General features: G+C 37.1%; 8 protein-coding genes across 14 annotated transcripts in view; 4 read left to right on the top strand and 4 right to left on the bottom strand.

Annotated features, from left to right (window-relative positions):
• The window catches only part of LOC121255601 (WD repeat-containing protein 91 homolog), a 9,855-nt gene extending 4,096 nt beyond the window's left edge, over positions 1-5,759 (top strand). The window contains exons 6-16 of the mRNA XM_041155996.1: positions 570-628; positions 755-849; positions 1,093-1,195; positions 1,296-1,390; positions 1,462-1,524; positions 1,865-1,940; positions 2,028-2,136; positions 3,950-4,062; positions 4,172-4,230; positions 5,025-5,133; positions 5,449-5,759. Coding sequence (XP_041011930.1) covers positions 570-628; positions 755-849; positions 1,093-1,195; positions 1,296-1,390; positions 1,462-1,524; positions 1,865-1,940; positions 2,028-2,136; positions 3,950-4,062; positions 4,172-4,230; positions 5,025-5,133; positions 5,449-5,583 — 1,016 coding nt within the window. The 3' untranslated portion in view covers positions 5,584-5,759. The remainder of the gene's footprint in view (positions 1-569; positions 629-754; positions 850-1,092; positions 1,196-1,295; positions 1,391-1,461; positions 1,525-1,864; positions 1,941-2,027; positions 2,137-3,949; positions 4,063-4,171; positions 4,231-5,024; positions 5,134-5,448) is intronic.
• A 4,302-nt stretch (positions 5,760-10,061) lies between these two features.
• On the top strand, positions 10,062-10,649 carry LOC121255318. Its single transcript, XM_041155580.1, has one exon. The coding sequence runs from the start codon at positions 10,062-10,064 to the stop codon at positions 10,647-10,649; it is 588 nt and encodes a 195-aa protein (XP_041011514.1).
• A 6,118-nt stretch (positions 10,650-16,767) lies between these two features.
• LOC121255598 (protein timeless homolog) lies at positions 16,768-30,543 on the bottom strand. Of its 3 annotated transcripts, XM_041155991.1 has the most exons (19): positions 30,251-30,543; positions 29,380-29,532; positions 29,115-29,274; positions 28,273-28,591; positions 27,861-27,998; positions 27,589-27,781; positions 27,355-27,485; positions 26,338-26,550; positions 25,058-25,224; positions 24,231-24,309; positions 21,113-21,643; positions 20,556-20,926; positions 20,234-20,284; positions 20,029-20,133; positions 19,534-19,755; positions 19,281-19,349; positions 18,879-19,106; positions 18,269-18,382; positions 16,768-17,311 (listed from the first exon to the last, which is right to left on the bottom strand). In XM_041155991.1, exons 1-19 carry the CDS (start codon positions 30,351-30,353, stop codon positions 16,891-16,893), a joined length of 3,768 nt encoding a protein of 1,255 aa, XP_041011925.1. In that variant the 5' UTR covers positions 30,354-30,543; the 3' UTR covers positions 16,768-16,890. The 3 variants fall into 3 exon arrangements, with proteins under 3 accessions (XP_041011925.1, XP_041011926.1, XP_041011927.1); XM_041155992.1 differs by lacking the exon at positions 19,534-19,755; XM_041155993.1 differs by lacking the exons at positions 19,281-19,349; positions 19,534-19,755.
• Positions 30,544-31,674: 1,131 nt separating this feature from the next.
• On the top strand, positions 31,675-38,617 carry LOC121255603 (plastidial pyruvate kinase 2). The gene is made up of 12 exons (XM_041155998.1): positions 31,675-32,095; positions 32,559-32,840; positions 33,634-33,799; positions 34,710-34,844; positions 34,995-35,105; positions 35,216-35,304; positions 35,650-35,712; positions 35,870-36,045; positions 36,456-36,558; positions 36,648-36,796; positions 37,389-37,497; positions 38,112-38,617. Exons 1-12 carry the CDS (start codon positions 31,856-31,858, stop codon positions 38,217-38,219), a joined length of 1,731 nt encoding a protein of 576 aa, XP_041011932.1. The 5' UTR covers positions 31,675-31,855; the 3' UTR covers positions 38,220-38,617.
• Positions 38,618-39,020: 403 nt separating this feature from the next.
• On the bottom strand, positions 39,021-40,711 carry LOC121255604 (hevamine-A-like). The gene has a single exon (XM_041155999.1). The coding sequence runs from the start codon at positions 40,141-40,143 to the stop codon at positions 39,247-39,249; it is 897 nt and encodes a 298-aa protein (XP_041011933.1). The 5' UTR covers positions 40,144-40,711; the 3' UTR covers positions 39,021-39,246.
• A 1,359-nt stretch (positions 40,712-42,070) lies between these two features.
• Positions 42,071-47,725, bottom strand: LOC121255600 (putative pentatricopeptide repeat-containing protein At3g49142). 2 transcript variants are annotated; one of them, XM_041155995.1, is made up of 6 exons: positions 45,005-47,725; positions 44,761-44,832; positions 44,574-44,646; positions 44,367-44,484; positions 42,957-43,148; positions 42,071-42,501 (listed from the first exon to the last, which is right to left on the bottom strand). In XM_041155995.1, exon 1 carries the CDS (start codon positions 47,257-47,259, stop codon positions 45,139-45,141), a length of 2,121 nt encoding a protein of 706 aa, XP_041011929.1. In that variant the 5' UTR covers positions 47,260-47,725; the 3' UTR covers positions 42,071-42,501; positions 42,957-43,148; positions 44,367-44,484; positions 44,574-44,646; positions 44,761-44,832; positions 45,005-45,138. The 2 variants fall into 2 exon arrangements, with proteins under 2 accessions (XP_041011929.1, XP_041011928.1); XM_041155994.1 differs by lacking the exon at positions 42,957-43,148.
• A 1,815-nt stretch (positions 47,726-49,540) lies between these two features.
• Positions 49,541-53,205, top strand: LOC121255605. The gene is made up of 2 exons (XM_041156000.1): positions 49,541-50,276; positions 52,962-53,205. The coding sequence occupies exons 1-2, from the start codon at positions 49,864-49,866 to the stop codon at positions 53,065-53,067; spliced, it is 519 nt and encodes a 172-aa protein (XP_041011934.1). The 5' UTR covers positions 49,541-49,863; the 3' UTR covers positions 53,068-53,205.
• A 165-nt stretch (positions 53,206-53,370) lies between these two features.
• Positions 53,371-59,397, bottom strand: LOC121255597 (ABC transporter C family member 10-like). 4 transcript variants are annotated; one of them, XM_041155988.1, is made up of 11 exons: positions 57,936-59,397; positions 57,526-57,846; positions 57,332-57,418; positions 56,391-56,978; positions 56,139-56,303; positions 55,201-55,495; positions 54,799-55,013; positions 54,398-54,703; positions 54,156-54,219; positions 53,838-54,077; positions 53,371-53,695 (listed from the first exon to the last, which is right to left on the bottom strand). In XM_041155988.1, exons 1-11 carry the CDS (start codon positions 59,340-59,342, stop codon positions 53,583-53,585), a joined length of 3,801 nt encoding a protein of 1,266 aa, XP_041011922.1. In that variant the 5' UTR covers positions 59,343-59,397; the 3' UTR covers positions 53,371-53,582. The 4 variants fall into 4 exon arrangements, 3 of the variants coding, with proteins under 3 accessions (XP_041011922.1, XP_041011923.1, XP_041011924.1); XM_041155989.1 differs by having other exon boundaries at positions 57,365-57,418; XM_041155990.1 differs by lacking the exon at positions 57,332-57,418.
• Between the last annotated feature and the right edge of the window lie 10,664 nt (positions 59,398-70,061).

Raw genomic sequence — 70,061 nt, 5'->3', positions numbered from 1 at the left:
ATTGTGACTAGGGGTGAAAACCGACGTCGTCGGTGTAGTTTCGGTCCAAAACTGATGCCACACCGATGTGTTTTACAGTTGTTTAGAACCGGCCGATTTGGGGGGAGCAAACCGGCAGCCTCGGTGTTGGCGTGATTCTGGTTCGGTTGTTCGGTTTCCCATTGGTGACGCTATGAAGGAGGAGGGGAGCGGAGGGTTGTGGCGCTGCGGGGCTGCGTCTGAGAGAGGAGAGAAATTCAAAAGAAAGAAGAAGAGGGAAGAAGAAGAGGGAGGGGAGGGGGTGGAGTGAAATGGCGTCGTTTTCTATACATATAATATAAAATATATATATATATAATCGGCCGGTTTAGCAGTTTGAACCAGGTTCAAACTGGGACCGAACCGGCCGACATTGGTTTTCTTATTTTGCTGGTGCCAGCCGACTGGTTCACTGCCAGTTTCAGCCGGTTCCAGACTCCGGCAGCCGGTTCGCATTGGTGACGGCCGGTGTGGTCGGTTTTTGTACAGCCCTAATTGGGACCTCATTCATGAACTTAGTGTTGGTTTTGTAATTAAATTTGTTGTGGCAGAAAATGGCAAAGAAGTTCACGTAGAAGATGAATTTCCTGAAGTTAAAGTCGACTTTCAGGTAAAATGTTTTAGGAATTGATATGTAAATGTTGGAATTTTTATATTTAGATATAAATCATTTTTCACTTCGGCATGTTGTGTCTTCTTGGAGTATCTCTAATTTTCAGAAAACAATGGCTTTTAGGAGACTTTTTTGGGGCATACGAGTCCGATCAGTCGATGCCGCTTTTCTGCATCTGGGAGCAATATAGCCAGTGCTTCTGTGGATGGGACAGTAAGGTACTTTTCTTTCTTGAAGTATGTGACACAAAGTGACTAATTGTACAAGGGTTGTTGATTCCCAGGTCCTCTCAATGCATATATTCAAATGTGTGTGTGCAAGGATGGATGCAGAAGATACGTCTCCCCCACGTCCCCCCCCCCCCCCCCCCAAAAAAAAACAAAAACCAAGACTTCAAGTTCTTAATTATGTGCTCCTTTCAAAATGATTACCGAATTGCTTTTCATGTGTTTTTAACAAAGGATATGGACATACGACTCTTCAACTCCAGCATCGAGAAATGCAACCATTTATTGTGGGGCAGAGATAATGTCCCTGGACTGGGAGTGTAAATCTGACCGCTTGGTACGTAAAGCTTTCAAAGTAATTCATATATGGGAATGGCGGTAATTAAATAAGATTAGATATACATGCTTTTAAGCTTTGTGGTTCTTTTTGACAAAAGCTTCTCATAGGCACTGCTGATGGAGGTATTAAAGCATGGAATGTTGATGCAAAGAGAGTTGTCTGTGATCTCAGCACAGCCGAAGCATTTCCAAGGTTTCTCCTAAATACACTATGCCTTGGATCTTCTTCTTTGTGCTCACGCTTACATTTTTATGGTGTTGCAGTGTCTTGGACCTGAAGTGCAGCCCTGTAGAACCCCTTTTTGTGTCTGCGGCAGCATCAAGGGGGTATCTCCTCCTATTAATCTTAACAGTTCATATAGAAAGTGCTAAATACCACACCTCTGTGTTTGACCAAATATTAGTTCTTTATTTTAACACTTTATCAGATTGAAGTAGGATGCTTGCTTTGTGCTGTTCAAATGACTTTAACTTTGGCTTAAAACTATTCTTACTTTGTTGGGCTGTGAGTACATTGAGCCTTGTCATGTGTAATGCTAATGAGATCGATCTATTGTTTATTTTTATTTCACTCACATTTTTTATTTATTTATGATGTGCTTAGTTTTTGTTATTTCCTCTTTCTGTGGATACAAGAGGGATTAATAAGAATTCATTTTCTTTGTAGTCATGGCTCAAGCTTTATTGACAGTTTGGGCTGTGCTTCATTAACTGTATGGAACATGAAAACCTGGAAGGCTGTGGTATGTGATTATTCATCTTAGAACCTTATATTTGCTTATAGTTGCGAGTTTTTATTCATACTTTAATGATCTTTGCCTTTCTTGAAGACAGTCCTTCCTCTAGGTAGAGATCCACCTGCAATTACTTCCCTATGCTTCAATCACAATGGAAAGATTTTAGCCGCTTCTGCTACCGATGGAATGATTCACATGTTTGGTATCCTTTAACTATGTTAAGGCCTGTCAGCTTAGTCTGCTTTATAGTGATTGAGAATTTGCATGTGAGATTTACTATTTTCGGTTAGCATCAAGGTGCGGCATGGTAGTCTAAAGGTGACCTGTTTTCTTTAATGAATAATTTGTAAATCCATGTAACATGTTTTTGCACTCCTGCGATCTCTTGGCACAGTTGGCTGATGGGCAGGGCACTTGGGATGAATCATAAGACTTGGACATCTTGAGTTTTTTCCACACTAGGGTGATGTTTGGATGTAAGAAGGTTTCTTGAATGGTGTAAAAGTTCTTATGAATAGTTGTAATTTGACAGAGTTTCAAAAAAGTGATAGGAACTATTTAAAGTATGTTAGGCTGTAAAATTTCTTATCGGAGATTTTGGTAGGATATAAGAAATAATTTTTAAAAATTATTTAAAGAAAAAAGCGCACAGCCACCATGTGGTGGTTGCCACCATGGGGTCTCCACCCTGGCCTCCAACAGTTGCCCAAATCAGGCTGCCAAGACTCTGGTCACCACGGAGAGGCCTAGATCGAGCCTCCTGTGGTGGCTAGATCAGACTGCCTATGGTGGCTCCTCTACAGGGTGGCTGCTATATTTATTTTTTTAAAATATTATTTGGAGGTTTTTTTTTTAAGTTTTTTGTGTTTTTAAAAATCTCAAGGAGTTTTTACCCTGCAGATGTGTGTTTGGGAATGAATACATTTTTGACCGAAAAATCATCTCTGACTTTCGAGGCAGTCAACCCCGGCCACCCCATGCGGGGGTGGGGTGCAGGCTGGGCCCAGGCCTGTTGCCCTCTGCACCCAGCTTTAAGTCCAGCCCAATTATATATATATATAAAAAATTAAATTCATTACCAAAACTGCTGGTGGTGGTGGTGGTGGTGGTGGTGGTGGTGGTGTGTGTGTTGGGGGGGGGGTTAACTGGTTCCCCCTCTCTCTTTCCTCTCTCATGGTTCTTCCCTCAGCAGAGCCTCTCGTGAATTGCCACAGCGCCGTCCTCTTCTTCTATCTCTCTCTTTCTGATGGACCGATTTGTTGTTTGGTTAGGATTTTAATTTTTTTTAGTAGTTTAGGATGTTTTTGTTGTGGATTTGTTGTGTATTTTGTTGAATGTGTATTTGTATTTTGGTTTGGATTTTTTGTGGATTTTTATACTTTTTTGTGAATTTGTGATTTCTTTTTTTGTTTTTTCCCATAGCCATGGGTGGGTGGTGCCATGGTGGACGGGGGCCGACGGTCCAGTGGTCCACCCCCACCCCCCTGCACCAGGACAGGGGGCCCCAACCCTGGTTTTTGGGGGTGGATCCCGGGGGGGCAAACCTCACCCTCCACCCATGCGGGAGCTGGGTGCAGGAAGGGGGCAACTCCTAGGTGGTTTTAGCATCCAAAGAGGCCCTAAAGTTCCCTTGGATTACCTGATATGTGGTTCTGGTGAGTGGGGTTGTATATCCTGGGTGTACTCTCTATGGGTGGGCTGGATGGTCCTTACCCTGGTGATGTTCAACATCATCTCAAAAGAATTTGCATGTGAAGCAAAAACCCATGTTTTTAAAACTTTTATTTGCATGTGCTCGAGAAGTGGAAAATTCATTTTCTCCTAAAGCGACCTTCTTGATCCATGTTCTTGGAGGTCTTCTTCGGCCTCATCATTACCACCCCTGGACCCTTTTCTCTCTTTCCAGCTCATGGCCCAATCATTCAACCAAAGCGAAAGGGTACACAGTTGTCTAGAGCTGAGGATGATAGCACTGATCGTCCATTTGATATGCATATCTCCTTAACTAGTGAAAGACATGGCTGCTGGTCTGCAAATTACTGGTTGGCCTGCACATGATTCTGGTATAAGCTCTATTCTTTTTGGACCTGATGAGACAAGCATTTTTAGCTTGGGTTCAGATGGAAAGGCAAGTATATATTAATTAGCTCCTTTATTTTTTTTTTAACTTCATAAAATCTTATGTTCTGTCATCTTATGAAAACTGTAAACCTCACAGAATTAGTTTGTGGTGTTAGATTTTTGAATGGAGCTTGCAGAACCAAGGTCAAGTTCTATGGTCAAGAAACTGTAGTAGGTAATTGCATTGGTTGGAATTACATTATCAAGTCATGACTCAATTGATGAAATAATTCTGACATTCAGCTGTTATCATCTCTTGGGCTTTCACAAAAAAGTGTGATCATTAAATGCTTTCTACGTACACAATGATGTCATCACCAGTGTGTTGTGGGACTTAGGATATTACACCATGTGTCAAATTGTAGGACTGGAGTGATTCTGTCTTCCTCCATGGGGCCTCTATGTGCTTTTAGATATAGGTAGGGATGGTCTGATTTGGCCATGCCGCTATTCGAGTATCCATTAACTCTTTTTCTTTCTCCTATATTATGCTTTCTAAAAATTCTCCCTATCCCGCCCCCTCTTTCTCTCTCATTTAGCACTAAGTTGAAAAAGTTGCCAATCACTAACTTCATCAAGAATGATTTCATGCTTTTAAGTTTCTGAAATTTTGATTTTTACTGTGAAACCTTATGTATGTGCGAATCATTTAACTCAATGAATGTGAAGATTATGAAGAAAATGTTTACTAGGGACATGAGAGTTTTCAAACTTCATAATGGTTATGGTGAAGGTCAGGGAAGGCTAAAATCAGGTAAATACTAAAATGGAGAGAATTTGTTGAATTCAGCTTTAGGGCTGGATATAGGATTATGTGCTACCTTGTCACTGTCATTGCACAAGGTATTTTATGCGGTTTGCTTGGAAAACCTGTCATGTTCTGGTTGTTTATTGATAGTTGCATATCCTTTACCGTTGCATTTGAGATTTCGAAGGAATCTCAATAACATTAATTTTTTTGTTCTGTAGGTTCTGTCTCCCTGAGAGCTCAAAAATTTGTAGACATGAAATGACTTTAGATGCTAATGGGAGGAGACTGTTGGTGACATCCGGTTCTGTAAGAGCGCCCATATATCAGGTCGATCTCATCCCCACCCCACTGCCACACACATGCACACATATGCATGTGTATTTCTATACATATCACTGCATCCATCTACAACCCACACAAACATGCGGCTGATTTGGTTGGTTACTTCGGCTAGGGTAACTTGTTAACATATTGACCTTGGTTAATATATGGACAAGACCTTTTATCAAAATAATATATGGACAAGACTAAACAAAAGTAGATCAAAGCTGTATTGATCGAACATCCATTCATGCCAGTTGTTCCGGATGCTGGTGGTGCTCCTGTTCTAATCTGAGTTTTTGTTTCTATTTTTTGGCTCAGGTTCGTGGTCATAGAAATGGGTTGAGAACTCTTCCACACAGTGCTGCTATAACAACTGTTGATTGGCACCCGACTTTACCCATTTTCGTTACTGGATCAGCTGATAACTCGGTACGAGTAACGGCTACTTTGTAAATGCTTCTCACTTCTACATTGTCTTTATGCTTGGTCAGTTAAGAGCGTTCAATGTAGTTTCTTTTGTTTGACATTAATTTTACCTGGTCTGCATCCGAGAAGACTATGTTGTATGGATGTTGTACTTTATTGATTCGCATTAACCATTCGTTGATATATTAATTTGTTTGTCTCAATTACTTGTATCTGAATGCTTGTGTGTGTGTGTGTGTGTGTGTGAGAGAGAGAGAGAGAGAGAGATGTTCTTTGCCAATTTCTTGAATGTTCCGCCAATATGTGAATGTTCCTTGTGAGATTATAATCTAATCAGTTCTCATAGATGTTCTACTTTGAGAATTGGAATGATGATGGATGCTGTTATGTACGCTTGGTGGGTTAAAGAGTGAGTACTCTACTTATTCAATCGCACACTTGTCTCTATGGATTTTGAAATGTAACGCGACAAATATAACTACGTCAGTTTGTGAATTTAACTTTTGTGAACCCATCACTTCTCTTTTGAAAAATAAAAAGGATGGTGGTGATGGTTTGTGAACAACAAAATGTAATGTTATGAATTTTTGTCATACATGTATGCCACAAAAGTCGTGCGTCATTATTTTTGTCCCCACATAATGCGTTAAGATCTCTACATAAGAGGATCTGTCATCATGCTGAACTCTTTTTTATTCTTCGAACTTGGTCGTATTAGGATCTGCTAATGCTCAAGTTCCAATATTTGATAAAGCCACCGCACGTTGTGCCGGAAATCAATCAAATCAACCAGTTTAATTTCCATCCATTGTACAAGTTACTACTAGCGAAACCATTCATGCAACTAGGACTTAACTTCATAAATGATAATTGTACAGTGGAGTTCAATAGGTCTCTATGAATTTCAAGGACGAGTTTGTGAGCAAATATGCAAGTCTTCCATCTTCTTTATAAGAAGACTCGAGTCCAAAAGAAAGGGGCAGGATAGATGCTTGAGGAACGAAGTGAGAATCAACTTGGCTCTGTCCAATCAAATTTTCTGGAAGATTTCTCAAGCAAACCATGTCTAGCTAAACATGCTCTTGAGAATTTGTGGAAAAGTTGACTTCAGTGTTAGAATGCCATCGTGTTAATGACACGACCAAGCATGTAAATGCGTTGGTACACGAATTTTGCAGTGTAGCGTACTTATTGGGTCTCGAAGCTAAACCAGAATCATCAATTGAAACCTTTGAACAAGTGAAAACTGTTAGCTTAAAACATAGGCCCATGCAAGTGTTCTAGTCTAGTAGGTGGGTTGCGGACGTGACATCCTCCGGAAGGAAGAAACTTTTGTCACAAGTCACCCATTCTAGCCTTTACTCCAGTTTCCAAATGATATCAAGCAACACTTCATTAGTTTTTTTCTTTTCCCAGACTTGATTTGAATTTTATTTTCTGAATTCTTTACTCAACTATAAATTAAGACAATAAATAAAATGTAAAATTCGTGACTAAACTATATATCACATTGAATGATGACTCCCATCCTCAATCATCAACTAAATTGAAGAACCATTGGATATCGAACCTTCAGCAGAGCTGTTCTATTTGACCAATTGACAAGTAATTTTATTGCACTAAAACATTTAACATGATTAGCTAACATGAACTGCAAAGGCGTACAAATTAGAAGGCAGATCACAACGAAAGCACAGTTGATGCAGCACAGTTGTGTAGACCACACTTCAGTCTGGAGCTAACACTTCCAGCATACATTATCAGCAACACACAATCTCAGCCAAAACATCAAAAGTAAATCCTAAATATTTAAAAGATAAGAGCAATCACTGAACAAGTGCACGTCAATCTTGACAAAAGCTTAACCCTTTTGTCACTCAAGTCCTGAAGTTCCTCTGCAATTTGTTGATGCTGATTGCTGACTGCTATTGTTACATAGAGTCTGTCTCCATTGTTGTCCAGGTACTGAAAATAGTTATGTCTCCAAAAACTCCTCAACAGTAACGATCCGCATACCCCCCAAAACCCAACAATGAATCCGAGTGCTATTGTAGTCTCAAACCAGAGATTATAGTAGGAGCTTGCATGTTCTTGAATATTGCCTTCTTGTGAACCTTGAGATGCTTCATCTCCCTAACACCTTTTTGGAAGAGGCAAACCAAGATTTTTGTTGCCTGCATATGCAGAAGCATTGAAGCTCTGAAGCTGGCGTTGTGGAAATGACTGGTAGTTAGTTTATAAGCACTAAGGAACCTCACCTCTTAAGCTAGCTTTTTGAGGTTGAGAGAGGCTCAAGACCACCCAAGACTGGTATAAGAGCCCGGGTTTACTAACAGTCCGCAAGAGAAATGAGTTGTTGCTGCTCCGACCTAGGGCCCAATTGTGAGGGGGAGATTGTTGGGGTTATCCGACATCGGTTGTAGAAGGGACTGGTGGTCAGTTTATAAGTATGAGAAAAAGCCTCACTTTTGAGCCAGCTTTTGAGGTTTAGAGAGGCTTAAAACCACCCAACAGCTGGGTACCTATTGGGATACTACCTGATAGATGGATGTTTGAAAAATTCAAGTAGCTCTCAGTAAGCTCGAAGCAGCCAGACTTGGGGGAATTATGCCCGAAAGGTGATTTCTTGACAAATCCAGAAAGTCTAAGCTTTCCAAGCCATTCGTGTTTTGAGGGATGAAGCCTGTCAACAAGTTTCTAGATAGATTCAAGCCAATCAACCCTGAAAGACTTGTTATTCCTCTTGGTATCTCTCCTTTTATTCTATTACTTGAAAGATCGATGAACTTTAGTAGTCCCAGAGTTTATATACTTTTCTTTGAAAATAACCAATGTATTGTCAATGTAGAAGGAGTAAGCACTCCCATAAGTATTTACACCAAAGGCTTCAGAATAAGCCTCATATACATGAGAAATACTGACGTTGTAACTTTGTTTTTGAGCCATGGCTGTGAAGTTATCAAGGCACGGTGGTAAAGTACTTCCAAGATTGTTACAAGAGAGATCCAAGATTTGAAGAGATGTAGATGACAAAATTGCAAAGGTATTTTTCCGCTGAACAAGTTTGATGGTAGGGAAAGAACCACCAAACGTGACAGGCTTGTCCCTACCCATGTAGGTATTCTCCCAGATAATTTGTTTTCTCCTAGATCTAATACCTTGATTGAAGTACAATTCATCAATGACTTGGGCAACTCTGCAATAAAATTGTTGTTTCGTAAATGCAACTTTTGAATCTCAATGAGATTCCCGATAGAATCAAGGAGTCTCCCAAAGAGATTATTGTTTGCCAAGTTAAGCACAAGTAGGTATTTCATAGCTGCCAAGCAGCTAGGGAGTTCTCCTGATGGTAAGTTATTTGAAAGATCAAGATAGCTCATTTGCCCAAGATTACATATAGATCCATTTGTCTCAAATATGGATTTGATAGATCCTTGGAACAAATTATTAGAGAGATTCAACACCACTGCACTAGAATGAAGTAGTGGCAATATACCATTGAAGCAATTATAACTCAAATCTAATGTTAGAAAATTGATAAATATTGACGAAAACCATTGAAAAGGTATGGAACCCTTGATCTGGTTGTGAGAGATTTATGTTGGAAAAGAGATTCCAAAACCAGTTGGGAATGGTATCTGAAATTCCAGCAACATACATGACAGCAAACAAATAACCTCCAGCACATCCATGACCCACGGCTCCACCTCTGCTGCACACGATGGCCAGTCTCCACTGCAAGAACATTCCAAAAACATTACTTCATGATTTTCTGTTGTACATTTCCTTTAGAATATTCTTGTAATTCTGATTGTACAAAAGGGAATATTTTCTGTTATAGATATCTTGTACAACTAGTAATAGGAATCACGCACATCTCATGTTTGTTAAAATGCCAAACCACTCAGCATTCTCAGTTCTATAAATAGAGCACTATGTAAACCTCATAAATCTATGAAAGGATGAATATTTGAAATACAAAAGTCTTACATGGTACCAAAGCTATTCGAAGACTAGCGTCTAATATGGCTGAAGTTCCTCCTCCTCCTCCCAAATCCTCACTCTCCGACCCACCCACTTCTTCCCTTCTTCCACATCTTTCCCATCTTGTCTCTGTAAAACTTACTAACGAAAATTTTCTGCTATGGCACACTCAAACGATACCTTAACTCAAAGGACAAAGGCTCTTTCACTACGTGGATGGCTCTGTCCAGCCCCCTCCTTGTCTTCTTACCGATAACATCACCACCAACCCAGAATATCTCACCTGGCTTCAAACAGATCAGCTCATCCTAAGTGCCTTAATCTCTTCCCTCTTCGACAACCTCATCGCCCAAGTTGTTGGTCACCAAACTGCCCGAGATGCTTGGGCTGCTCTGGAAAGACTTTTCGCCTCTCACTCCCATGCCCACATCATTCAATTACGTTATCAACTAGCCACAATTTCCAAAGGTTCCTCCTCCATTTCAGATTATTTTGACAAAGTAAAACATCTCGCAGATACAATGAGTGCTGCTGGTTCCCCCCTTTCCTCTCCTGAATTCATCTCCTATCTTCTTGCTGGCTTAAACAGTGATTACGATGCTTTTGTGACCTCTGTCACAGCTCATGTTGAACCACTCTCCTCCGAAGAATTATACAGCCTCATACTCACTCATGAAAATCGTCTCTCTCACTCCAACCACCTTCCTACCCCAACAAATTTCTCGGCACATTTTGCCTCAAATTCTTCCACTCATGGTCGAGGCTTCAATCGCGGTTTCTCCTCTCGAGGTAGCTACCGTGGTCGTGGCCAAGGTCGCACACCTTCTGGTTCTCATCAATCACCTAACTCTCCACCTTCTCTACCCCACAACAAACCAACCTGCCAAATTTGTGGCAAAGTTGGCCACCGTGCCATCCATTGCTACTCCAGGTTTGATCATTCTCTTCAAAGTGATCCTCCCAAAAACTTATCCGCACACTACACTACTTCCAACTCATCTCCTGACTTGTCTTGGTATCCTGACACCGCTGCTACAAATAATCTCATTTCAAATTTATCAAATCTTAACATTCAATCCTCCCCTTATGGTGGCAATGATCAAATCTGAGTTGGTAATGGAAATGCTCTACCGATTGCACACATTGGTGACTTTGTTTTTCCTACATCCTCCACCTCTTTTTCTGAAAAATCTGTTACACGTACCACACATCACCAAGAACTTAATTTTAGTTTGACAATTTTGCATTGACAACTCTTTTTTCTTTGAGTTTCATGGTTCTCATTTTCTTGTGAAGGATTCAAAGACGGGGAACCATCTCCTTCGTGGCCCCATCCATGATGGTCTCTACTCCTTTCCAGCTCCTGTTTTCTCTCCTCAGGCCCTTGTTGGCGAGCGCACTACCACCTCTCAGTGGCACTCACGGCTGGATCATCCTTCTCTTCAGTTAGTCCACCGTATCCTCTCAACTCACTCACTGCCAGTTTCTACTCGTGATATTTCTTCAAAATGTCCAACATGTTGTCAAGCCAAAAGTTCTCAACAATCATTTCATGATTCTCATCAACATTCTACCAAACCATTGCAGCTTATCTATTCTGATGTATGGGGCCCTGCCCTCGTTATTTCTAGAGATGGTTTTCGTTATTATGTAGCCTTTCTAGATGATTTTACTCGTTATACGTGGTAGTTTCCCTTAATACAAAAATCTGATGCTATCAAAGTTTTTATTCAATTTCAAGCATATGTTAAGTTACTCTTTAATTCCAGAATCATATCCTTGCAAAGTGATTGGGGTGGGGAATATCGATCTCTTCACTCACTGCTTCAAACCAAGGGAATTTCCCATCGTTTGTCTTGTCCGCATGCACATCAACAAAATGGTGCCGTAGAGCGAAAATATCGACACATAGTCGAGACCGGATTAGCACTCATGGCTCATGCATCTCTTCCTCAAAAATTTTGGGCTGATGCCTTCCATACATCTGTCTATCTCATAAATCGACTCCCCACACCCATTCTTCATCATAAATCACCGTTTGAAAAATTATTCTCCCAGCCACCTAATTACACCTTCCTCGAAGTTTCGGCACTACCTGCTAGCCTCATCTCCGACCATATAACCAGCATAAATTGGACCTTAGGTCCACCAAATGCTTGTTTATTGGTTATAGCGATTCTCACAAAGGATATCGCTGCTTGGACCTCTCTACTGGAAGAATCTATATTTCAAGAGACGTGGTTTTTGATGAATCTCAATTTCCTCTTGCCTGCTGCCCCACGTCCATACACAATAACCTCCAGACCATCTCTACTCCACTTCCCTCAATCCTTGGCCCACCTCCCACCTCAAACCCCTCTCCTACTCAGTCGATACTCCCCTCACAAAGGCTCCCTTTAGCCCACAGCCCAACTCCCACTCAAAACACTTCAAATCCATCTCCTCAAAATCTCATTCTCTCATCTCGGCCCAATATCCACCAAAGCCTAGCCACTTCATCCTCTAATCCCACATCTTAGCACGACATCAACCTAAACCCAGACACTTCATCTTCCTCTCCCGATCTCTCCAGAACTTCTCTCATCTCTTCTGAAGTTTTCGAAAACCCCTCATCCACATCTCGTACGTTCTCACCCATCATAACCATATCTCATACAAACTCCACTCGTCCTCGCAAATTCATTGATGGCATAATTTTATTGCCACCCCTGTAGTTATCTAACCACAACCATCACTATTCCTAAATCTCCAACCTCTTACACAGAAGCCGCGAAACATCAGCCATGGAGGACAGTTATGTCTGATGAATTTCAAGCTCTTTTGCAGACTAAAACATGGACTCTAGTTCCCTCCACTGGCATCACCAATATCATCAGCTGCAAATGGGTCTTCTGAACCAAAAGGCCCTCTGATGGCTCTATTGAACGGCGCAAGGCCTGATTAGTAGCAAAGGGCTTCCACCAACAGCCAGGTATATATTTCTCTGAAACTTTCAGTCCAGTAGTTAAACCCACTACAGTCCGCACCATCTTATCTATTGTTGTTACCGAAAAATTGGTCTCTTAGGCAATTATATATTAATAATGCATTTTTCTATGGGGACCTTCAAGAACAAGTGTATATGTCTCAGCCAGTTGGGTTCATCAACCCAGACTACCCCCATCATGTGTGTCGCTTGAATAAGGCCATCTATGGTCTTAAATAAGCGTCTTGAGCCTGGTTCTCCAAATTGAGTTCCCGACTCCTTGAACTTGGCTTCATTGCGTCCATTGCCGATCTTTCATTGTTTGTTTACAACCATCACTCTGTCACTATATTTATCTTGGTTTACGTAGATGACATTATTCTCACTGGTTCATGTACAACTACTATCTCGTCTATTTTTCACTCACTCAGCATATCCTTTCCATTAAAAGATCTGGGTACACTTCAATATTTTTTGGGTCTTGAGATAAATAAATTACCCACTGGACTTCACTTATCTCAAACCAAATATATTTGTGATCTCTTGAAAAGGACCAACATGGATTTGGCCAAACCTGTGAACTCTCCAATGACTTCTTCTGCTCATCTTTCTCAAAATGACAGTCTCGAGTTTTCTGATCCCACTTTGTATAGAAGCACTGTTGGCAGTCTGCAATATCTATCTCTTACACGTCCTGATGTTGCGTTGCCTTTGCTGTGAGCAAAGTTTGTCAATTCATGCATGCTCCCAAATTACCTCACTGGCAAGCTGTGAAGAGAATACTACGGTATCTCAAACACACTGCCCACCATGGCTTACATATTCGACCCTTCAATTCTTATCATCTTCATGCATTTTCTGATGCCGATTGGGCGGGGTGTCCCGATGACCGTCGCTCAACTGGTGGCTATTGTGTATTTCTTGGATCAAATCTCATTTCTTGGAATTCCAAAAAGCAACAAACAGTAGCGCGATCAAGTACCGAAGATGAATACAAGGCGCTTGCCAATACTACTGCTGAACTGCTTTGGATACAATCACTGCTCAATGATCTCGGTGTTTTTCTTTCTCATCCCCCCACTTTATGGTGTGATAATTTGGGAACAACTTAGCTCTCAGCAAATCCAATTTTTCACTCTCGCACTAAACACATGGAAATAGATTTTTATTTTGTTAGAGATCGAGTTGCATCAAAAACACTGCATGTGTCATTCATCTCTTCTCGGGACCAGCTTGCTGATGGGCTCACAAAGCCACTACCTTCCTCTCGGTTTCTTGCCTTAAGATCGAGTCTCACCATGGTTTCCCTGCTAGACTCGCGGGAGGGTGACAACAAATAAATAACCTCTAGCGCATCCATGACCCATGGCTCCACCTCTGCTGCACACGATGACCAGCCTCCATTGCAAGAACATTCCAGAAACATTACTTCATGATTTTCTGTTGTACATTTCCTCTAGAATATTCTTGTAATTCTGATTGTACAAAAGGAAATATTTTATGTTATAGATATCTTGTACAACTAGCAATAAGAATCACATACATCTCATGTTTGTTAAAATGCCAGACTACTCGGCATTCTCAGCTCTATAAATAGAGCACTGTGTAAACCTCATAAATCTATGAAAGGATGAATATTTGAAATACAAAAGTCTTACAAGACATATCAAGCCATGAAAAATTCTTTTGGGTTTGAAGCCATGGAGGAAAAGCTGACCCCATTTTGCAAGAGCTCAATTTTATGGTATCGAGATGAAATGTTGGAATCCAGGTTGGACTAAAGCTCAATGAAAGAGAGAATTAAATGAGAAGCCCAATTGTTGTAACGGGGAAAGATTCCATAAATGTGATTCAATGATAACACCTTGTAAACAATTTGAAGACACATCTAGAACCTGGAGCTTAAACAATTTTCTTATGCTTTTGGCTAAACTCCCATTTAACCGATTGCGGTGTAGATTCAGCTCTTCCAATAGAGGGAATTTTGTCAGATCAGGTACCTCTCCACTTGTATTATTATTTGATGAGTCTAATACTTCTAAACGATGAAGATTTTCAAAAGCTTTTGGTATCATGCCTTGTAAAGAAGATTATCATTCCTTCAATATTCCCCAAGGCATTTGGAATAGGACCTTCTAACTTTCATAGAGATTAAGAACAGCAAGGGTATTGTTATATTTGAAAAGCCAAGGGAATACAGAGGAAATGAGGTGATTGCTAGGGAGATCAAGGACAGAAAGTGGTGAAGTAAGAGTAGCATTAGAAATCACCGGAAGAATAGGCATGGAGAGCTCACAACCACATAGATGCGAGTATGATAAAGAAGGGAGCATGTTAATTGTATCCAGCCAATTGACTGCCAGGCTGAGATTGACACCACCCACGTCCAAGTGTTTTAATAAAGAAAGACAAAAAAAGCCATTCAAGATTATGTGCTTCAATGAGATCATTATGGCTCAGATCAAGAGAAATCAAGCTTGAGAGATTTCCAAGCTGTCGTGGAATGGCTCCAAGGTAACCAGTTTTTGAAAGATTGAGATATTGCAATTTAGTGAGTGAGCCAATGAACTTTGGGAGGAACTGGTCGAAAAAATAGTTATAACTCAAGTCGAGATAAGATAAATGTTGCAATCTGAAGAGCTTATCTCACCTTTAAGATGTGCAGAGGATGAATATGCCTAAAGATCAAGCGTGACTACATGACCTTTGGATTTTGCTTTCGTAATGCTCTCAAAGACCGAGTTTGATAGTTAAACTCAAAAGAAATAAAAGAAAAAGGAAAGAAAAAAAAAATCCTACACCATAAGTTTCACCAAGAAACATGAAATGTTGGTATTTCAGGATCAAGTTTAGAGCACGATTGCATTGGTTTTCTTAACAAGAAAATTTTTTCTGTTTCTGTTTTTGTTTTATTAAAAACAGTGACTCGAATGGATTGTTTCTCAATTCTCTGATAACATGCAATCGATTTTTGTTTTGGTTTAATTATGTTAGTTTTAGACTACGTTCACGACAAGTCCAACAGATTGACCACATGAATCACCGTCCAAAACACGATCAGATAGATTATATTTAATTAAAATCTGAAGAACTAGTAGACCATATTTAAACACAGTAACAGATGGAAAAAAAAAAAGGGGTGGAAGTCTTGTTAATGGCTCTGAGACAGACTTCCGCATGTTATTTAAGACCATGTGTAGATGTTGAGCTGAGTTGAGATGAGTTGAGTTCTTTATGAATAGTAGTGAGTTGAAATAGTGGAATAAGTTTTGTGCTACCCACTTAAGATGAGTTTAGATGTATTTGGATGTTACAATGTTTAGATATATTTATAGGAATTTGAAAAAGGTTGTAGATCTCGCGTATAAATAGGTGTTGAGTTGAAAAAGGTTGTAGATCTCGCGTATAAATAGGTGTTGAGTTGAAAAAGGTTGTAAGTCCATATGTAAAGAGGTTTTGAATTGAGATGAGTTTAGTGATTTGAGAATTATGTGTTTGATTGTTAAACTCAGCTTAAAATTAGACTGAACTGAATTGATCTCAATGCAGTCCAACAACCAAACTGGGATCCTAAGTAATTGGTCACAAGAAGCATATTTTCCTTGTTGATTTGTTTAACTTGCTATGGAAGAATTAGCTAACCCAATACCTATTTTTCTGCAATATATATGATGGATGGTTGCTGGTGACCTACTTTCACGGTCTAACATTCAAAGATGCTCCCCAGCCAATTACGGCAGAAATATTTGTCCAACGGGGAGCACAGTTTATATTAAATCCTTTTAGGAGAAAAAAAGAAAAAGTAGGAACCCATTAGTTAAGCATTAAGAACGAAAAAACAAAATTACATAGCATTATACTGCTCAGCAGTGAAATTCTGGCAAACAACATTATAGACAGATTCTAAACCAAAATTTTCCTCGAAATTTAAGGATGCATCTTATATGGACTAACGTTGTTTAAAGGATAATTCAGTCCTCTTAACAAAACTAATGGCTCAGATACAATTATTTGGGCAGGCACATAAGACTCTTGACGCCATTCAACAAAAATAATGGTAGGCATTAGCCTATTAAAGATTATTAATTAGTGTGATGTCGGCAGTGTGTTATAATATTGAAATACTGATCTAGTTTTTATCTTAAAATTGATGTTGGAAACATAACTATGGAAAGAAATAAAAGTGACAGCATATAAAATTCACAGTCAAACAAGTTTGGAATTCCACGTATCCAAACTTTTTCTGGCTAGGATTGAGGAACTCAGAAAAGATCAATAGGTAACCGCAAATTTCAATGAATTATTTTACACAACTATGTAATATAACTGAAGTTAATTAAAATTGTAATGCATTAAAATGGAAGAAAGCTGGCCATGCTCCCATCTCAGTCATCCTCAAGATCAAGTACCACCCTCAACTTCCTTCTAGTTACAGCATTCTTTGGCGAAACACTAGGAGCCACTTCATCCCCTGAATCTGCCAACTCATCGTCCATTTGCTGATGTAACAAATGGTCTAAATTATCCGGTGCAACACCTATAGATCCATTTCTTCCAATCCTTCTCCTTAGAGACCTCTTCGGAGATGCAATAAGAGCCACATTATCCTCCAAAACTGTCAACTCATCATCTCTTTGCTGACCTGACAAATGATCCAAATTGTTCACAGCTGCAACAACCATCAAATTACCACTGCCACTGCGAGTCACTTCAGCTTCTGCACTGCCATTCAGGCTGTCTTGGCTAAAAGCAACATCTATATCAATTCCTGCAGGTTCCAACTTTCTGCCATGGTTGCTACCATCCCTGAAAAAAGATGAAGCAGGATTAGTTTGTGTTGAAGCTAATAATGGTGCAACAGAAGCTGCTCCCTTCATCGCAACCAATTATTCAAAGCAACTAACTTCCGAGTACACAGTGAGGTAATTCTTTCCTAAATTAGAATACCCTTAGACAGCTGCCAAAAAAAGAAAGAAAATCCCCAAGACAAGAAGAAGCCAGCTTAATAAATATGATCCGGCTTTATAAATATTAACAGCTTGATAAAGATGAAATGCAGTTTTAGATACTAACAGCTAAATGACGTATCTTTTATATCTCCCTTTTTCTTTCACTCTATTTCCTCCGACAAGTTAGTACGATTAAACATACAGCTTCTAAAGCTTCGAATCTGATGGTTAAAGAATGATCAAGAATCCTACTCTTTGAAGTTTGAACATTCAGTCCAATTTTTGACTTTGACTTTGATTTTAACTCGTAGCCTGCTCAATCTTGTATTTATCTGATTCTTCAACTACAATAACTTTCAGTATAAGTCAATTAAAGTTTCTTTATATCTAGGCATGCTAGAGAAGTGAGGATGACTAGATGCAGAAAACAGTTTCTAGCAAGTTTTTTTCTTGAGAAGAGGACGGTACCCCGTAGTTTTATTCAGGAACCCTCATTTACGTCGGAGGAGTTCCTAGAAAATTGATACTGATGTTATTCTTTCAACAACTTCTCAGTTCTCAGTCATCTCCTAGTATGCAAATACTCCAAACATAAAATACCCAACATCAGAACTGCATAGATACCATCTACATTCAACAGCACTAGTATCCTCATTTTCAAGGAAGTCTCATTTCCCATTGTAGATTGGAAATGTAAAAGGTGACAATAACATACCTGGTTCAGTCTGAATGATATATTCACCTTTGTAAAGTTGGTAGAACAAGTTGAATAATTCTCATTAACTAGCAATAATTATGTGGATGAGAAGCATACCATTCTATATCAACTTCTGAAGCTTTGCTTCCAGAATCACTTTGACTTGTCCTCTGAATCGAGATAGCAGTGACACTCTCAAGCTTTGATTGAGGAAGGGACCTTTTAGCTTTCCTATAACCAAAGATGAATTATTTTAAATAACGAATAAGAAAATAATACAATGAAAGAATTCCATCCCAATGTCTGATGTTTTCTACATGATGCAAAGGGTCTTTAGATCATTTCAACAAAATGTTTGCTTTCATGCGTTACCGTAAGATGCAGAGAATCACAATATTTAAGAGGCAGCTATAATAAACATTTGGTATAACAAGTTATTGCATCATTTGCCAATTCTGCATAACAGAACAGAGAGGAGAGGGAAAATGCATGTACAGAAAATATTTGGGCTAAAAACAAACTAAACACCAAATCCAATAAAATGGAAACATGAGCAGGATTCATTTTAAAAATGATTAATTTAATCAAAAGCAGAGAAAAGTACACAATGCTGTACATCAAGGAGTCCTGTATACAACCATGTACTTTTTCTGCCTTCAGTGAAGAGCACCCTATACTGCTGATCAACATGAAGAGCACTGGATGCTGCTTATGAACATGATATTACCTATTCATTAGTGACAGCAATGTTTCATCATCAGAGTCATTTGACGCATCTCTAAAGGAATCATTAAGATTCTCATCCTTCAGATGCTTGTTGGCTTCAGACATCTTACGTCGAGGAACGCATAAGCCGAGTTGCTTAAGTTTATGAGAAACTTGGACAGCCGTAAATTTACCATCTGAATCCAATGCTTTTGCAATCATGTAGCTACATCTCTTATGCTCTTTGAATCTGTGCAGATCAGACAGTCATTTTTTTAAAATTAAATAGAAAATAATAGATTCCAGCATATCTTTATTAGCTTTTGAGCATCTACTTTGTAAAAGGAGATTTAAGCTAATACTGTAAGAGCAAAAAATATTAAATCAAATCTTGTAACCATGAACCAAGCTAAGTAACACTCACTTCTCATATAAAGCCCTGATCATACCCTCCTCATCTTCACTAAAGGCCCGTATTCTCTTTCTAGAGTGCCTATCAAAATATAATAAACAAAAAAAACCAATGCACCTATTAGAGAGTTATTCCAAAATGTGAAGGAAAACAGATAAACAAGAAACTTCGAACTAAAAACAAACAAAAAAATAATACCCAGAAGCTTTTTATATGGTTCACCCTTTTTGTAATACCCAGAAAGTAAGAAATTTTTAATACTTACAGAGTCCGACTCAATGAACTTCCTTCTAAAACATCTGATTCATGAGGTCTTTCCACTACCTTTCTTTCTCCCCCATGCTCATCAACATATAACATCTTTTTCCTTGGTGCAACTTTCAATCCTAGCTTTCTAAGCTTATTAGAAACTTGTGCTGGTGAAACATTACCATCAGGATCTATAACTTTCGCAATAAGACGACTACAATGCCGGTCATCTTTGAACCTAAAATGGCCACATTCATCGGAAAAGATTTAGTGCAAAGAGTTCAGAAGGTACCGGATAGAAATAGAATGAGCCTATTCTGCTATATAACGTATATGCAAAATGCAAACTTGGGTAGAACCTAAACGTATACCTAATCAATTCACCAAAGGCCATTGTCATCACAAGAGATGTATGCTTCAGATTGCATTAGGTATAGATGTGATCAGACAAAGTTTCTTTTAAAAGAAACAGTCCAAGAAAAGAAAACAGTAAAGGTTAATACGGACTTACTTCTCATAGAGAACCTTAATTTTTCCCTCCATCTCACCACCAAGAAAAAGTCTCCTCTTTCTTCTAGGAGCACTCTCAGATTCTTGTTCCATGGACTGGCTCATACTACAAATATTAAATGCACAAAGGAGTTTCATAGTTTCATATATATGAAATTTTTTAAGCACAATATCAATTCCAATGAATAATAGGGCCAATGGCATACTTATCAGAATTTTCTTTGATGCCTCCTGCTTTGTCAGAATTTTCTTCCATACTGCACAAAAAGGGAGGGTATTTAACTAATTTTATTGAAGCACAAATATTCAATCAAAAATATTTCCTTGTTTCATTTCTATTATAAATGAGTCAGAGATGATGAACTCTTATAACTATAAGTACAAAAACAGTATATGTGAACCAGACAGCCAACAAATGGTTGGTTTGAGATACAGTGTTTTCGCTAAGAAATAGAAAAATGTAGAGGTCAAGAAAAAAAAAATGAGTGAGACTAAAACAACTACTCAAGTTTGCAGAAAACGTTTTACCTCTGATAGCCCAGCTCATGAGAGATCACAACATCAGCTTCATCTTCACCAAGTGCGTCTGCTATGCTCCTAACATTCCATCTGTTGGCCTGCGATGAACCAATTTCTCCATCCCCAGGAACATTGTCCCAGTTCTTAACTCCTTTCTTCAAAGAACCAATCTCATGCACTAAATATTCAGCATTAATAAAATGGCACTCTTTGCGGGTCTTCCAAAAGAGGGCTTCCACGAAGAGAAGGGGTTGAATTTTCATTTTCCTTAGCATCCTTCTTACCAAACTCTTCAAGAAATCAATGAGATTTTCATATTCTTTTGATGGGCATGAGTTCTGCTCAACCAAGATATTATGAAAGATTGTGAGGATTGATATCTGCAAAAGTGTACCAGAAAGTAGCAAATTAGACATGCATTCATGAAAAACCTGATACTTTTTTCTTTTGAAGAAGCACGATTATTATTTTTTGAAAGATATAACATCTCTTCCATTTTATAATTTTTCAACGGTAAACACGTTACAAGTTTTAACCTGATAAATTATAAAATAAACAAATTTAACCTGATACAGCATTGGAGAGAGCTCCAAGTCCTCAGTAATCCTTCGCAACAGGCATATTATGTAGTGATTTGTACTGGCAGAATTGCTCTTATAAAACTTCAGCAACCAACATAATCTATGTATAATGTTGTTGTTTGCAAAAGCAGAGATCAAAGTTGATAGGTTAAAATCGACTTCATCAGTTGCATCTAGTTGCTCCTCACCAGAAGAATCATCAGTGCCATGACAAAGATCATCATTAGCTTGATCGGCACCTTTGTTGCCCATCTCTGGCAAACTGCCTTTAAGTTTCCTTGTCTGTGACACAGCCATTTCAGGTTCATCAACTGGAGCAGGTATAACAAGGTTTTCTTCCTCGTTAGTATTTGTACTTGTTCGACTTCCCTGGTGGCAGATGCTCATATCTGCTGATTGCTCATTATTAGAGATTCCAAACTCATTCTGAATGGTGACACAATCTCCAAGTTGTTCATTTTCTGTTTCCTTGCTGCTCAATGACTTCTTTCTCTTTCTCCTTGATTTCCTAGCAACCTTAATAATGAAAAGATTTTAATTGATATTCTCACAACAATGGCTTTCCTAGACTAATAAACGGAAATATTGAAACTAGATAACCAGAAGTAGGCTCAGGTCGTGTCAGAATATCAACTATAAAAATTTAAATAAACACAAAAATATTGATCTAATAATGGATTCTTTTTCCTAGCAATAGCAATGGACAAAAATGGATGCATCAGAATACAAGGACAGTTTTCAAGTCAAAAGATGCATGCAGAAATTCAACAATCATTAACAGATATATGCTACAACAAAAATCAAGACTTCTTTTTAACGAAGATCAAGGTTGAAAAATTAAACAGATTAATGAAAAAAATGCTGTAACAAAAGTCAAGTCCTTTCTTTTTTATTTTTCATTTTGAAAAGTAAAAATCAAGTCTTTTCTGATGAATATCATGGGGGTAAAACCTGTATTTGTGCCAAACATTTCACTCTCTGCTGACTGATTTGTTCCCCTGTTGTATTCTCTATTGTTCGTGGCAGATGCAATTCTATTCTTAGAAGATCTCTTTGGGAATCTCTTTAACTTAGTGATTAATAATTTGCATATATTGTAATTGGAGACTTTAATATCATCTATGTCATGATGAGAAGGTAGGCGGTGTGCCAGTTTCTCTCTGCTAATTCTAAATTTTGAATTTAGTTTTGCACAATGCTTAGTATGATCTGCCTTATTATTATTATTATTATTATTATTTTTTTGGTTCGAAGTACACATGTTTCTCTTATCTCGGTTCTTAAGAAAGCAGATATGAGATTACAGAAGGCATCATTACCTCCTCCCCTCATCTTCTTAACATCAAACTAGATCGTATGAATTACCGTAGTAGAAGGGGGGTTTTATTCACTTGGGAGAGGTTGGATAGAGCCTTAGTTAATCACCATTGGGAATCTTATTTCCCTTGTCATTTCAGCTCATTTAGAGAGGAACCGCATTGATCATCCCCCTCTTCTGCTTGAAAGTAAAATTCATTCCAAGTCTGGTCCTTTCAAGTTCAAAAGAACATGGAGTTCACATACTCAGTCTTATGACTTTGTTGCTGGGAATTAGAATCAATATTGTCCTTTATCTGTTCTTCTGGAAAAATTGCCTTTTAAATCAAAGAGATTAAAATGGGCCTTAATAGATTTAAATCATTCTATGTTTGGTAATATCTTCAAAAGGTTATTGGATTTAAGCTATTTGAACTTGTTGCGAGTTTTGGAGTAAGAGTACGATTAAGTTCTTCAAGAGAAGATTTTTTTTTTATTTATTTTTAATAAACAAAGTCTATTTACAATTGGGGATTGGAATTCTAGTTTCTTTTTTCTTTTACTTTTTTTCATGCAATGATTCTCACAAAGGAAGGAAAGCCACAACTTAGCTAATAGGATGTCAACCTCAATGCCTAAGCTGATTTCTCTACACTCTACAGCAAGGTGCCTTTTTGGAAGGAAGACTCATTTCTAAAAGCATAGCACTCGCTCAAGATTTATCTCGTAGTTTGGCTAACACCGTTAGCATAGAACTCCCATATTGGTTCTAGTTTAGGTGATAGATTAGATAACTACAGAGGTGGCCAACCGGATTGAGAATTTGTTTTTTGTTTTTTTATGAAGTGGTATGAGAGAGGAAACTAAATTCCATCTTGTAAGTTGGAATAAAGTTTGTTCTCCTATTTCGGTATGGGGGTTCGTAACTTGAGGATATTTAATAAGGCTTTATTGAGGAAGTGGCTATGGAGATATCAATTCGAAGGAGAGTCACTTTGGAGGGAGGTCATTGATCGGAAGTATGGAAGAACTTGGGGGGTTGGTGTTCTAATGAAAGGGCGTGGGACTTGGGAAGTTCGTTAGAAAGGGCTGGGAGAGCTTTGTTAGTCATGTTAGTTATGCTGTTGGAGAGGGATTTGGGATCCATTTCTGGTTTGACATTTGGCGTGATGATCGGGCCCTCAATAGTGTGTTTCCAGCTATCTTTCAATTGGCTTCAAATCGGTTTGCAGCAGTTTCTGATTTGCTTTGTCGTTCTAATGGCTCAATTCAGTGGGATATTTGCTTAACTAGAGCTGTTCATGATTGGGGGATTGACAAAGTTTCAGCTTTCTTCAGCTTTTTATACTCTTTGAGGCTTGGTGGTAATGATGAGGATAGGATGTTATGGAAGTCTAAGGGGTGAAAAAAGCTCACTGTTCGTTCATACTATAAGCTGTTGACTTTTCAGAATAGTTCTCCTTTTCCTTGGAAGTGTGTGTTTGGAGGTCTCAAGTGCCTTCCAAAGCTGCTTTTTTCATTTGGGCTGCCTCTCTTGGGAAAATTTTAACGTCGGATAACTCAAGGTAGCAGGGTATTAAAGTTATGGATTGGTGTTTCATGTGTAAAAAGAATGGGGAAACCGTGGATCATCCACTCTTGCATTGTAAGGTGGCAAGGGCTTTGCAGGATGGCATTTTTAGTAGAATTGGCTTGGCTTGGGTGATGCCTTTGAGAGTGGTTGAAAACCCAACAATATGAAAGCAAAACAAACAACTTTTCCATCTATTTTTAGTCCAACAGAGGCATGAAAAAAGCATGATCATACCCTCAATGTTCCACGTGCTTGAAGGTTCTCCATGAGCCGCACAATTTTATGTATAATCTCGATCAAATCTGCAAGATCACTGCAAAGAAAAGATCATGAGCATGAAATGAATATATTCAGAAAAACCAAAACTTCAATTTTTTTTTTTCGTATACATGCAATTTGTGCATGCAAATAGAATGACATAATCACTCTAGAGAAAATTATTTTTGTCTAGGGCGGGGGAAATCAGGCATCCATACATCTTAAACAAACTAAAACCTTTCATTATGCGAATAGCTATTATATGCCTACAGAATATTATAGCTTTTCAAGAAGGATGATCATTATGCAGAGGGCTCAATAGTGGGATTGAATTAGAAGTCATACCACTAAAATATATAAATAAGAATGCAATAACAATCAAATAGAGGCGAGCCTAGTTATAGAAGAAGGTTTCCATGCAGGAAAAAGTAGTTATGTGTTTGATAAAATTCCTTTACTTTTAGTCAAAACATACCTTTGCTCACATCCAGCAAGTCCATCAATATATGATGCATTATATGAAAGTGCATGGGCCTAAAAGATGTCGCAAAATAGTGACTTACAGAGGCATCTAAATAAGGTATGAAAAGAAAAGATGGTGCCATCTGTCCAGTTCTAAAGATTATAATATTGAAGTATGATGCAATAAAGAAAGCTTCATATTGTTTCTCTGACCAAATGTTCATTTCGATTTTCTGATATTAAAATTGAACTGCCAAAAGTAAATTTCTTGCTACTGGATTGAAAGATTAAAAAAAGAAGTTTGATAAATTATTTATGAGATTAAGATGATGAAGAAAAACCTTTTTGGTTGTTTATGCGTGTCAAACATTCTGATCAAATTTAAAAGGAACTGTGTAATCCCTTGATCAGTCTGGTCATAAAATAACTTGTAAAGAAGGATGCGAGCTGTGCGAGGCTCCTTAGACTCTTCGGGCAATAACTTAAGCACCAAATCTAGCATGCAAATCTGAAAACAAGAAAAGCAGTTAGGAAGAATGTTCTCTTTATCAGTACACAAAATTTTATTGATAGTAGGGATAGTAGATAGCCCAAGTACACGGGACATATACAACAGCATTACCTATGCATGATAATCTTGTGGTATAAGAAATTCAGTTAGCAAGAATGTTACAAGGCTAGAAATCAGAAAGAGTGTTAACTGCAAGGGACAAATATGCAGATCTCTATTTTTATTTATGTAGCATGTTAAGCGGTGTCCCAGTTAACAAGTGGAACATCTGACCAAACAGCAATTTCGAATATGAACATATAAAGTATACAATTAGAAAATTGCGCGTAGCTTAGACTGTCTATTGCCGTCTAGAAATAAGACTCCAGGATAGGACAAGGGATGGACAAGATAGGGTATCCTATACACATACTTTGCAATAGAACTGATTAGACTGACACTTTTCAAATTACACCCAGATCATTTGCTGGCCCTCAGTGCCTAAACACATTTAAGGGCACCCAAGAATGCATCTTTGCTTTGCAATAATTCAATTTCATATGCTGCTTCAGTGCTATTCTATGAATCTTCAAGAAGGCAATTTCATGTATGAATTTTGGCTTCCATAGAAAATTTCATTTCTTTTGATGAAATTTCAATCTTGCAAATAAATATTTACAATAAGAGGACAGTATCCTCAAATCAGATTAATTCGCATAGATTCTGCATTCATTTACAAATCTCTCCCCACGATCATCACAAAAATCAAATTTTATCTCATGTAAAAATAAATTGAGTTACAGAAACCTTTTCTTGTCTAAATACCATCATCATTGGAAGGTCTTGCCCATACATCCAGTTGCATGATATTTTGCTCTAATCACTGTATGTGATCTTGAAGCAGGAAGGAAAGAAATGACATGCAAATAAGCATAGCTCACATAGCCTTAATCTAAATGTATTACACTAGGTGCAGGTCGAAATAAGAAGCTCAGCAAGCAGAGAGATGTTTATTGATACATCATCCACAAAATAATAAACTATTGAAGCATATATTTGTAGGGCTAGCACAGGTAGCACAGGCAGCACAGGCAGTGATACAAAACTTCAAATTAAAAAAGTAAAAATTACCATTGTTTTCATAAGAGAACCAGCTGCAGAGAGGAATTTATAGTTATTTGTTTCCTTTAGCCCCTCGAATGCACTACGCCACTTCAAAATGACAAGTTGGAACATTGGCTCATTCATTGATTGAGCGATTGGACCACATATATCACCTCTAAAAATTGTGCTATCAGCATCTTTATCAACAAAAGTTTCAAAAATGTCTGATCCCACATTTGGCTGTTAAACCAAAGAAAAATCAAGCGATAACTCAAGAATTTCCAACAATTAAAAAATAATTAAGTTACAGTAAGTATGATTGAGCACTAAGAAATATTTTAACAGGACATAAAAAACCGGAGCTTGAGAGAAATGCTACCTACCAAGGCTATAAGCCAGATTAGCCCTAGCTCAAAGACAATTTCTTTATAAGAACAAGTTGGAGGGTGAAGTCATGAGTTCACAACTCACTCAGTGCATGTGAAACCTACCAATTAATAAAGAGGCAATTTAACATCAAAAGTACGATTGCAACATTCAGGAACCTTGTCGACGGGCCAACTATAAGAAGTGAGATGAGGTTAACTACCTAGTCACTAGCAAGAGAATTCCATAATTTCTAGGGATTTGAGACCAGATCTCCTGGTGGCCTTCCTAAGGTGACGATGAGCAAGACATCTGAATTAAATATGTTCATTTTAGATTTCTAGAAAGATATTAATAGAAGAGGAATGAAAGAGTAAGTTCAGCAAATTCTCTCTCTCTCTCTCTCTCTATATATATATATATAAATATATGTATTTATGTTTATATGTATGTGTATATGTGTGTGTGTCATTTCCTTGCTTTCAATCACAAGCCTATCATATTCATTCAATCACAAGTTTTTCCAAATACTTTTATTATTATTTGGAGTCCTAATTAAAAGAAAAACACAAACTTAGGGCTTGTCTAACCTCTAGCCAGTGTATTATCAAAGAAAAAGTCAAGTTCAAACATATGAAAACAAGTAGATATAGGAATATGCTGAAGTTCATATCTCACCTTAGATTTTAAAAGCTTGTGATATTGAAAGGAAGTAACAAACTGAGCAACCTGAAAGAACACCATGACATCATTGTTCTGAACTGCATGATGCTCCTTTTCAATATCTTCACGAATCGATTGCATCAAAACTGATAAGAATTTGGATTGCATCAAGATGAGCCATAACATTACAATTAAAAGCTTGGAGAAAAAAAGATTGTTCAAACAGGCATTCGTTTCCAAAAGACTTGCCATTGTAAGCCCCCAGTAGAAACTGGCTCACAAAATCATGAAGCAACTCCAAAATTTTATCCTTTGTTGAAGTTAGTCTTCCAATGTCCCATGCAATCCTTTTTACTGGACCCCGAGGAACATTGTGGTGTTTAAGCAGGATATCTCGAGTTGCAGAAGTCGGGTTTCCCTTTAGAACTGCCTTTGAACCATCCTGTGGTAAGAGCTATTGGTGTTACCAAATCTTTAAATGAGAGCCCCTTGGTAGCAACAGCATCAGTGAAACTTCTTACCATGGTAAGCCGTGTAAATGTCCCACTAAACTGAGAATGACGAACCATATTCCGTAATCTAGAAAGCCTTCTTTTCTCTTCTTCTTCCTCCATAATGGACTTGAGGCTACCAACAGAAGATTTGGTGTCTTCATCCACCTATTGAACAAAACCAATTGTTATTGGATACGATATAGATGCCAATAAGCAACTGTAGAACAGCTGAAAGATTACATAAATTTTCAAATACTGTGCAACTCAACAACCCAGAACATAGAGAGAAGGAAAATTGTCGCCGGAAAATCATATCCGTCTTGTGGCTATGCCAGTGTAGCTTCAGTATTTCACATCACAGATAACGATTAAGAATTATTTTATTCCAGATTTTTGTTGTTACCTTAAGAGATGCTGGAAGGAGATGAAGGGAACCAACCTTAAAACCTTTCAGATGCGCTTTGGCAACTAACTCTGGCTCTTGACCCATAAATATGTAGTGGAAAATCTCCAACAAAAGGAAGTTATCATGATGGAGAAAACCACAAGAACCATCAATATGTTGACTTATAACTAAAATTAAGTCCATAAGATTCTCACGGAACAGTAGTTCCAAAAATCTATCCCTCAGCAATAAAAATTGATTAGCAGACCCCCCAGACTTCTGCTGCAATGAGATTTCTTGAATTGCTAGAACATTACGAAATAATGTAAGTACCAGTTGCACCAATTTCCAGTCATCTTCGGTGAATGTTTCACTGTTTGACATAGAATTGCACATAAAATGAATTATATATAAAGAAAAAGGCATGGTTTATGAAGCCAACAAACAAAAAGAACTAAAATAGATCATAACAAAAACAATCTTAGAGCACTAGAAACCAATGTGAAAACACGAATCTAAAAATTTGGAATCATGTTGTGGACACTTGATCATATTCAAAGAGAATATTCATAGACACAACCAATATGCATCAGGTAACAATGGTGTTTTTTGGTACTCGCTTTTAAAGGAAAAAAAAAAAAGTGTTCATAAATCATGAAAACTACTCAGTCCAAAAGGCCATCTTTTCAGACAATATTTTCAAAAGAACAATGATAGAATGATCTAATTATAAGAAAAATCAAAGAGAATCATGACCTTAATTTGTTTGCCACAAAAACTTGGGAAAAATAAATGTTTGATAACCAAATACTTGTCTTAGCTGCAGTTCAGCAAAAAATTCAATATCTGGCCTGAATGATGCAAAACATATGAATTTAATTGAATGTGCTCTTTACCATTCCAAACTTTCCAATGGGCTTTCTAGAAGTGAGACTATAACTGCCACAACATCACTACAAGTAATTGAAGACTTCAATTGCCATAGATACTCTATTTGTTGTGAAATATCATTTGATGTACGCTCAATAGGCATCGTAAGGAACACCAAAACCTTCACTGCAGAACCAAAAAGAAAAATGATGAAAACAAAATAGAACTCATCAGGCACTTCCCCCTCCCCAAAAAAAGAATAAACAAGATGGAGAAATAATCGAAACGTACCTGCATTTAAAACCAAGTTATAATCATCTTGGCAGTGTTCAATAATAGGTATCAAATCTTTTGATAAAGTGTTCCATTTACAGACTTGCTTAAACACATCACGAGTTTGTGGATCATCACGCCTCAAAAACCTCAGCAAATCCTTCAAATTATCTGCAAAAAGGTTGGCAGGCAATGAAGTATGGTAAACCAAACCACTCAAATCTCTGCACCTCAGTGGGCCAAAATAGGCTAGTGTAAAATGCAAATTCCTCTTTTATTATAGGAAGTTAAAACATTAAATTCCAACTCTTATGGTTTTCATGGGACCGTAGACAACAAACTCTTGTCAACCGATAATACATTATCCTACCATAGGCAAGCTTTTAGATTTCTGAAACCCAATGTCAATACCACATAAACCACAAACTGTAACTTAACAATTTTAGTGACGTAGTTATGATATCAGTTAATAGAGAAAAATAATAACTTTTGAGAAATTAAGGCAGTACATTACGAAGTGTTAATTGAACGAGAATGCTTAAAAAAAAAAACCTTTTAAGTGAGACTATTTTTAAAATTATGAAATTCAGCACAAATTTCACCCGAGATTACAAAAAAGGTACGATCAAATAGGGTGGTTTAATTAGTTTCAGGAAAAATTAGTATCAAACAGTCAGCTGGGAAAGTAAATTTAGAATTCAAAATTTTCCTAATAGTTCTTATTTAGGAATGAAACGGAAATTTGTGGGCAACGTAACGACGTATGTAACATCAATCAACCTTTGGGAAGCAAAACTCTAAAAAAATAACAAATCGTAAATTCCCAGCTTTCTTTCGGCACATTTTCTCGGGAACCAAAGGAATAATTGTGGGGAAAAAGAATGAATACCTAGACAGTACTCGCCCTTTGAGTAACCGACCCGATTGCCGTTCTCGTCCTCCTCGACGATTCCGAGACCGGCACAGATTATCGATAAGCCTTCCGTGTCCATTTCTTGTTACCGCTAGGACTTTGAAAATTTGGATGATTGTTTTGGGGTATTTTTTTTAGAAAGCGGGAGAGAGAGAGAGAGAGAGGGATCTGCAGTGACTGAGAAGTCTGATCGGGGAGAGAGAGAGAGAGAGAGAGAGAGAGGGGTTAATAGTTAGGGCATCAGTGGCGCCAAATGGGGTATCTGAATTTTCCCGCGGTTCTTGCCGACGTTATAAGAATATAAAGATATAATTTTTATATAATACAAATAAAAATATACATAAATGCAAACTTTTTTTTTTACTATCCTCTATTACACACCTCACATTTTATATAAAATATCTCTATATTCTATAAAAAATTCCTATATTTTATAAAAAAAACCCCACACTTTATAAAAAAAATTTATAAATATAATATGTATGATATGAATAGTTATTGATTTATAATAAAATTCTACGTAAAATATATTGATAAGGACTGTGTTACGTCCACCACTCCCTACTCCTGTTGGGAGAGTGGGAGCTACCGTTAAGTATAATTGGTCTTTTTTTATAGATTTTTTACATGCAATTTTTTATACTTTTGAATATTTAAAAATAAATAAAAAAATCACAATATTGTTAAAAAATATTTTCTTAATTACTAAGTAGAAAAATTAAAAAATAAAATAAAAAATTCTAGCGGTAATACTGAATTGTAAGAATTAGTAGTAAAAATATCATTTTCTTTAATTTTTAGGGTGGCATTACAGCCACCGCTGGTTCCGACTAATTATTCTGGTATTTTTTTTTTTATATATATTTTTTAACACTTTTAAATATTTTTAAAAAAAATTCACAATATCATTAAAAATATACTTTATTAATCTCAAAGTAAAAAATAAAATAAAATACCAGCAGTAACTGGAGCTGGAGCAGTGGGATTAATATTATCCTATTTATAAACCTGTGGAGTGTGTATGCATGCTGGCTCTTGTTCCGTATGAATAGTCAGATTTAGTTGACATGATAATTTTTTTTCCAAATTCTTAAAAATTCAAGAGAAAATTTAATAAATTCATTAAAATGAATTCTCCCTAACAAGAATAAATTTGGATCCATGAAGATGGATGGAATCATCCTACTCTAGTTATAGTATTGTCTTATCACTTTTGTGAGTGTTTACATAAACATCACTTGCAAGAGTGTTACAATTATGTGAATTCAAAAAAAGTTTAATTTCCGACATGGTTAAACGGCGTCGTATTGATCCCACCATCGAACCCCACAATCACAATGGCACTTTCCAAAGTCGCTGCCTAAACCTCAACGGCGCCTGCTTCGGCTTTTCGTTTCTTCTTCGATATAACCGAAGTTCTCTCTTATCTCTCCCCTCAATATCTCCGCCAAAGCTCTTTGTTAAATCCCTTGAAGCTCGCTGGTTTCTCTCCCCCTCCTTAGTCTCTCTTTTTACACCCCCCCCCCCCCCCACTCTCTCTCTCTCTCTCTCTCTCTCTCTCTCTCTTCCTATCTCTGTACAATGGCTCAAGTGGTGGCCATTCGATCGATTCAGAGCTCTTTGATGTGCCCCAGCACTGGATCCATTCATGACAGAGTCGAAAAGCTTTTAAAGCCTTCAACTTTTGCTTCCAAACTTCTGGTAGGCCAGGAGAAGAACAGCTCCCGAATCGTTTACTCGAGGCCTATGCGCATTGTCGCCAGGAGATCCACACGTGCTGAGCCCCAAGTCATCCCGGTCTCGCCCGAGGATGAACCCAATGTTCGTCCTGTTTACACTTCTGATTTTTCTTATTTCTTTGTTCAAATTGAAAGCGTTTTGAAGCGCTTGGTATTTGTGAAAGCATCTTCTAAATATTTTTCTTTTTATAAAGGCAGCCTTGCAGGCATGTGAAAAACGCAACTTGTTTATTTGCTAAGGAGGCGATAAGTATGCTTAATATTTATGGGGGCTACGTTTGGCTGCTGAGTTATGTGTTGAGAACGACGGAAATCATAAATTTCACTGCCGGGATTTTCATAGGTTTTAAGAAGTTTAGTTAGAGAAAATTGTTTTTTGATAAATAAGTTAGTAAGAGAAAATGTTGAAGATAGAAACAATTCAAAAATTTTCTGCGTTTCTACGAAAAAAATTTGTATGTTAGCTGAGGAAAATGATTTTGAAAAGCCAAGAAAATACATTTCTTGCGTAATCTTACTTACGACTCTTGAATACTGTTGATCAGGAGAAGTTCCAGCATTTACAAGCTCAACAGCTTCTTGATGCCACACCGGTGGGCGTGTGGTCCAAGCCGATCGTTAGGCGCAAGACAAAGATCGTATGCACGATCGGTCCTTCTACCAACACGCGGGAGATGATATGGAAGCTGGCTGAGGCGGGAATGAATGTTGCTCGAATGAATATGTCTCATGGAGACCACTCCTCACATCAGAAAGTTATAGATTTAGTCAAGGAATATAACGAACAATCCAAAGACAATGTGATTGCAATCATGCTCGACACCAAGGCAAGTTCTTGCTTCCCATTTTACTCGTCTCCTTTTTCATTAAGTTAGTGCACCGTATCGTGAAGCACATTTAGCGGTAAAAACTTCAAGACGCATGAGCCTGAGCGGCTAAATTCCATATTTCCCATCTCGATTAGTGGAGTAGCTTGATATAGTATATCTGGATCCAAACCAATTGCTTTTGGGTTGATCTAATGTCCTTGCCGCTCGGTGTATATATATCTCCGCAACAATATTGGCAATATTGGCGTATTTGTGTCGGTAGCATTTACTTCAGATGAACCGATAAAAAAGAAGCATTTACTTCAGTTGAATACTGTCATCCGATTAAGCATATACAGTAAATTTATATTCATCTGTAACATAAGAAATTTTGAACCAATATTTATCTGGTCTTTGGCTTGATTATTTCAAGAGGGCCATCCATGATTACGCCATGGCATTCTTTTTAGTACTTAACGTCATGGCACTTCGTACCGATAAAAAAAGAAGTCATGGCACTTTGTGTTCAGGAAACATGAAGGGCATATATCTTGTTCCAATTATACGGTGACTTCGGAACTTGATAGATTTTTACGTGGGAATATGTATTTTCTATACAGTGGAGATGTCAACTTGGAACTAATTTTTCTACATTAAGCTTTATAAAGAGCAAAATTGTAACCTGCTGTCTAATATAATCATTGCGTGTTCCAGTCAAGTATATCTTGACTATTATTGTTATTTGATTGGTCAACATCTTTGTATATATATTTTCTTCAGAATTGATTTTCCTGTTTTTGGTTTTTGTCAGGGTCCTGAAGTTAGGAGTGGGGACCTGCCACAACCAATCACATTATCAACTGGGCAAGAATTCACTTTTACAATTCGAAGAGGGGTTGGCTCGGCAGAGTGTGTTAGTGTGAACTATGATGATTTTGTTAATGATGTCGAAGTGGGTGACATGCTACTTGTTGATGGTATGCTATATCTTATTGATTATGTTAAGCTAGCTTTTATCACCTTTACTATGCTTATAGATAGACTAGTATCACTTGGGAGATATAATACTTTATTATATATGCTTCATCTTTTCAACTTAATTTTGGACATCATATATTTTAGTAAAGGTTGTTGGTATTGACAGTACAAAATCCCTTTCCGTATCTCTGGAGGGATTCATGACCCGTTTAGTTGTCACGATGACCTGTAACATATGCTTATATCAACTGCAGAGTAAACTATGTTGCACACATGTACACACATGAACACTTCCATATTTATGTGGGAGTTTGCGTCCTGTCACTAATTAAATATTCTCAGTTTTGAGATCAACCTAGTGCACGTATTGTGTCTGTTAGTGTCACTGTGAAATCATATGATATTCCCACATGTCCTAAGATGATATCAACATGAGTTAAAAATCTTTATTTCATAATTTTATGGAAGAAATAATCTAATCAACTCCAGATTGTACTACTTTTCAAGACAATGTGTACCGTGTCTCTCATATTATTCATAACTTGTATGCTGATATTGACTTATAAAAAAAGAAAAAAACTCGTATGCTGATATTATAATTCAGTAGGTTCTGCTGGTAAAAAATTATTATGAATTTGTGAGTGAAAACTTTTAGATAGGGTAAAAAGATGCTGATGCCATACGCCCAGATTCTACACTTCCCTTGATTTGGATTTCAGAACCTGTAAGGCCATTAAGAGAGTTACTGTACGCTAACCATAGACTCCTTTGGGAGATGGGGTACATTTGAACTGCAAGGTTAATTGAAGAAGCCAGCCCTCTGTCTTCCGGTGTTAGACAAGAATTTGGAAAAACATAACATATCATTGTTATGACATATGAATTATTGGCTCTTGATCTATGCTATAGGTGGTATGATGTCATTGACGGTGAAGTCCAAGACTGAAGATTCAGTGAAATGTGAAGTTGTTGATGGAGGAGAGCTAAAGTCTAGGCGCCACTTAAATGTTCGAGGAAAAAGTGCAACGCTGCCTTCTATCACTGGTTAGACCTGAAACCATTTTGTAGTCTATAATATCCTACTGATTTTCCATTTTTTTTTTCTCTCTCTCTCTCTCTCACTCAAAGATTAGGAGGTATTGAAGTTCCTTCTTATTGCAAATGGACACAAATTTCTATGTTGGTTTTTTGCAGAGAAGGATTGGGATGATATAAAATTTGGAGTGGACAACAAAGTTGACTTCTATGCTGTTTCCTTTGTCAAAGATGCAGAAGTAGTTCATGAATTGAAGAATTATCTGCAAAGTAAACATCCGGACACCATATCCTAAGTTTAGAAAAGAAACTGAGCAACATACTTGTTACTCTGCTCCAGAATAACCATTATAATTTAGTTTTTCCATTTGATGTGGCAGGCTGTGGTGCAGATATACACGTCATTGTTAAAATTGAAAGTGCAGATTCTATCCCAAATTTGCACTCCATTATCACCGCATCTGACGGGGTGATCTCCTTAATCATTTCATTGTATCTCAAATTCCATCTGTCTGATTACTTGTGAATATCAGTATCTTAAGTATTAATCTCGGTTTGGATTGAGAGGGGCTCTCAACCCATCTCATCTCATTATTACAACTTTCACAAATTCCCACACAAAATACAATAAACAATTCAACATTTTCAAATCCTAAAATAATAATAATATTAAACAATAATATTATAACAATATTTTATTCAGCTTAAAACTTTCATCTCAACTCACTATGCAAACCTAACCTAGTCTAAGTTTGGCTTCTTGGCTTACTAGTATATTAATTGTTGAAAGTAACACATGCCCTTCCTATTTCAGGCAATGGTTGCAAGAGGAGACCTTGGTGCTGAGCTCCCAATTGAGGAGGTTCCACTTCTCCAGGTATATTACCTTTACTAGAACAGCAATAGAAAGAGAGATTATCGTCTGGCCCTGCTATTTCACAGGGTTTTTAAGATATCAAGTTGAGTTATTTTCTCAGTTTTTTTTTTTCAAGTATATTCTCTGATATACAGAGCATTGTCAATACAAAATGCAGGAGGAGATAATCCGAATCTGCCGTAGCATGGGGAAGGCTGTTATTGTGGCAACAAATATGCTGGAAAGCATGATTGTACACCCAACACCAACCAGAGCAGAGGTGTCAGACATTGCAATTGCTGTGCGAGAGGGTGCTGACGCAGTTATGCTTTCTGGTGAAACTGCTCATGGAAAGTAAGTTACTTCTTTATGTATTCTCGTACATGGGATGTGTTTGTAGGAAATTATTTATGCGCATCATGAACATTGAGAAGTATTTGGGAGTTGGAACCCACCATACGGCAGCTCTGGGTTAGTACTTTCTGTATCTGTAAGTTTAGCAAGTTGAGGACTGCATGTACTTCTGACCACTCCTTGGTGCGTATAAAGGGATTTGATGTCCATGTAAACAATAACTATGGTTGAATGGTTTGGAATCCTTGCATATCCATAAATGTGTATGTCAGAGAGAGTTACCCAAGTTGCATCACTCAAAGTAACATCTTTTGCCTATAAGCCATATATGAGCTTTAATAATTTGGTTTATTGATGTGTAGACTTTTACAGCTTAGTGCTCTCCAATTACTTGAGTTCTATGCATGCAGGTTCCCGTTGAAAGCTGTGAAAGTCATGCACACAGTTGCATTACGAACTGAAGCTACCATATCAGGTGGTGAAACACCATCTAACCTGGGTCAAGCCTTCAAGGTTATTAACACGAGTTCATCTCTTTTCATCATTGAATCGATTTTTTTGTCAACACTGATTACTGACTGGAGTTTTTTTGTTCTATGTAGAACCATATGAGTGAAATGTTTGCATACCATGCAACCACGATGTCTAACACTCTTGGAACCTCAATAGTTGTCTTCACCAGAACTGGTTTCATGGGTATCCTACTGAGTCACTATCGACCTTCTGGCACCATATTTGCCTTTACAAATGAGTGAGTTTCTTGTTTCCTTGAGTCCCATATCACAATGCAATGAGGATGCTGTTTGCATGCTAGGTTATGATTTGTTGCATATTGGAACACATTGATTTGTGCATGTCCTGATGGTACAAGTTTGAGGGAAATCTCTCAAAACAAGGTGGCACCCACCAGGAAAACCCCCTTTCTATGAGAGGCTTGCCTTGGGTTTGCATGCCCGGGGCTAGTATTTGGCATTACTCATATTTCATATCCTCTTAGACTTCTCTGTATGCATAAATTTCCTGTTTATTCACTCCGAGCCCATAATTATTGAGTGGATAAACCGGTACAATATAGGTCTTAGTTTTCTCTGAGGTGGAGTGAGTGAGTGAGGTTCATTACTGGCTGGATTGCCAACTCATCAATGAGGTCTATGATCTATTTGGTGGGCTAACCTAGAGATTGGAACAAGGGTATTACCACCACACCCACTTATAAAAAAAAAAGTATTACCACCACACCACACCTCCCACCCCCCCCCCCCCAAAAAAAAAAAAAAAAAAAAAAAACCAATGATTGTGAATCGAGTAGTGTAGCTGACAACATGACTTTGATAACCATGCAGGAAGAGAATACAGCAGAGGTTGGCTTTGTATCAAGGAGTGTGCCCTGTATACATGCAGTTCTCTGATGATGCTGAAGAGACCTTTGTGAATGCCTTAGCTTTACTACAGGTAAAGGTTTTCACAGGAGAATTTACTTGCACCCTTTGTTGGGAAGTAATTAAGATTTAGATCTGCTCAATTTTAGCTAAACCATAATCAGGATTTATTAGTTTGTTGATGTAATAAGTTCTGACACTTCAATATTTTTTTTTTTATCTTTTCAAACCCCGAAATTTTCTGTACATTGTTTGGGTTTGTTATGCATGTGGCTGGGTGCCAATGGCCCAATGCTTTTGTCCCAAGGAAATTGTCCTTTAGCTTTTCCTGATTCCCAGTGGTATGCTTTCTGAACAACCATGCTGTCCATTTTGGCTAAGGAATTATGTCAACCATTTAAATTAAGGGCATAGCCCTTGGGAAGATAATTTAAGATTTGGGCAAATCAAAGCTCTGCTAAGTGAAGTCTTCTCGCCCTAACTTCAGAGTTTTCTTGGGAATCAGAGTTCATTGAATTGCATTAGCCAAGAACAATGAATAGATATTTTTGTTAATTCAATCATTGTTCTTGCCGTATGTAGATTTCCTTACATTGGAAATTGTGGTATTTTTCATGATAACGTGTGTTTGTTTATGTTGGCCATCTTCATAGCTTATAATGTATCTATATCGGTTTTCACATGCAGAAACAAGGGATGGTTAAGGAAGGAGAAGAGGTAGCACTTCTTCAGAGTGGACGACAACCCATCTGGCGATTCCAATCCACTCATAACATTCAGGTCCGGAAAGTGTAGATGCAGAGTAAGATCAAGGGCCCGCATAATTTTAGTTATCTGCCCATGCATTGAGTATTCCATATTGTCAGGGCGCTCAAATTTATTCTGTGGCTTCCCCACGATTAGTGAAGTAATTTTTGGTTGGTTTGTTATTTGCGTGTATTTCGAGGTTCCATCTGTTTCTTTATGTTCTATTTTTTTTTTTTTTTTTTCCCGTGGAATTCTGTGCATTTCAATTTCTTGGTATGTGTTTAAATTTCATCAGCTTGCTGGTGAATGTTGTTAACACTAAAAGCTAGTTTGTCTGAGGATTATAACACTATTATTTATGATCCAAAATATTGAATCTTCGATCTGAACAGGCTGTAATGTCGATCAGTCATGCAATAATATAACGACCACCTGCGCTTATGTAACCTTTCCGTCTCCACAATGACTATCCTAATGGAACCTGCAGAAAAATGCCCTCTAATTTTGCATGAAACATTGAAACTAGTACTGTTGTAATGAGCCATAGATATCACCTAAATGAACCTGCACATTGTGATCAGATAATGTAATTATTTTAAACTTATAATCTCTGATCTAAATTATGACCGTATCCTCAATATATTATTATGATTATTTTTGCTAATTAATGACTTTGGAAATTAAGCAGGATGGTAATATGTGTGTGGAGGTACTTATGATCTCTAAAAATAGTACATTAATTAATGCTAGGCCTATACATACATACATATATATATATATATATATATATATATATATACATGTGGACAAATAGAAGTAGTTTAAACAAAACAAGTAGCCGGCATCCTAATTCCAGCCCCACTAGCGCCATTAAACAAAGCAAACTTGTACCCCGCCAGCACAATGCACACACACATATTCCCAGTTATCCATCAATGAGAACAAAATCACGTTGGCATGCATTGGGACAGAATAACAAAACAAGAAGAAAAGTCAAACAACATAATCGTTTATTTCTCTTTGGAGGCAGGGTACTGACCCTGACCAGATATATCCAACATCTGGAATTAATAATTCATACACTCTTTAAAATAGCGGAACTATATCCAGTCTGATCATCATAATACTTTGACCAAAACATCACGCCTCCATACTTCCGTGACTTCCTAATAACAGGAAGGATCTGAGAGGTCAGCACGTCTGGTGGAATATACCCACTTCCGGCCGCTTGTGGAGCCGCCGGCAAACCCAAAAATATCCTCCCGGCCTTGATTTTATTCCATCTTTTCCATGAACTCACAAGGTTGGTGATGTTACCTGAACTGTATTGGCATGGAGCATTGTTATAGAACTGAACCCAAACGTAGTCATAAAGACCTGTGTTAAGGGCAGTGCCAAGAAATCTATCGGGAAATGGACACTGGGGAGCTGCAGTTAAGTACACCTTTCTTCGTCGCTTGCTGTGTATCTTCAGGTACTGTGCAAGGTCCTGCCAATACTGCGTAGAGCCAAGCTCTATATCGAAGTCTATGCCATCCAATACAGCATCTCCTAGTGGGCGTGATGATGATTTACCACCCAAGAAGTTCTTCCACAGAAAGCGTGCTACTTTCTTGGCATCCTTGGAAGAAGCGAGAGAATAGTTTCCGACTCCCCCTCCGATGGAAAGCATCACCTTGATTCCAAGCTTTTGGCAACTTCTAATGCCATCACTAACTATATTGCAACCATTGGATGCTGGATTGCAGTGACCTGCAAGGTTGATTTCTGGGGTTTGGCCATTGCCGAATATGTTGAGGAAGGCTATGTTCACGTATAAATATCTCCCCGTAGCGCAGGTATCAGATAGTGTTCCCTCGTTGCCGTTTTGACCCCAGTAAATGGCGATACCACCGGCGTGAGAGGTTTTGAAAAGGGTCAGGATTATTAGGAGGGGAAAGAGTAGAGGAGTAAGTCGAAGATCTCTAGCCATTTTTGCTGTCTATAGCTAGTGCCTCAACCTGAATCCTGTTGAACCCTCTTTTCTTGTGTGTTTGAGCTTTCAAAACGTCAAGAGAAGACTTCTTTTATAGGGTTCAACCGTTCAGATCCAGCGAGTTTAAAATTCTGACCAATACGCGTTCCGAATTCAATTCGGATATAGTTAATGATGAGGTATAATATATATAAACCTAGAAAAAACCTACGGCCTGCAATCTCCATTTTTTGTGCAGTACTCAACGGCCTAGTACTATTGACGTGAAGCAAGGCACATGCATAGACATGTTCTAAAGTTGTCATGGAAGACAATTAATAGATAGTTTACTTCACATTTGTTGTTATCATATGTCCAAAGCATATATATTTGTGAAAATTGTATAATAGATATGATAATCCTAACCTCCATATGTAAAGAATTGGTTGGGAATATGAGAAAGGTTAGGTTTCAGTTCTATTAGACATTGCGAGTAGTTCAACAGTCCTTATCATGCATGAACAAAAATAAAGGGAACAAGAAGAAAAGGACGCCTTATGCATGTATGTATAAGCTATATATCCATAAGTATTGTTCGTTAGCTAGCGACTTAATCAGGGCATGTTTAGATGCTTAAAGTATCTCAAAATTCTGTGATCAATAGCAGTAAAATTATTTGGGTGAAGATGCTTTATTGGGTTTTTGAAAACGAGTGAGAAAAAGTTGAAAATGAGATCAACTAACTCTTTAAAAAATGCATGTGCAGTTCCTTTCAAAGAAAGTACTCAAATGAATGCCTTATGCAATCAAATATGAAAGGAGACTAGGCGAGCCCACCTACGTAGCCACATTAAGGGAGCGCCCCAATTATGCTAATCGGGGCCCTATCCCCAAGTCTACACTTCAAGTTCTTGAGGAGTTTCAAGTTTTGTAATTAGAATATAATATATATATATATATATATATATATGGTCCTCACGAAATGAAGAAGTGGGAAAAAATTGATAAAGAGAGAGAATGAACGAAATGAAGACGTGGGAAAAAAATTGATAAAGAGAGAGAAGGAACAAAGGTAAAAAAAAATAAAAAAATTTATTCACCGGTTACGCGGAGGTTCCCTAGCTAACCGGTTGCAAATAGAGTTTTTCTTTTTTCCTACCTCTTCATTTCGTTCATTCTCTTTCTCTATCAATTTTTTCCCACTTCTTCATTTCATTTTTCCCAGTTCTGCTAGAGGGTCTAGTGCAAAGCTGAAATTCGAGGCTTCCGAAGACCACAAAGATGAGAGATCCAACAATGATCTTGAAGACACAGATGATTAAGATTTTCGCTTTGAAGACATGTCAAAATGGTTGAATTGTAAGTGTTTGAAAAGTGAAATCAATACCAAGTATTTCACTATAATTTCTTTGCTAATTTCAAAACTCCTCTAGTTTTCTTTTCCTTGGACTAAAATTGAATAGTAAAAAGAAAATTGATGACGATCTCGGGAATTTTATAGAAGATGTTAGAATGCTATAGAAGGGAAGCAAAAATATTGACCAATGTGAGAAAGCTTCTTTTTTTTTTTGCAATTAGTGTTAAGATCTAAAGAGAGCTAATATTTTGGATCAACAAAGAGTCGGCTGTTCTCTTTGGGGCCTTTCCGACGTTTCTGTGCAGTGTTGGTTTTGACCCATCATGATCCGCCCAGTATACCTTATCATCTCTGGTTGGAAAATTCTTGTTGCTTCCTTTTCTTTATACCATGTAAGTTAAAGTTGTGCTTTAATCCTGAGCTTTCTCTTGGAGGCTTAGAGTAGCCTCAGACGTCTTCTTCCCCTTTTTGTCTGTTAGTTTTTTTTTCTTAATATATCAGCTGACGTGAGCAAATTATCCGGCGATTCCCCACAGCTGGTTGTACGTGGCAGAATTGGGGAAAAAGTTAATAAAAAGAGAGAAGGAATGAAGGTAGAAAAAATAAATTTTGTATTCACCGATTACGCAAGTTATCCAGCCGGTTGCAAATAGAGTTTTTCTAGTTTTAAAGCTGTGTAGAACTGACAGATGAAGCTCCTCTTCAATCATTTTGCAGGAATCAGCATAAATGGCCAGAATTAAGCTCTAAAGGAGTTTTCATAAAGTTGGGAACCATTGATCGTAACATCATAATAAAAGCTTTGTCATGAAGTCTTATCAATTTGGGGAATTAGTGCCAAGCTAGACATTCACAACCCAATGACATCGAAATTCTTGTACAAACGTTGCGCATTCAACTCCTCCCAGCTATCAAATTCAGACAACATTTGGGTCGTCATACTGCAAGCTATGCAGACAGTTCTGTTACCGTTTTCCCCGCCTAATCCTCTTCATGTAGATCTACGCTGTCATTTTCTCCTGCATTTTTTGTAAACCATAATGATCATCATTTGCAACTTATAAACAAGTGGAATGGTAAGAAATGAAAATAACCACGCATGTAATTAATACATTAAGAATATCACAAATTGGAAAGGCAAAATGTACAACAGTTTGCGAGTATGGGTAAGAAATTCGTCATGTCCATGGTACGCCTCTTTCATATCATGTAGATTGTAAATGAAACAACTGAAGCCAAAATCTGAAATTAGATACTTTAGACAGTACTCTCGTAAAATCGATCATCTTCTCAATCTGATGCTCAGATTAGTTATATATATATATATATATATATATATATATATATATATATATTTTTCTGAATGGTGAGGCCAGTGCAGTGGTGCAGGATGGGTAAAGCGTGGCAAGTACCAGCTATATGTCTAATTAATCTATGTATACATTATATGCAACGAGACTTAATATGCAATTACCATATATATCTATCCAGCCTGGAAAGAATACACGAGCTAGGGGACTTTCCCAATAATGCACTGTACTATTTAACACTTGTTGGAATCTGCAATCTAAAGTCAAATGCACCCACCCACGTTTTGCTTTAAAGCCTCAGTGGCTTGAAGTTTCCAGAGATTGCATGCAGGTGCTTCATGTAGTACAGATAATGCCTGGAAAATTCCAGGTCAGAAGCCAAATACATTATTTAAGAAGTAATCACTAGAAAATTATATAAGATCCAGCTTTGTAATTTATATATGAAAAGTTATATTCTCAAGCCGGTGTATAGAGCACACTTTTTTTTTTTTATAAGCAGGTGTATAGAGCACACTACTTCGTAAAGTGCTTTCATGGCATAATTTGATTTCGAAGATAAATTTTAAAACTTAATATATTCTCATCCAACAAATTAACAGATTGTTAAAGATAAAGTTGGACAAAATGAAAATGGAAAGTCAAGTAAATTAAAGTCAATTTCTAGTGATTAGTCAATTCCTTAATTTAAGACTTATAATCTGTTTTATACAGCTACATAATCGTGTTTGTACAACCATACATATATTATATATAATACTAATTAAGACAGTACTATACCTACACTGCTATGTGTTCAGTAAAAAACATTTTTTCAAAACATTGTTACAGATCATCGACATGACATGAGCAACCCTAATGTTGAAGAAGAGCCACATATATAATACGTAACTAAGACCCCACATCCATCCGACCCAGCACTGCAAGAAGAATTTTCCTCAAATTTAAGGCCATTCTGGCCGGAGAAAATTTTCTAGTTGTTTGTTGGGAATCATTCACAAAACGACTTTCACGGAGACCTTCATGATCAACTCTATCCTCTATGCAAAGTCAACAGCTAGACCATCATGTTTTTAGTTCAGGAGAGATGGAAAGATACAAGAAGTACCATATATTATATCAACTTGAAGTTTTAATTCATTTGAGTATATATCCAATACTTCAGCTGTTGAATATTTGTTTGAATTCCGGCTTGGAAGTTAATTTCCCATTATTTGTTTGTTGCGTGGGATAAACTTTTGCAACATCTGGTTCAACTTCCCTTAATTAATAAATATATATAGTTCTCTTCATCCATTTTCAGCATCACCTAGCAGCTTAATTCAATATCGAATCTAATATTGTAAGCGCTCAGTTCTTTAACTGATGCGCTCAGTTCCTCCAACCAAAAGCAACCAGATAACAAAGAAGAGAAAATGGTTATTTATTACCAAACAAACATGGGACATGAGAATTTTGAGGAATTCAGCTGACATCAAGATAGAGGGAGGGACTCACTAGTTCTCACCAACTTTATGTAAAGTTAACATATAAACATATCAGATGCTAATATGAAGATAGAGGGAGAGACTCACCAAGGAAGGGAGAGGGCGTAAAGCAATTGATCTTAAGTTCTCACTAGTGCTCTCAAGATTTCTCCAGTTATGAATAAAATCCGGTATTGTTCCATTTAAGTTGTTACCGTTTACGCGGCTGCAATGAGCATTAAAACGTCACTGATCCTACAATATATTAACAAGAGTTCATATACTTGACGAAGTATATACTATAGAAAAACTTACAAATCTGTCAAGTTTTTCAGCCTGCCAAAGTTCCTTGGGTAAATTTCCAGTCGAATTATTTCAGGATAACATCCTGCAAGGACAAGTATTCAAGACAGATTGACAAATCAACATTCAGAATAAAACAACCAGTATATTCAACTAAGTAATACATAAAAATAATAATAAAATGATAACAAGGACTCACAAAGTTTCCAAATTAACTAGTTTCCCCATTTCTGAGGGGACTGTTCCAGAAAATTGATTTGCTTCAAGATTCCTGATTCAAAAAAAATTTCATTTCGTTTGCTAGCAATTTCCCACCACGCAAACTCAAACAGTGATGTGTTTCGTAAATATTGTGTTCAAAACAGATAAAAGACTCCGAAACAAATCAAGTTAGCTAGAAGTCATAAAATCAAGTAAGAACAGTTAGAATGAGAGCCACTTACAACTCTATCAACAAAATTTAACGCTTGGTCCTCATCACATTGAAGATGAAGCTGGATGATATCTGAAAAAGTATGAAAAGAATGTCCAAGGAAAGCCTAAAGCAACATTTAAGTGATAAGTACTCCAAGAAGGTTCACCAATAATCACCACAGGAGCAAATACCAGTCTTGAAATGGTGGAATCGATTATTATCCCTGATAATTATTTCACGTTCAACTATCTTGGAGATGAGCTTGGCTGCAATATGGCAATCCCCACAAACACGGAGATTCTTGGTAATTCTAATTTGCATCCCTGGCTCAGTGTTCAGAATGGCAAAGACAATAGCCAACTTCTCACTATGAACGGCCAGATGACATTCCTTATCCTCCTCCTCAACATCATGTAGGGCAGAATAAGTCTCAGGAACATAACCTAATTCTTTCATCTTTCCCACTAGCACGTCTAACTCTTCATATATTTCCTTAGATTGTGGATGTGATTGGTCGCCAGCAAGAAAGGTGTGAATCCTATCATTGAGCTCAATATTGCTGTTGCCAGGCACTTTCTTAATTCCTCTACTCTTCATAATTGTTCGGATAGTTGTTGCATCTTGCCATCTGCCAGCCTTTGCATAGATGTTGGATAACAAGACATAATAACTTGACTGCTCAGGAGCCAATTGGAAAAGTTGATCAGCAGCTAGAAGCCCAATATTCATATTCGAGTGCACCCGACAGGCACTCAGCAGAGACCCCCAAACTCTCTCATTAGGCTCCACTGGCATCTGCTTGATGAAACTATAGGCCTCATCTACTTGTCCAGAACGTCCTAACAGATCTACCATGCAAGCAAAGTGTTCAATCCTTGGAATTATCCTATACTCCTCAGCCATCAATTTAAAATAATATTGACCCTCGTCCAATAGTCCCGCATGGCTGCAAGCCGAGATAACTGAAACAAAGGCAATAGAATCTGGACTAAGACCCAAGTCCCGCATTTTGGCAAAAAGTGCCACAGCATCACGACCTTGCCCATTAAGACCATAAGCAGAGATCATTGAGGTCCATGATACAACATCCCGGAACTTCATTCTGTCAAATACTTCCCTTGCATCTCTTAAACTTCCACACTTAGCGTACATGTCAACCAATGCATTCTCCAACAGTAAATTTGGTCGAAGTTTCTTCCTCTCAACATAGTCATGCATCCGCCTCCCTAGAGATAGAGCTGAAAGATCCCCACAAGCAGGAAGAACACTAGCAATAGTGACTGCATCTGGTTCTATCCCATATGCTACCATCTGTAAATATAAATTAACTGCTTTCTCAGGCATTGAATTATTAACATACACTCCTATCATCACATTCCATGAAACCAGAGTCTTTTTTGTCAACTTCATGAACATCTCCTTAACGTATGTAACATTGTTAGAGGTTGTGTTAGTTACAGCTGGCAACAGACTAGCCATTGTTCCAGCATCTGGTTTAAGTTTTAACACCTCCATTTCTTTACAAACCTCTAATGCATCTTCAAACCGTACATTTTGTGCATAACCAGCAACCATCGAATTCCAGGAAACCAAATCTCTATTGGGCATCTCATCAAGAACTTGTCGAGCCTCCATTAAACAACCACATTTCCCATACATTGCAACTAAACCATTCCCGATATACAAGTGCGAATCAAGCCAGACTTTTATAACAGCACCATGAATTTGCGACCCAACCCTCAAATCCTCCAACCCAGAACATGCTTTCAACACACAAGGGTATGTATAATTATCAGGCTCAAATCCATGGCTAGCCATGGCTTTGTAAACAAGAAGAGCTTCACGGTATAAATGGTTATTTACGTAGCTTCTTATCATGACATTAAAGAAAACAACATTCTTCTCAGGAATGTCATCAAATATGTGGCGTGTGACACCGGGTTCCCCATGAGCTGCATAACCCCTCATGAGTTTGATGCCAAGGGAAGGGTTTGAGTTAAAATGTTGATCAACAATGATCTTGGAATGGATTTTCTTCAAGGTTTGAATATCTGGGTATTGGTCCAATACTTTAACACACAACTCTTCAGTGAGAACTACCCTTTTCTGGGTGAATTGGGGTTTTTGGGTTAGGAAGACTTGGCTTTGCGGTTGTCTAGCAATTGAAAAAAAGCGGGAAAGATAAGTGATTGGTTTCATGAATGGGTGGGATGTCTTGAAAATGAGGCTTAGAAAATGAGGTTTAGGGGGAGAGAAGTCGACCTTTTGAGATTCAGATAACATGTTTGATATTTGGTGTACCCAAGGTCCATCATCATCAATGGATGTTATCCCCTTGAACCGTCCTACTAAGCATACTTAAATGGGCCACTTTTCTCATGTACAAGAATATTTTATGGAGTCGCATATCTTGCAGTATTGAGCTATTTATCTTTACCGCATAAGGAATGGTAGGAGTTCAGTCCTCAAAAATCTTGAAGTCTTGTGATTTTCCAGGGGCTCTTATGGTTGAGGTAAGCAGGCGGGAAAAAGAGTGCTGACATGCACCGAGAGACGAGACAGCTGGGAAGGGAGACCACGACACTAACGTGTGGCGTGAGAAATGGTGACCGAGTAAAAGATGGGAGAGTAAGCAGACTTGAGAGAGAGTGTGTCACTCCCTATACTCGGGGGTGAACCCTTTTAACTTGAAATCCACAAAATATAAAACTTAGATACAATAATCATTCAAAATCAAATACCTCAAAAATATTCCTGATGTGCCATCGTTTCCAGTTGTCACAACCATCAAAGTCATCTGAAAAAAATGGTTGAGAGAAAAGAGTAAGTCCACCGACTCAATAAGCAGCTAACATATACTAGTGTGTAAACATGAGTCAGTTACATAATGCACAAACAGGCAGTTCTCAAAAACAGGCAATGGTATTTTTAGAAGCATTTCATTACAATAACAATATAGACACTATTATATCAAGTGGCAGGGCCAAAGGCTACTATCATATCCCATGGCAAGGCCAAATGCCACTATTGTATCTCATGGCAAGGTCGGAAACCACTATTATATTCCGTGGCAGGGCCGGAGGCCACTATTGTATCCTGTGACAGGGTTGGAGGCCACTATTGTATCCCTTGGCAAGGCCGGGAATCAAAGCAAAATATAATCTTATGCCTCAGGATTTTCAGATACAATGCAATAACATAAATAGTATACTAATCAGATAATATCATATGATCAGATAAAATATTTTAGAATTCATGTTCACATTTTATTCAGTAGAGAAGCAATGTACAAAAATTGCTGGTACTACAGCAGGACACAAGTGTAGTAGTGAGTGGTGAGGGCTTAGTGTGGTGAAGCCTGTTGGCTCACAGAGGCTCTAACAGAGGGCGTGTGGCGACGCGGTTTTGTGTCATGATCGGTATAGAGTTAGTGACAAAGAGATAAAACAGAGGGTTAGAAAGAGAAAGGGACAAAACGAAGTGATGGAGGGAGGGAGGGAGAGAGAGAGAGAGAGAGAGCGTTGGAACCGTATACCAGAGAGACACCGAGACAGAGAAAAGAGGATTGAGAGGCTTACCGGCGGTTTCGTGCGACGTCGTGAATGGGGGGGAGGAGCTGGGCAGCGTGGAGAGTGGCGGCCTAGGCATGGAGAGGAAGAGAGAGTGAGACCCAGTGAGAGAGAAAGATTCGGAGGGGGGGAGAGAGAGAGAGAGAGCGAGAGGCTTACTGGCTTCGACGACGGAAACCAAGGACGGAGGCGTTGGCGTGAGGCGTACAACGGGAGAAAGATCGCGGGGAAGAGAGACAGAGAGAGAGAGAGAGAGAGAGAGGCATCAGCGTCACCCCGGGGGGGAAGTAGAGGGCCCTCAAAACTAGGGCTGGGCTCCGACTCCGACGGAGTCTGAGTGCTCGTTTCCGACCTCCGACTCCGACAAGAGTCGGAACCAAATTGGAGCTTCGACTCCGATTCCGAATTGGAGTTGGAGTCCGACTCCGATCGGAGGTCGGAGCTCCGACCTCCTATCGGAGCTCTGACATAAGATCGGAGCTCGACGTGGCGCTCGAGCGGAACTCTTTCAGAGAGGTTCGCTCGACTTCCACTCGACATGTCACTCGAGCGAACCTCTCTGGAAGAGGTTCACTCGACTTCCGCTCGACATATCGATCGAGCTAATGTTCAATACAACGTGTGCTCGACTTGTACTCGACACCTCGTTCGAGCGCAAGTGTACAGTAAAAAAATTTCAGAGTCGGAATCGGAGCTTCTTGGAGCTCCGACTCCTACTCCGACTCTAAATAGATATTCAGAGCTACTCTGAATTCCGACTCTAAATTCCGCTGACTCTGACGAAGTCAGAGTCAGAGTCGGAGCGGAAGTTAGACAGAGTCGAAATTTTTAAAATTTTGCACACCCCTACTCAAAAGGTACCGCTTAGTGTTTTTCTTTTATTTTTTTCAGGCGGACTGGGCTTGGGCATTAGGAATAGATCTTGGGGCTCTTACGGGCCAGGTCATTACAAATGGTGACCGAGGGGAGAGCAAGCAGATTTGAGGGAGAAGGCTTTGGTGGGCGGCAAAACAGAAAATGGACCGACATTGAACCATTTATCTGGGTGGTCTCTTGTATTGACATCCGATTCCTCATACTCTAGTAAACATCTATTTTTCTTTTTTTTCTAAGCAGTAAAGATCTATTTGCTTACACTACAAATCTCACTCAAACTCAAACAGGAAGCAGATAAAGAAACTCAGCCCGGTTCAAAGTTCACAACTTCCCAGTTCAGATTTCCCACTCTCTCACTCTCTCTAAATAAAATTCCACGATTTCACCTCCCAAATATAGGGAAACTTCAAACAGAAATAATTAATAAATAAGAAAATTTAATATGTCTACCGTTTCTTCCTCTAAATTCTTCGGCATTCTCGCCACTGATATCTTCTCTTCTAAAACTCCTCAAAATCCACCCAAAGTTCCAAACTTTTTCCCTTCGCTTTACCCAAAATTGCCTTCATGTCTCCACCTCCTCGCCCACCACGCTTCAAGAAAGTCCCTGACCCTGGTTTCTTCAAAGTCCTCTGGTTCCTCAGAGGAACTCTCATCAGCTAGCCCAGAGGATGAGTGGCTGAAGAAGCTTCCGGACAAGAAGAAGCCCCTCTACTCTCACAGCCTACCCTGTATTGAGGCCTGGCTCAGGAACTTGGGGTTTAACCAGAGCAAAGAGGACCGAGCCGTTTGGCTTGTGGAGAAGCCCGAGTGGCACGCCCAACTCTCACTGGATGTCACTGACCTCTATATAAGGTTGGTTATGCCTTCTGGTGTATTGACATTGCGATGCTAGCCTGGATTTTGGTGCGTTTGTTGGATAGTGTTCGATTTCTAATGTGTCTCTATGCGTGTTTGTATATATTATATAACATATAAAATTAATTAGATATTTATCAAAGTTCATGAGTTTTTGGCGACATGGGTTTTATAATTTTGACGGGTTGATTGATTCGCGGTATGGTTGGGGATGTGGTGTTCAAGGTTTAAGAAAAAGCAAGTTGGGATCTATATAGGAAGGTCAACAGAGGTTGAGCTACTTGGGTTTTACTTACTCTTCTTAGTTTGCGTTATTCTAAGAAGGCATGCTTGCGTATTGGACCGGAGGAGCATATGAACACTTAATTCTGTATTGGATGATTGAGTTTGTTCTGGCTCCAATATTTCCATTCACTATTCTTAACATGGTGGGATTATCATCTGTTTTTTCTCTTTTCCAACTTTTGAGAGTGTTGTTGTTGGGGGCTATTCAGACACAGGCTTGGTCTATTGTTCGGTTTTCCTCTAGTATAATTTGATGGGAGGTACCTAGAGATTGAAGTGAATCGTTTGATATGTTGTGATTTCTTAATCAGCAGGTATAGGTAAATCTTTAATAACAATAGTCATCGAGCATTGCCCCATTGAATAATGGGATTTTGTTTTTGTTTGGTAGGGGTGTGACTGAGGGCACATAACCATAAGAACCTGAAGTTTATTAATCAGAAGAGTTTAAAATTAGCCGTGTCTTAACTTATCAAAAAAAAATTAGCCGTGTTTCAAGTTGTGTAACTCCTACTTGTAATTTAAGAATACCTATTTTGGGATGGAGAAAATCACCTTTACAGGCTGCTTTAGTTCCATCCACTTAAATGTTACATTTGCATTTATCTTGAAGACCATGATAGATTAAACTATGATAAATTGTTCTATGATGCATGAAACCCCCAATGATCGAATTACCTTTTTCCTATGGAAGAACATCTGGAGAAGTAAGGCTCCCTAAAGAACGGTTTTCTTTGTTTAGGCAGTGGCACCAGGGAAAATCTTACCTTGGGTAACTTAAGGAAAAGACATACGGAGTGATAGAATGGCTTTAGAGTACAAGAGGAACGAGGAAACCATAAATCACCTTTTGCCCCATTATGAGATAGCTAGCAGTTTTTTACAAGCTGTTTTTGGACTCTTTAAGTTAGATTGGGTCATGCCTAGATGAGTGTGAGATCTGTTAGCATGCCGGAAAGGGTCATGTGACAGTCATAACCATGGGACATCATCTTGATCTGTTTAATGTGGTACATGTTGAGAGAATGAAATGATCAGAGGTTTGAAGACAGCACAAGCAAAGTGGATGACTTCAAGGCGTTCTTCTTTAATAGACATTACAATTGGATGATTGCCAACATATGTTTCTTTAGCTTTAGCTTTTTAGGATTTTCTTAATCTTTTTTACTTTATTTAAGTGTATTAGGAGTAAACTCTCCATTTACTGGGATGGTGCCTTTTTCTTTATCAATAAAAGATAAAACAATGAACAATGTCTAGGCCATAGCTAATGAATTATAAGGCACAATGTGAGTTTGGAGAGATAATTCTCTCTCTTGCAATAAAGTTCTATGGATGGGATATCAGAGTTCTGGTGAAACCTCATGTAGAAGTGCACATAATACTAGGTTTACTTATAACTCAAAGTTCTGTGGTCTAGTGGCTTGAAAGTTTCCCCTTGATGCAAGAATTTGTGTTTTGCCCAGCTACATGGCATCATGTTGTACTCTGCCTAGTGTGGCTGGGCCCTTGCCACGTGGCTTATAGCTTATTGGAGTTAATGCATTATTACCTACTTCTGAATATTGTCGAGCTCAATATTGAGTCACATTATGATGACAAGCGTTATATGCCATTGTGGTTCAAAATAGTGTTGTGTTTGGTAATATAGCAAGTAACTTGTCAATATATATAAATATATAGCAAGTAGGGATGCCATGTTATAATTATACTTTTGCTGTATAGGATGATTAGCCCCATGCCCTATCGAAGCAAGCTTCTTGATAGTCTTCCTGTAGTCAAATCCACCTTTAATGGACCTGTTAATTAGCTGCTGAAGTTGTAGCTTCCTTTAATGAATTGTTCATATGCCCAATGGAAAAATATAGGAATTACAAATAATCGTCAAGAATTTTTAGCTTGTGTTAGGCTATCTGGGTTAGAGATGTCTACTTTTGGGATCGGTCTTGGTCACATGGATCATAATTCTTTATCTTCAGAAATAACAAGTATCAGTTTCAGTTCTCAGCTGAAGTGCCATGCCGAACATGGATGCTAAGAAAATACCTGTTGATAAAATTAGGAAGACCAAGCATATTGGTTGGTAGTATTGCCCTCTTTTGATAAATGTTCAAGGGGGGACAATTTGGAATGCAATGAGGATGAAGAGAGCAGAGATTTTGTGTTCTTGTTTTCAGAGAAGAAATTAGAAAATAGATACTTAAAAAAAAGAACATGAAATTTAAGAAGGTTTTGTTGTTTTACTTCTTTGGAGCTTCGCTAAACTATTAATATTATGTCCCAGCCTCCCTGCAGTGCCCCCCCCCCCAACCCTATATGCTTTTATCCCATTTATATTGCACTATCTTCTTTGATTATCACGTCTGTATTGAACCTTGAAAACTGCATTTGATGCAGGTACCTGAAAAGTGGACCTGGGAATCTTGAAAAGGATGTTGAGAGGCGATTTAGTTATGCACTGAGCAGGGAGGATATTGAGAATGCCGTGCTCGGAGGACCTTAGCCAAAACATTGATTAATCTTGCTGTCATATTGTTGATGGAATTAGAATCATTGATGGCTTTTGATATCTATTTCATATCATTGAATGCAAACTGCAAAATGATATCATAATGTTTCAACCCTGTTGCGTTTGTGGATCCTCCAAAGTTTCTAGACATCACTATAGTTGGAAACCCAATAAACTCCCCAAATATGCCCAAATAAAAAATGGGTGAGGATGCTTACCATGATGGTGGGGCTCTTTAGTTTCTCAGTAGAAGTGGCAAATTATTATTGGTTGCTTAATTTAAGAAGAGAAAGCATGGCATTTCAATACCACACTACATGCATTACAGTCTACAAAAGCCACTACATACATTACACAATCAACATGTTCTGTGTGGTTCTTTTTCTTTAGAATCTCAAGAGTCTTTGTATCATTACTCATCCTGCTTCCGCTATATCTGCATTCTTTCCATCCTTCCCATGCAGACTTCCCATTGCTTATATACTCTGCATGGGAAACTATTGTTCTATCTAATGGGGTTCTGTAGACTGACAACCCGACCAGTACTCTTTCACAAGCTGCCTGAACAGCGAATCTTCTCTCTTCATTAACTTCGTTGGTGCGTCATACTCCACTAGTTTTCCTGAAACAGAAATGGAAGCATTTCCTTCAAAGGGTCCTGCTAGGGACACCAAATATGGGTACCGAGTAACCGAACTTTGTATTTTTTTTAAAGCATATGCGTATGTATTTTTTTTAAAAAAAAGTTGTTAAATGTAACTCACCATCACTAATGGCAAGAATCATCGTACAATCCATCACAGTCGGTATCCTATGTGCCACTATGATCACAGTATGATCTGCAAATTCAGTCCGAATAGTTTTCTGCAGAATCATGTCAGTTGCATTGTCTATTGACGCAGTCGCTTCATCAAGCATCAATATCCGTCTTCGCCTTAGAAGTACACGTCCTAGACAGAAAAGTTGCCGCTGCCCCACGCTCCAATTCGATCCATGTTCCACAACTGCATAACGGGTTCAGAGTTTTTAAGGATGATCTAAAACTCGGGACATGCTGCGTGTTAAAAGTATTGAAAGCTTACCCAAGGACTCTAGGCCTTTCCCTTTCTCCTGAAGAGACTCTTGTAGCTGGCACTTTCCAATAACCTTCAAATGGGAATTTCTGTCACTGTTATTCATATTTACAACACAACACACGCAGAACTAAATAAGTGGAGAAAGAAAAATTCTACTTCTTTGCTGTACAATGATTGGTCACTCAAGAGGAAGATCCATTGATCAAGTGTTGAAGCAACCAGTGGCAGAAAAAGAAAACGAGTATTACCTCCCATATTTCTTGATCAGAATGTTGTGACAAGGGATCCAAATTGTATCTCACAGTCCCATTAAAAAGAGTCGGGTCTTGAGGTATGATTCCCAGACGTGACCTCAGATCATGAAGTCCAATTTTAGAGACGTCAAGGCCGTCAACTGTAATCTTCCCCGAAGCTGGCTCTACCAGACGAAAAAGAGCACCTATTAGAGTACTCTTCCCACTGCCAGTTCGGCCAACAATACCAATCTTGTGCCCTCCTTCAAATGTGCAACTTATCCCACAAAGAACAAGAGGTGCAGTGGACCTATATCTGACCTGTTTTGACCTAAACTTCATTAGTATGCAAGCTACCTCTGCCGTCCCCTCTCCCCCCTCCTCAAGTTTAACCAGTAGAAGGAAGGAATATTTACCTGCAAATCTTCAATCTCCACTTTACCCACAGCAGGCCAATCGGGTGAGGGGCGGCTCTCTTGTATTATTTTAGGGGCTTCACTAGGAATATGCATGTATTGATTTAGCCTTTCTACTGAAATGATGTTATTTGCTATGCTGCACTGCTTTTGAATTGTACGGACGAGGTTGTTGCTCAAGGAAAGACCATAAGAAAGCGCCATCCCAATAAATCCTGTGATTGTAGTGTATATATATATATATATATATATATATATTATATCATTTAGGAGGGTCAGTACTTCAATCCCATTCTACTAATTCCATCTTCCTACAAAACTAAGCACTGGCAATGAGGTTGTGTAAACTACATAATGATTGCAACAGTTGTACTTCCAGGAAAAAAATAATTGTATACCCACCAGAGCTGAAAGTCCGGGGAGGAAGCAAAACCATGCAAAGTGATGCAGAGGCAAGAACAGCAGCACTGACCATTTCTGTTCTTTGAATCAGCCACTCATCTACTGAAAAACTGTGGAAATAAGGACTAGCATTTGTGTCTATAAGGTCAAGATTCTTTGCAAGGAACCCTTCTTCCTTCTCAAAAGCCCTCACTGTCATGGCTCCTGCCATAGACTCGGCTAGATGACTTGCTATTAAGGACTTGGTTGTGCCATTTATCCGCTTCAATTGTTTTGCAGAGGCGTGGTAGTATCTCTAGAAAAAAATAAACTCCATTTTCTTTCAAATTGACATATTACGACAAAATAAAAATTAAAACATTTTACTTGAGCGAAAGCAAAAAAAAAAAAAAAAGTCCTACTAAGGTGCAAGAAGGGATAATCACTACAAAAACACAATTGAACCAAGCAAATGAAAATAACTGTCAACTTTGAGATTTAGAACCAAACATATAGGATGTGTAATACAATAACAAAGAAGACACATCTACTTTCAGATATTTAAGGATTCTGAAACTCAACCTGAAATTCCTTAAAAATTTCAAAATGTTCAAGAATAACTTACAAGTTCTACATCTTATCACTAACACATGATTCGTTACTCAAAGTAAAAATAACAAAGTAAAATTATGACTTGGTGGAACATTGAATTTTTCATATTACTTTGCTGATTTGACATAATAATTTTGGCTCACTGATGAAAAGCAAGTCAATGACCAAAATTGGCCTATCTGCATTGCTTTGAAGTTCATTCCAACTTGTGTAATTTCCTACCAAATGATCCCATACAGCGAAGGTGATGGTTACAGAGTTTCTACCATGTTGGTGACTTATATGGCATATTAAAGAGAACTGCTACCTTAGAAAATCATTCATGAGCGGGTCTCGTCTAGTGTTACCTGAAATCTTATTGTGAGATAAATCATTGGTATAGAGACAAACAAGACTTGCCAGGTTACAACGGCCAGTACTACAAGAGCAGAACAAGTGTTTATGGAAGAGGAAACAGAGAAGATGAGGCTGAAAGGCACATCAAGATCTGTATTACTCAGATCAGAAGAGACCTGCATATAATGACAGCAAGCACATAGAAACATTAGTTTTAGGCACTAGATAATAGGGACAACATGGTTAAGTTTCACATGCTTTACCCGACTAAGTATCCTTCCGAGAGGCGTGGAGTCGTAGAAAGACATGGGCGCGTGAAAAAGGGAGTCTAATAGCTGTGAATACAAGGTTTCTGAAGCTTTAAGACCCAAAGCAACTGTACAAAGACTTCTACCCAATAAAAAAAGTATTGAGGCTAATCCTATCAACATGTAAACCAAGACCAATCTCAATTGGTTAACGTGGGGATGATCAACTTTAGCAGCCATCCAAGAGTTCTGTAATATCTGACCAATCGCAAATAAAAGGTTAAAGAGAGCTGCCACGGAGAAGAGCAAGAACCCTTTATTAAGATTTAGATATTGCCTGTAAGGTTTGAAGCCGGTGTCTCCTCTTTCTCTCTCTTCTTGCTTAATCAATTGATCACAATTATCGTCTTTGGATTGCTTCTCTGCATAAGTCTTTGTAATATCTCTGGATGATATTTCACATCTATGGCTAGAACAACCTGCTGCAAGTCTCTCAGAGCCCGCCGTCTCTTTGTGTGCGTTAACAAAGTCCAGAAATTCTTTGCTTGAGGCCACTAACCGATGATAAGGACCTTCTAGTAGGATTTCGCCATCTAACAGCAACTGTCCATAAAATAAAGCTCACATCAAATCCTTGTTTGGAAGTAAAAAGATTACAACCAATGTTGTGCAGCCTAAGGTACTGCTTCAGGAAATATAGTTCATGGCACAAATAGAGAGTGGAGTTACTATCAATTTCTGATGGAGGTTGAGTAAAGAAGATAAACAATGGTAGCATAAGGACACTTTTATCAACAAACACAGACATAGACGCTTATATCCCTAAAATTGTTAGTGTAGTAGTATCATTTCGAAAGATAGATAGGTGCTCTTTATACCCTAAATAACTATCCCATGTACTCTGATCTGTCATTAAGAAATGAAAGAGTCTGCAGAAATCGCTTCCGTATACTAACCAAGACAGATTCAAAAGCATGCAGAAAATCAACTTGATGGGTCACAAGTAAGACCGTCTTCCCAGAAAGCGCTCCCAAATAATATTCCTGTCACCGTTTATGTAAGCGTACTCTCCAAATTAGTAATTGAACGACATATAAAGGTAAGGTACACAAATAAAAGGCATGGAAAGGTGTTGGGGAAACACGATTACATTAAAGACACTCATGGCAGTCTGTGCGTCCAAAGCACTGAACGGATCATCCAAGAGAAATATATCAGCATTCTGATAGAGAGCACGAGCAAGTTGGAGGCGTTGCTTCTGACCACCACTCAAGTTAACTCCTCTCTCCCCTATTTCAGTGAGATCCCCAAAAGGAAGCAACTCGAGGTCCTTAACCAACGAACACCTCTCTAGTGTTTCTCTGTATCTTTCACTATCCATTGCAGACCCAAATAAAATGTTCTCCTGTATTGTCCCCGTCTGAATCCATGCTGTTTGAGAAACATAGGAAATCTTTCCATAGACTTCAATCTGTATGTTCAACAATTAGAAACAGAGTAATCTATTTGAATACTCATCTTTTTCCAATGTAAGAAACTAACAGAAAACTAGCAACTTACAGTTCCCTGCGTCTTTGGTACTTCTCCAAGAATTGCCGCCAGTAGGGTTGATTTGCCCGAGCCAACTTCACCACATATGGCCACCTTTTCACCAGCTCTAACCTCCAGATTTATGTTTCTCAGAGTCGGCTTTGATGAATTCTCTCCCCACGAGAACTCTGCGGACTTGATAAAAATGGAGTGATTCACGCTCTCTCTGTCGCAATTTTTCCTAGTATTTGCACTCTGCAGCTCTGGTGCCTCGAGGAATCTTACAATGCGTGCAAATGAAACCTTCGCTTGAATGAACACCCCAATAGCGTCAGGAATTACTGCAATTGGATCCTGAACAAGGCGAAATGTTGCTACAAAGGTGAAAACATTATTTGCATGTAGGGGAACTCTGAGGAAATAACATGTTACAAAGGTAGCCGAAGACACCCAGACAGGGGTTGACCAAAAGAGAAGGCTATGATATCCTTTCTCCAACTGCACTGAAGTTAACCATCTACACTCCACCTTCCTTAAATTCTCTATGACATTCTTGAAATGAGTATCCCAAGCATACAGTTTTAAAACCTTCATATTCACTAGAGCCTCGGAAATAGCCTTGAGTCTCTCATCTTGGGCCACCATTAGCTTGGATTGAAACTTATGTTGTAACTTAGCAAGTGGGATATTGCAAAGTACAGTTAGAATTATCACCACCAATGCTGCAGTTGTAGCTAGCTTCACAGCACGGAAAACAATCACCAATGTAAGACATAGCTGGAGACTTGTCGTCCAAATCTGATGGAACCAAAATAGAAACTCTCCAATCCTATAAGCATCTAGAGTAACATAGTTCATTATCTCACCACTTGAGTGCACCAATCTAGCAGAGTTGGATAATCTCAGTTGCTTCTTATAAATTGCTGCTATGAGCAATGACCTCACTTTCAGCCCAGTAAGCTTGCTTCGGAAATACCATTGTCTTTGTGATATGGATTCTATGCTCTTTGACAAGAAAAATGAGATTGCCAATAAATGTCCTTCGTATTTGAATGATTTTTTTCCCTCAGCAACCAATATGAAGGCGTTCAGAAGTAGGGGACCGGCAGAAATTGCGAGAACCTTTAACAAAGCAAAGCACCCAGATAGGAAAATTTCTTTCCAGTGGCATGAAATTAATGCCTTAAGAATTGATGGTTTCGCTCTTTTCTGCTCATTCAACTGCTCCAAGAACAGCCTGTAACATTCTTCTGCTCCATCTGCCTCTCGCAGTTTGGGCATATCTTCATCCTCAAGAGTTTTCGCCCGGCCCGTTTTCATCAACGGATTTAACCACCAAAAAGACATTCTACTGAGGAATCCGGCTTTTGAAAATGGAGTGACGCGGTCAACAGACGGTGTTTCAACCTTCATGTTTCTTTTCCTTCTGCTCTCCATACTCTGTAATGCATACAAGAGCAGAATTATAGGTACAAAGAGAAAACATGATCATGTCTACCATCACTTATACCACCAATTAACGAACTGAAATGAAAAATAAATAAATAAAAACAGAAAGAAAAAAAAAAATCCAATATCTACGTACGTACCACGAAGGGATTGTAGTTCAAGAGTTGCCACAAAAGGAGACGTACGTCAGAGATGACGTACAAGATTTACTAATTGAAACAAGAATAATGTTAAAGAGAAGTAATTATAGTAATGTACATTTTGTACTCACTGCGTGGCTGCTTCTAATTAATTGTTCTTAACACTCATTTGGAGAGATATATAGTCTACATGATGTCATATCATGTATGTAAATGAATATTTCCAATAATAACTCCTATCTATATTTATTCTTGAAACAAACCCGTCAGATTCATGAGAATTTGGTATTTATATTTATAAATTATAATGGAGGTGATTAGGAGGGGCTCTCGCCTCCCGCTACCCAAAATTTGAGGAAAAACAAATTAAGGGCTTAAAGTGAATTTAAAAAAAACTAAACCTAAAATATATAATTCAATTTTAGATCATCTCATCTCATTTAATTATTATAACTTTCTCATACTATCTAATCATTATAACTTTCTCAAACTCTCACACAAAAATATAATAAACAATTCAACTTTTTTAAATCATAAAATAAGAATAATATTAAAAAATTATATTATAATAATATTTTATTTAACTTTCATCTTATCTCATGTGTAACCAAACGAGGTCTTAGAAAGAGATTTACTATTCATCATCCACACACATCACACACTATATTTTTTTATTTTTTTATTTGGTTTTATTTTTTTTAAACTAATTGAATTTTTCTACTCATTATTCATATATCACACATTTGATAAGAGAAAAATAAAATAAAATAAAATAAAGTATGGTGTGTGATGTGTGGAAATGATTAATAGAATTTTTCTTATGAAAAATATGAATGGTCTGTTAGTGACAAATGACATATTCCCGAGCCTTTCCTACAACAGCAACCAATCATACTAACGACAAACTCTCTCATTAGCTCCAGAGAAATTTTTATTGCAGTCTCCGAATGGAAACTGCATTGCAAGCATAAGGAAACGCAGTCTTTCATTACTAAATGAAACAGCGCGTTTCATTGCAAGCAGATGAAAAATCGTAGAATGTGTTTGATTCTGGTAATTCCCTTTCTTCCTCAGTTGCAAGCATATGGTAATTTGTGTTTGGTTCTGGAAAATTGTAGAATATGCAGATTACTGGTAAATTTGTGTTAATTCGTGTTAGGTTCTATAAATTTGTGTTAAGATCTTTATGTATTTATGGTTTGAGTTTTTTGGTTTTAATTGTGTGCACTCTACTTGTTTGTAAAAATTTATGAATGGGTTCCATTTGGTCCAATTCAAAGATAGATAAAAGCAAATTACTTGGTGTTATTGTATCATGATGACTCCGTCGATGGTGGTTAATGGTGGCCAAGGAGGTTGTCAGCAGTGGAGTATGTGACTTCGTCGATGGTGGAGAAGATTGGGTTGTAGTGGTCAACAATGGTGGAAATTCGTCAGGGCCCACGGTAGAGGCAAAAACAAAAATCTGCAATTTCAAATGGTTTGGCTTTAATTTGTAGAAGAAAAAGGGGTAATGTAGTCAATTCAAGTCTAAAAATGAGGACAATTTGGTCATGTTATTAGCTCCAACCCTAACAATCTTGAATACCAATCGATTACTGTCCTTCTCCACGCGTTCCATATATGAAAAATATGGGCTACAGCTGCAAAATATTTTATTAAATTAAAGTTATAAATTGACGATGTGATTTTATTTAATCTGTTAAATTTATTTTAAAATAAAAATAACTTTATAATTTAACGTACTATAACAAATTACGTTAATTTATGAATTTATTTATATAAAATATCTTCGTAACTAAAGTATTTCTCAATTAAAATATATATTTATATTAGTGTTTAATCTGCTTTTGGAGATGAAAGAAAGAAAGCGTGGTGGACAAAATTATAAGAAAAATATAGGGTGAGCAACGTGTACTTCTAAACATGCAGAATGTGTCTCAGGCGAGCAATGAGCTCGCCGGCCCCGAGCACACGAGCACAATCTTCGGCGAGCAATGAAGCTCGCCATAAGCGCGCAGGCAAAACTTTGGGTGAGAATTGAATATTGCCCCAAGCACTCAATGGGAGAAAATTAATGTGTTAAGAAAAGCTGTATAAGTACGCATCTTTGAAGGAAAAATTAAAGTTGTTTACTTGCGTTTTCTATCACTCACGAGCTAGAGGGACCCCCGACATCATGAGGATTTCCGCTAGCTGTAAAACTTGTTTTAAGTAAAAGTTAGTGATCCATTCTTGGATTTTCCACTCTAAGTTAAGAGGCCAGTTATCGCTGAGTTAGAGATTAATGGGTTAATTATAGGATTCCTACTCATCAAGCATTGAAATTTAATGGCGAAAATGGTCATATTTTTTTTTTTTTTTTATAACCAACATCTCATTCATTGAATCAAATGAGTCCTTACAACAAATTGTTTTTGTCAAACCAAACAGCTTGACTTACAAATTAAGGACAAAAATCTCACCACATTTCAATATCATTAACATTCCAAGCTTGCGTTGCCAATGATGTGCAACAATATTCTCCAGTCTGTTTACATGCAAAATTTGAATTTTTTGAAAACAAGTCATCATTTTTCGAATATCTTGAAGTAGAAAATCAAAATCAGTAAGATTATTCAAAGCATTCACAAGAAGCAAACAATCTATTTCAAGCATTAACTTTGGAACATCTCATTGGACACACAATTGCAATCCTCTAAGCATAGCAATAGCCTCAATAAATTCAAAAGACACTACCTCTCTTTCCACTTTACTGCAAGCAACTAGAACATCACCATTGTGATCTCGAAGAAGCACTCCTATCCCAGTTGTATGCTGTTCATAAAATGTTGCACCATCAACATTCAACTTAAGGCCGTAGCCTATTGGAAGAGAGCTCCAAGATACAACTTTCTTAATGTGATTATGTGAAACATCAAAAACTTGAAGTTGTTTGAACTCTAACTTCAAAGATAGAGCATTATTAACCACCATTTGTGTTCCAAGAAGGATGTGCTCATATATAAAACTGTTTCTTCTATTACCAAGGAGCCCAAACAATTGCAATAGAAGTAGCCAAGTCCTCCTCTGACCCTCTTTCCCTAGCCATATTAGCTAAATCCCCAAAACTCAAACTAGAATCAGCATTTTTGTACAGTTTGAGGTGGTCTACATGGAAATTAAGTAATGTTTGGATACGGAATATCAGGAGTGGAATGTTGTACCAGCTTGTATTTTTTGCTTTCTTGTTTTGAGGGGAAAAGACAATTAATTAACTAGTTACTCTTGTTTAATTATTTTAACAAAAATTTTATTGAGGTCAGGCGGATAAAGATTGTCTTTGGAGTTATTATTTCAATTTGAGGGTAATAATTAAGTTGGAAGAGAGAAAATTAAACATATAAAGTGAGTTATATTATATATGTATCTTTATTATTATTTTTATAAATTCTACAAAAAAAAACTGCTTATTTGTGACTAGTTAATTTCAGCGAAATGACTATTTACAACTAAAATTAGTTACGAAAAAATTTTTAGTTGCAAGAAATTAGTCACAAAAGCTCGTTTTTCTTGTAGGCTATCACTAATCGGATTTGGTTTCAGTTTTTTTTTTTTAAATATTTTATCAATTTCATTTTTAAATATTTTGGACAGAAGTTAATTAATTCGATCTGAATTCAAACGAACTCGTTTGGCAACACAAGTGGGAAGCTTTTTTTTCATCCCATATATATATATATATATATATATATATATATATATATATATATATATATATATTACGTCTGTAATGATGATTGCATGAAACATCATAATTTATTTACCTAAAAAATAAAAGAAATCAGTTTTCAGCTCAACATGATGATCTAGCTTTCCTCGATCTATTAGGGTAGCGTGTTAAAAGACTACTTTGAAATTTGCCTCATAATATTGTGTACGGTCACTGAAGTGAGTTTTATATATTAACACCAAATATTCCAAAAAAATCTCATTTTTTCCATAATATGGAGATTTTTTTTTTTTTTTAATATAGCGATAAGAATCAAAAAGGAGGATTTAGCTCGCTACGAATATTTAAAATAATGATATTCATAAAGTAAATATAATGATCAGAAGTAGTAGATCAATAGTGGCAGTACTGCATTAATATGTCATGTCACTCTAAGTTAAAAATTGTTTATTTTTGACTAATTATTTTAAACGAAAATAATTATTTTTTTTATTTTTATTATAAATAATTTTTATCGTCACAAATAATCTATCACAAATATTTATTTTTATTATAGCGTGGAACGAAATGCTAGCTTTAAAGTTCCAATCTTACAAACTTTAATTTCGTCTAGACGGTGACCTTTAAAATTTAAAGAAAAAAGATGCTGGACGTATTGCTTCGTTTTTTTTTTATATTTTTTTAATATATTTAAATATTTTTTTAAAAAAATATTAATATATTTAAAATCACTTTTTTAATTATTAAATAAAAAAATTGACAAACGATTAACTGAAGCGGTGAAAGTGGAGCAGCAATGTAATTTTATTCAAAAAAAACAATACTCACGTACATATCAATATTGAAGTTGAAGTCAGTTTCAATACAAAAATATAAAAAGGCGCGCATGCAGAAAAAAAGAGATCAAAGAATGTACGTACCCTCTCGTACCCTCTAGAAATAGTACGAGATACAAAATTTTCTGGAAAGAAAAAGCTGTCAAGCACGTACGTGTATATATATATATATGGTCCCCAGTACTTAATTATATAGTACGTACTCACGAAGGAAGAACAATGCCCCTTTTCAACAATGGCGATCGATCGATCGAGCAAGCAATCACACGAAGTACCGCCAACAATCTTGAATACCGATCATCGATCATGTCCTGTCCTTCTCCCTACTCCATGCACGTATATATGTGTGGATACATAAAAAAGAAATAATATTTACAGTTATAAATGTACAAATATCATATAATTATTTTTAAAAAAATAAATAAATATAAGATACACATGAAAAAAAATTTATTTTTTAATAGTAAATTTTACTTTTTTTCAAAACGACTATATAAATTTACATATTTTATAATTATATATAGTATTACTCATTTTCCTAGATGCTTTGTACAAGCTGCATATATATGCCATATATGTGAGCACAAATAAAAGAACTACATCTCTCGATGATTAAAAAAGAAAAACAAAAGCACATGCTTTACAAATTAAATTATTGAGATCGGATATATATATATATATATATATATATATATATATGCATGGGATTTGGGCAACCATAGGAATAAAAATTAAGCAAACTTTTTAGGGTAGTCATCATGACCATCGTGATCATGCGCATATTAACAATAGTACATCAAGCTAGTTTTAATATTTGACGATTGATGCAGCTTGTCGATCGACCATATTAATCCACATTTGCAATCGGAAGAATCTCTCTGATCTTTTGCATTTGGTGGTGGTACGTATTCTATCTGATCCCAAAATATATGATCAATGGGTTTAATTGATCATACCCACCCAGAGGACTCTTTTCCTCTTTCTTTCTTTTTAATAATATTGATCACATACTTCACGCAATCCAGTCAGCTTGCACCAATTCATGAGCTAAACAACTGCACACCAAGTATTTGGAGGCTGTTGCATGTGGGATATTCTTGCACTCAACTTTACCCACCTCTCTCTCTCTCTCTCTCTCTCTCTCTCTCTAAAAAAGTGGTATTCTGATATAGCATCTCACCATCATATGATCATGTAGTCTGCTTGAGAATCTTGTCATACTTCCCAAGCCCATAGTGCTTCTTTTGGGTTTACTAGATTTTCTATCCTCATGCAATAAAAAAGGAAATAGGATAATTAATAGTACAAGACTAATATTAGATACATTCTTAAAATATGGTATAAATTATAAGTATAGGTAGTGTATGGGATCTCTTATAGTTTGCAAGAGAAAAGTTCATAATCTTTATAATTAATTAGACTCTTTGGGAGGTGAGATGAGAATTTTGTATTTTGTTTGAGAGTTTAAAATATTGTATTTTAATATTATTATTATTTTGAGATTTAAAAAAAATAAATTTAAATTTAAAAAAATTGAATTGTTTATTATATTTTATATAAAAATTTAAAAAATATGTAATGATGAGATGAGAATTTTATGTCTCATCCCACTCCCAAAGGTGTCAGGCCCAGTTTGGTTAGTTTCAGATCAAATTATCTCATCTGAACTGTATGCATGAAATTAACTGGCAAACCAAACAGTCATAATGCGAAACCCATCTCATCTGAGTTTTTAACTTTTCAACCAATGCCTCTGGCATATCAATAGTAAATAATAAAAGGAAAATAATAGGGACCAAGTTCATTTATCCCACTCTAATTTTTATTTTTATTTTTATTTTTTAGTTTTTTTCCTTAGCGATTAATAAAATGTTTTTTAATAATATTATGAATTTTTTTCCTTTTAAAAATATTTAAAAGTATTAAAAAATTATGTGAAAAAAAATATTTACAAATGCTTTTTTTTTTACATAATTTTTTTAACACTTTTAAATATTTAAAAAAAATTTACAGTATTATCAAATAATATTTTCTTAATCATTATATAAAAAAAATTAAAAAAAGAAAAGAAAAAGGAGCAGATGGAATCCCAGTGGGATCCTTAGCATTACCCATAATAAAAAGCATGAAAAGCTGGTGTGACGTCAACCTCCTTTTTATTTTTCAATCCAATTTCTCATTACAGCCCTGAAACATCTGTCAATCTTGAAAAAAATTCCATCTCCACTGCAAAAAGAAATTTCAAATTTTTTATAAATAAATAAATAATATTCTAATTTATAATTAAAATGAAAATTTTCAAATTTCCTATATATAGAAAAATAAATAAGTCATAATTAAAATAATATATTTTAAATGAATTATTTTTTTGGATTATAGAGTAAATTTGGCCAACAACTTCAAAATATATTTTTTAATTTAAATTTATTTATACATGATTTTTTAATTATTCATAAATATTACTTTTTATTAATATATTCATAACTACTACTCAATAATTATTAAATAAGTTTCAATCATTGGTGGAACCCGCACTTTTATCAAATTTTAAAAAGTTGAAAATATCTCATCTCATCTCACTATCTAAACATATATTTTTTTTACAAATTATCTCATCTCATTTTAACTTAAAAATCTCATTACTATTCAAAATATTTTATCTCATCAGAACTATATAATCAAACAAATCCTAACGTTATATAAGTATCGTGCATCCCTTTAAAAAAAATGAGATTACATAAAATAGATAAATTTAATCTGAAACTACTTATCCCTAAAAGTTTAAGCCGATGAAAATAGATAAAACTCAATTATTTATTTTATATTTTTAACACAACATCCAAGTCAATATTACCTCTCTCGAATTTGTAACCCATGGCATCAAAAGCAAAGAATGTATACCGATATATACACAATGTTTTTTAAACTGGCTCGTGACAAATGAAGTAACACTATCATATCAGTTGGTTGTTAATATTCGTATCATTATTCAAAAATAAATACTTGTTTTTATATTGACAAAAAGTTCAACCAGAGTGAACCTAAACATTAGACAACCTACATTAAAAACCAACGAAAGTCCCCCGGTTTGTCTTTATGGGTTTTCAGTATTTGCTTTTATCTAAGACAGTGGTGCTAAGCTGCCGCCAAGCAATAAATGCTGAGCGTGCTGCTTAGGCAAATTTTTTTTTAATATTTTTAAATATTTTTTTTAAAAAAATATATTAATATATTATTAGTCACTTCTTTAATTAATAAATAAAAAAAATTAAATATATAAATAATTAAAATAAAAGAATAAAATAAAAAAAACATACTAACATTATTCTTTATCTTTCCCTCTAACGTGAAGACGTTTGCCTTGAAGCTTGATCGTGATGCCTTGTTTTTGAAAATTTTTGCATCTGACTTCCTTGGGCCAGCCTGAGAAAATTGGGCTAGATAGACAAAAAATTATTATTAGATTAATGTGACTCTGCAAGCTGAAAGATGTGACAACTTACCAGTATTCCAAATATGCTGTCTAAGAGTATTGATAATGGATTAGCTATTGTCAAATTTAAAGTTTAGCTAATATTTCAAGTTTTAACTATATGGTTAAACTTTGGCTAAGTTAATCAATATTGGACTAGTCATATTAAAGTCAAAATAATAATATAATATTATATATTTTATTAATATTTTATAATTTTTTTAATATTTTACAAATACATTCTATATATTAATTAATAAATATAATGCATATATATATCAAAACCAAAAAGAGAAACAAAACAAATATGTAGATGGGAAACAAAGGCAGAATGAATTCTATAAATGCAAGCCCTTGCAAATATGTAGATGGAAAAAAAACTATACATCAATGTGACTTCAATTGTAGCAGGATAATTAAAAGGTTCCAAACCATCAACAGCCAAAACAATTGAATCTATTTAGCCATTTTGATCCAAAACAGGCCAAATGATCAACTGATCACCTCAACAATCATATCTTGGAGTTGGAACAAAATTCAACAACAAGAACAACCAAGAAACGCAAACTTATACTCAATCATGAGATAAAAACAATTTCAGATTAAGAATAAGAAGGAAAGAAAGCATAACCCAAGTCACCATTCGATTCCACTAGAAATGAAAAGAAAAAAAATTGATGTAAAATAGAGCAGAAATAAGCAGTAAAGGTTGATAAAAAATTTACCAGACGAGGCTGAATCACTCTACCCATTTCTCGTCGTTCAAAGACTTGCCAACACCAGATTTATCAAACCCCACCTCCAAAATCAAGTGTTTGTCTCTCAATCACCATTTCCCATCCAAAACACAGATGTAACAAACACATAACTCGTCTGAAAAAACCTAACTTTCGCTACACACCAGGACCAAAATCCACCTTCAAAACATAAACATGAAATCACTCGAATTATTTACAAAATTCTCCTCCTAATCATCCAAAATGGACAAGGATCAGAAGCTTAACACGTTAAAGAAGCAAAAACCATAAATCATAATCAACCGAAGTTGACCAAAACACTATAATCTGAGAAACCCATGCCCATCAGACTGAGAAATCCATGTGCCAAAACCTTAGAAAGTCAACTCCCATGCCCATCAGACTGAGAAATCAGAGAACTCAAAATCATATCTTGAGAAAACCCAAAGAAACCCAAATGCGAAGCATGAGGAGCTCTCCCTTGAGGTCGACCACCTCTTTGTTGATTTTTTCCGTGGTCTTGGCCCTAATTTCATTAATTTCCTGCTCTCGCTGTCACTGTCTCTGTCTTAAGGGGGTGGGGACTCGAGAAATATCAAGAACCTTGGGATGACGGGAACTAGGAAAATCAGAGATTCAAGAAATTTCCAAGAAAACGGAGAGAAGAGGGAGCGAAGAGGGAGAGAAGAGCGAGGGTTTCCAACTTTCCAAACTTCTAGTGCGAAGAGAGAAGAGAATACGAGGGAAAGAGAGGAGACGGAAATATTAAAATAAATGTTTGATCCTTCTACAGTCACTCACCAAGTATAGCCAGGGAGAGGAATTTACTGTAGCTCAAAGCTAGTAAAATATGCTTTTGGCTAGATCAATGCAGAGATTTTAACTCAGAAAAATGTAAAATTTAGACTTGAACTTGGCAATGGCTAGTCCATTGCCAATGCTCTAAACAATGAACCTTCTCTTTTCATTAACTCTATTGGCTCGTAAACTCCATTAGTTTTCCTGAAATAGAATCGGAAACACTTCCTTTAAAACATTAGAATACGCTTCAGTTAGATATTGAGATGAAATGAGAAATATACTAATAATAGTAAAGTGATTTATAAATTATTAGAAATACTAAATCAGAGTAAACAACGGAAATGTTTACCTCGAGCGGCAAATCATAGATCAAGTGCAGTTGTTCCACATACTTCTCCATCGTTGTTGACCATCCAAAATATCATCGTCGACGATGGAGTGTGCTACGTGGTAAGACCAAAACAATACTCACATACTCCACAATCTAAATACCGGAATTAGAGAGACTCGCATTTTGAAAGAGAGATTTAGGTTGCGTTTAGATGTTAAACTGAGTTGAGTTGAGTTGAGTTGAGATTAAAGTTGAAAATTGAATAAAATATTGTTAGAATATTATTTTTTAATATTATTATTATTTTGAGATTTGAAAAAGTTGAATTGTTTATTATATTTTGTGTTGAAATTTAAAAAAGTTGTAATGATTAAATAAAATGAGTTTAGGATCGAAACTAACTCTTTGGCGGGGAGGGGCTATATGTAGCCTCTACAATTGTAATCCCCAACTAGCCATTAAATGAGTACTTCAATGTATGTAACGTCCAACCATAATTAGGCTGGACATGAAAGGTCAAGGGGTGCTCCCACTATGAGCGCACCTCATTCCTACATCTCTCACTCGCACACAGTGAACAAGACCTCAAGTCTGCATCTCTCAGTATCTTTTCAATCTTGTTCATACTGGCAAATAGGTTGTGCGAGCACAACCTGTAATAGTCTTCCCTTCACCCTT

Source organism: Juglans microcarpa x Juglans regia, chromosome 3D (assembly GCF_004785595.1).
Source record: "Juglans microcarpa x Juglans regia isolate MS1-56 chromosome 3D, Jm3101_v1.0, whole genome shotgun sequence".
In the NCBI taxonomy this organism is placed as follows: Eukaryota; Viridiplantae; Streptophyta; class Magnoliopsida; order Fagales; family Juglandaceae; genus Juglans; species Juglans microcarpa x Juglans regia.
The sequence above is the reverse complement of the archived record's forward strand: the minus strand, read 5'-3'. Positions and strand labels throughout refer to the sequence as shown.

Excerpts from the sequence above, each read along its gene's own strand:
- LOC121255604 (XM_041155999.1), bottom strand. The coding sequence starts at position 40,143 with ATGGCTAGAGATCTTCGACTTACTCCTCTACTCTTTCCCCTCCTAATA.
- LOC121255603 (XM_041155998.1), top strand. The coding sequence starts at position 31,856 with ATGGCTCAAGTGGTGGCCATTCGATCGATTCAGAGCTCTTTGATGTGC. Across the intron at positions 36,046-36,455 it reads GGTGAAACTGCTCATGGAAA|GTTCCCGTTGAAAGCTGTGA; the intron begins GTAAGTTACTTC and ends CTATGCATGCAG. Across the intron at positions 36,559-36,647 it reads ACCTGGGTCAAGCCTTCAAG|AACCATATGAGTGAAATGTT; the intron begins GTTATTAACACG and ends TGTTCTATGTAG.
- LOC121255598 (XM_041155991.1), bottom strand. The coding sequence starts at position 30,353 with ATGGACACGGAAGGCTTATCGATAATCTGTGCCGGTCTCGGAATCGTC. Across the intron at positions 26,551-27,354 it reads ACAAGCTTTTAAAATCTAAG|CCAAATGTGGGATCAGACAT; the intron begins GTGAGATATGAA and ends TTGGTTTAACAG. Across the intron at positions 20,285-20,555 it reads CATGAGCTGGGCTATCAGAG|TATGGAAGAAAATTCTGACA; the intron begins GTAAAACGTTTT and ends CTTTTTGTGCAG.
- LOC121255597 (XM_041155988.1), bottom strand. The coding sequence starts at position 59,342 with ATGGAGAGCAGAAGGAAAAGAAACATGAAGGTTGAAACACCGTCTGTT. Across the intron at positions 57,847-57,935 it reads TACCAAAGACGCAGGGAACT|ATTGAAGTCTATGGAAAGAT; the intron begins GTAAGTTGCTAG and ends TTGAACATACAG. Across the intron at positions 55,496-56,138 it reads ATCTCACAATAAGATTTCAG|AGATACTACCACGCCTCTGC; the intron begins GTAACACTAGAC and ends ATTTTTTTCTAG.
- LOC121255318 (XM_041155580.1), top strand. The coding sequence starts at position 10,062 with ATGAGTGCTGCTGGTTCCCCCCTTTCCTCTCCTGAATTCATCTCCTAT.
- LOC121255600 (XM_041155995.1), bottom strand. The coding sequence starts at position 47,259 with ATGTTATCTGAATCTCAAAAGGTCGACTTCTCTCCCCCTAAACCTCAT.
- LOC121255605 (XM_041156000.1), top strand. The coding sequence starts at position 49,864 with ATGTCTACCGTTTCTTCCTCTAAATTCTTCGGCATTCTCGCCACTGAT. Across the intron at positions 50,277-52,961 it reads GTCACTGACCTCTATATAAG|GTACCTGAAAAGTGGACCTG; the intron begins GTTGGTTATGCC and ends CATTTGATGCAG.